At 50.0% G+C, this 58,092-nt stretch overlaps 1 protein-coding gene across 2 annotated transcripts; it reads left to right on the forward strand.

The window, feature by feature from the left end:
- Positions 1–11,946: 11,946 nt before the first annotated feature.
- SMTNL2 (smoothelin like 2) lies at positions 11,947–31,030 on the forward strand (the record flags this gene model as incomplete). Of its 2 annotated transcripts, none has more annotated exons than XM_084237200.1 (8): positions 11,947–12,417; positions 19,376–19,466; positions 19,975–20,208; positions 20,766–20,841; positions 21,700–21,879; positions 22,837–22,954; positions 23,315–23,466; positions 30,904–31,030. In XM_084237200.1, the coding sequence occupies exons 1-8, from the start codon at positions 12,019–12,021 to the stop codon at positions 31,028–31,030; spliced, it is 1,377 nt and encodes a 458-aa protein (XP_084093326.1). In that variant the 5' UTR covers positions 11,947–12,018. The 2 variants fall into 2 exon arrangements, with proteins under 2 accessions (XP_084093326.1, XP_084093327.1); XM_084237201.1 differs by having other exon boundaries at positions 19,981–20,208.
- Between the last annotated feature and the right edge of the window lie 27,062 nt (positions 31,031–58,092).

Below are 58,092 nucleotides of genomic sequence, written 5' to 3' on the forward strand. Positions count from 1 at the left end.
AACTCGTGCAGCAGTGGCTGGCTATAGCTTGATAGCGCTGTGTCTTTAACTCCTGCGCCTCCCGGGAGGCCCAAAAACCTCTGGCTTTACACCCATAAAGTCCATGTAATGGAAGTAAACTAGAGCTCAATAAAAACCAGTCTGTGACTCTGTGATCCTTCTGAAGAAGACAAGAATCTTGGGGTATTAGCTCTGGAAGCAAAACTGCGGAAAGGATTTGTATGTTAGAAAGTTGATCTGGAGGTGATAGCAGGACTCTGGGGAGAGGGACTAGGAGAGACAGTTCTGGAGAAAAAATCACCGGCCATGTGCTCCTGATGCCTCCACCTGTGGGCTCAGTTCCATTGGGGCTTGCGGAGGAGCCTGAGGTGGCTTCTAGGAAATGTCTGCGGAAGAGCTAAGGGAGAAGCATAGGGAGAGGGTTGCCTTTGGAGGCTTTAACTCCAGAAGTCATGCAACAGAAAGTGAAACATTCTTGGGATGAGAGCTCTGCATCCAGAGTCCCCCAGGAATAGCTGACTGCAGCTTTGGCTGGAATCAAAGGTGAGGCCTTAGCAAGTACGTGAGGACACCAGCGGTGCCCCATCCTGACCTTCAGCATTGATCTCTCCATACTGGTCCCTCCCAACTTCCACTTCCTTGTGATCTGAAATTATTTTTCACCTGAAATTTTAGTGCCAGCAATTAAACATAATGAAATCAGTGACAGTTTATTTAGATGTGCCTGTATGTATCTGGCTTGCAAATAAGCTCATTATTGTCTCTTGCAGCTCACTGCTACTTTCTGGATTCATTTTTTTCTGTTAAGCGATGTCTGGAAATGTACAGTTGACCCTTCAACCAAATTGGAGGAGGTTAAGGGCACAGCCCCTATACTCAGTAAAAAATTTCCCTATAGTCTTTGATTTCCCCCAAAATGTAATAGTCTGCTGTTGACTGGAAGTTTTACTGACGGTATAAACACTTACAAAACATATAAACACTTAAATATTAACACTTATTTTGATTGTCATATGCATTATATTCTGCATTCTTGCAATAAAAGTAGAGAAAAGAAAATGTTATTAGTCATAAGGGAGAGAGAATCCATTTACAGTACTGTCCTGTCTGCATCGATACAGTAAGTCTTCCTTGGTAGTCTCCAAGGAAACTCATGCATTAAGTGGCCCTGCATTGTTCACAGCAGTGTTTTCAAGGATTGACTACATTTAATTTTCCATTACTCTCGAAGGATAGTGTTGCCATGCCCCTGACTGTAGGTTCAAGTTTATTTTCCTTTATCCTTTTGAAAATATTATTTTATTGCCTTTTGACTTCCAGTGTGCTGATGAGGACTCTGAGTCAGATGCTTGTTTCTTGTTTTAGGTAATCTGCCTGTTTTTCCATTTTTTTCTCAATATTCTGAAGTTTTAGTAAAATATGGAACTAGTTTAGGTCTCTTGTTTGTTTCTTATGCCTAATGTGAATATTAGTAATCATAATGCATGTGAACATACTATATTCACCTAGTAAGGATTTATGTTTTTTTCCTTTTCTGGAAAATCTGTTATTACCTCATTAGCAGTTTCTCCTGACCACTCTTTGTCTGTTTTGGATACACTTCTTCCTATTCTCCTGTGTCTAACTTTTTTCTTTCCCTTTTTCCATCTCTTGGTCTCTTAGTGATTTGTTTTTGGAGATTTCCTCAATTCAGTCTTCTAGTTCACTATGTCTCTCTCTGGCTATATATTTAGACATTTAGCTCATTTAGTTTTTTATTTATTCATTTAATTATTTACTCATTTAGCTCATTTAATTTTTTATTTACATTTAGTTTTTTATTACTGTCATTTTAATTTCCCATATTTCTTTCTCTTTTTTTTAAGATTTTTTTTTTTTTTTTGCATACACGAAATGGGGTATATAGGCCTGAGGTACAGGGGGGTGAGAGGATTCACCAGAGACAGAATAAGGAACAGAACAGGCAGACTGACATGCTCCCCAACAGGAGTCGGGAGCATGCTGAGAGGAGCAGGTGGAGAGATAGGAGAGGTCTGCTGTGCCATGTGGGTAGCTCCCTGGCCGACTGGGAATTGAACTCATGCTGCAGAGGCTTCAGATGGCTTCACAGTGCTGTGCTTAACCCCTTGCATCACCAGGGAGGCCCTAATTTCCCATATTTCTAATGGAATCTTTGTCCTTTTTCCTACTCTTATTTTAGAACCTCTTTTGTTATTTGTTGCTATCCCTGTTATTTCTTGGAGGATTTTAAAGATACCTACTTGAAAGTGCCCTTTAAATTGCTCTAAAACTTTTTTCTCAGCAATCATTTCTTCCACTTGCTGGGTTTGCTTTCTTGGTGCTCTGTGAGTCCCGATTCCTGCTTATAAAGGTATCTGGAGAGTCTCTGAATCCCAAGGCTATCTGCTAGTAGCCTCATCTTGTATCCGGCTGGGCTCCAGACCAGGGTTTTCTCAGAAATGTTTCCTGGGGGGCCTCCATTTCATGTGAGAGATGCATTTCGGGGACAGTCCCTTTGAACTTGGTGACTGCTGAGGGCCCAGCCAAAAGCATGTGGCTTTGGTTTCGCCATGACCTTGAGGGTAGATGTAGCTGCTGTGGTTTGTGGTCACCAATGGTGGCACAGGTCCCAAAACCAGCCAGGCTAGGATCCCATCCATGGCGGCCCACGCCCTACATGTTCTGCTCACCCCCCCTTCCCAGCCCAGGGATAGCCAGCCTCAGCCCCTTCTCTCCCTGCCTCTGCCTGTCTCCATTTCTTGTCCACAAACATGTCCCTCTCACTTAATTATTAATTAAAAAGAATCTCATGTCTCTGCATTTGGCGCAGGAGAGGGTGTCAACCACCTTGCACAGAAGTGATGCCATTCCTCTGTGGGGGACACAGCACAGTTAACTGGGTGTTGTTCCACAAGCAGTTCTGTGACACGCACACACCCAGAAGTGTGTGTTCTCCTCGACTTGAATTACCTGAACTGCTCACATCAGGCCTGTTAGAACATGTTGGGGACCAGAGTCTGGCTCAGCCTGGGGTGACAGGAGAAAAGGGAGCACAACCATGGTCTTTAATTGAGAATCCAGTTTGAAGCACATATGCATATTTATTGAACTCATTGAACTAATATTTATACATGTGTAAGCACAGTGCTCCCGTGTGCCAGTTGCAGGGCCTTACAAACTTGAGCTCATTTAATACTCAGGACAAGCCTAGGAAGCAGATACTGTTATGATGACCCCCATTTTATGGATAAGCAAACAGAGGTACAGGGCCTCCCTGGTGAAGCACGGGGTTAAGCACAGCACTATGAAGCTATCCGCAGCCTCTGCAGCAGGAGTTTGATCCCCGCTGACCAGGGAGCTACCCACATGGCACAGCAGACCTCTCTTGCAGTGTATTTCAGTAGATCTGTCTGTTCTGCTCCCCACTCTGTCTCTGGTGAATCTTTTCACCCCAACACCTCTGACCTGTATCCCAGTTCTTGTATGCATAAATAAATCTTAAAAAAAAAAAAAAAGAAAACAGAGGTACAGAGTGGTGAGCTGCCACTGAAATTCAGAGTCCTGTGCTCTTAGTCAATGCCCAGTGCTGTGTGTGCTTGTACACAGCTTGCACAGGGAGGTGGGGAGCACGAAGTCAAACTGTGATGTGAACCCCACATGAAGGCTGGCCTGAGGAGGAGTGACCGTGGTGGGGCTCTCCTACCTCAGAGCTGCTCGGCCCATGTCTCCCTGCTTGCTCATGTGGCTGTGGGTGGCCTAGGTCTGGCTCAGACTTAGCAGCCCGAGGGCACCAAGGAGCACTGGCTGCATCAGGGGCATTGGGCTCCAGGCTCTCCCAGCCTCTCTCAGTCTCCCCACCAGCAAAAATCTATGCACTGTAGACTGTCGGGAGGAATGTGAACACAGCTCCTCTTTAGCAGAAAGGGCCGACACGTGTCTCCATTTTCCTTCAAGTCTAGGGAGACCCAGAGAGGTGGGAAAAAAAGACGGCTGTGCAAGGACCAAAGGGAACAAAAAGATACAGAGAAATAGGGAAATATGGAGAACAGAGACAGAAAGGAGCAGAGAGACTGGGAGACAGAGAAAGACATACCTGAAGGGTGGAGGAGAAGCCTCTGGGGGTAAGTCAGAGCTGATATAGGGGGTGGCAGAGCCAAGAGCTGAGCCCTGGACCCTGGGAGGGGGTGTAAGGGGAGGGTCTGGGACAGGAGGCTCTGGAGCTGGAAGTTCTCCACCTGCCAAGGCCCTTCCTCTGAGGGAGGGGCTGGGAGTGTGTATGCGAGTCCAGCCCCTCATCCCACTCAGCCTGGTGTCCCTGGAGCTGGGGACAGTGCCCTGTCTCTCTGTGCCTTCCTCCCGAACTCGGCTAACCCCCTACCCCCCACTGCCAGTGTCAGGTTCCAGGCTATTCCCTGGGGGAACTTTGATCTGGAAAGAATGAGAGTGACCGATCTGGCTGCCGCCCAGGGTTGAGCCGAGTCCCTGAGACCTGGCCTGGGCTGCCCCTGCTGCCTTCCCGCCCACTGGGACAGCAGGCAGTTACTCCAGGGCACGGGAGACACAGGTGTATTCCCTGTTCCCCGCCCCCCCACCCCAGTTCTTTCCATTGCCATTCCCTGTTCAATCACTAGTTCACGCAATCATTCATTCACCAAGCATTGGCTATTGGAGCTTGGGGAAGGGAGGAGCGGGGGAGGAGGGCAGAGGGATAAATAAGGAGACAGGGTCCCCCACCCTTTCAGGGGGATTGGGTCCTGCACCAATACACCCCAAACGGAGATCATTGTTTAAGAGAGACACAAGCCTCACACTGAAAGAGGGAGACAAGAAAGTGTAGAATGTATTCCTATGGGCATGGTAGGGCTGGAAGTGGTAATAAGGAGTGGGGGTGAGTGGTGACAGGTGTCATCAGAGAAGCCTTGCCAGAGGAGGTAGTATTTGAACTGGGCTCTGAAGATTCAAAGAACAAATGGGAGTTTGTCAGACAGGATGGCAAGCGGGAGGATTGCTGCAGGCGGAGGGACCAGCAGAAGCATGATCACGGCTCTGTGCATTTTCCTGGAAGGGGCTTGAATGGCACCCTCAGGAATTCTCCCTGTGGATGGAGGGGGTCTATGGGTCAGGGGGACGGTTTGGTTAGAGCAAGATGCCTCTGGGGACATATAGGGCAGCCTGGTGGGCCAGCTGCTTGGTCTCCATCCTCCAGGCCGTCCCCAGGAGAGGCTGGTGCCCTCTGAGACCTTCCATATAAGCCCTTAGCCCCAGTTAGTCTCCCAAATGCTTCTAAAGAAGTCTAGCTTATCTAGGGACGGAAAAGGCTCCAAGGGCCCCAGCTCAGGCCCCTGCCCAGCCCCCCACCTTGGCCTGGCCTCCCCACCCCCACTGCTCACTCTGAGTGACGAGGCCTTTTGCTGGGCTGAAAGCAGACACTGCCCAGCCTTGGGGCCCCTGGGGAAGGCCCGGGAACTCTGGCCCCTCTCTCCTGGAAGCCACTGAGCCAGGCCCTATAAATAGTTTGGGAAGGGGGAGGGGAAGCAGACCAGGCAGGGATGAGGGGCCAGGTCTTTTGGTTGCAAGTTGAGGAGGGGGTCAGGGAGAAGGGAGAAGGAATCCAGAGTTTGAGGCCCAGGTCTGGCCCTAAATGATGACTGCTTGCCCCTCTGCATCTCAGAGACCTCTGGGCTGGGCAGAAAGCGTACATGCAGGGACTGTTGTTGTAAGAGGAGGCGCCGTCCTCCATCCTCCCATCTCTGGGCTGACTTCCGGAGGCCCAAGAGTCAGGATATGAGAGAGCTGTGAGGGCCCTAAGTTGGGCCAGTCTGGCCTCAGAGGCCACTTTCCAGTTCCCAGTGGCCCAGACAGGCTATGTTAGGGTGCTTGCACTTTCAGGATCTCAGTCACCCCTCTTGGCTCTGGAGTCCAGAGTGGAGGGCAGGGAGCAGGGGTGTATCAGTGGAGACCTCAGCAGGCCACGGGGGCTGAGGCTCAGGGGCTGGGACCTGAGGGGGAGGATTCTGGAAATGGAAAATATGAGCCCAATGGCCTTATCTGGGCTGGAAGCAGCTGTCTCCACTCCACACCCTCCATAGCCCCCGCCTCTGTGGGGAGGACCGCAGGCCCCTCCACGCAGGGTTGCGTGTTGTTTGTTCTTTGGATAACCAGGGCCTCAGCAGAAGACTGTGGGAAATTCCTCCTTCACTGGGGCCAAGAAGGGCCAGTGTGGGCCAGGAGGGCGTGAGGTTCTGCTGCCTGGAAACCCTCCCCAAATCAGGGCCACCCTTCAAAACTTATTTATTTATCTATTTAGCATTTTAAAAGAACAGGTTGATTAAGAAAAAGAGGCACCTGCATAGATACAGGGGGGCAGCACCTGCTGCTGCTTTGGAAAAGGAGTTTTGTTAAAAGAGACACCTGCATAGACACAGGCAGATGGTCTTGGGACAAGAACTGCAGCACTTCCAATTTTATAAGCAAGAATCTCAGAGTAGCTCCACAGCCCAGAGAATCTGTGCCTCTGGGCCTCCCTGGTGGTGCAAGGTGTTAAGCACAGCACTGTGAAGCCATCCCCGGCCAGGGAGCCACCCACATGGTGCAGCAGACCTCTCCTGACTTGCCTGCTGCTCCCCTTAGCAGTGTAGTTCAGTCAGTCTGTCTGTTCTGCTCCCCACTCTGTCTCTGGTGAATACTCTCACCACCCCCCTCTGGCCTATACCCCAGTTCTTGTATGCATAAATAAATAAATCTTTAAAACAAAAAAAGAATCTGTGCCTTCTAGAAACAAATGTTTAGGTCTGGAAAAGAGTCAGCTAGAAATGGGGAGTGTGACGTGCATGTTCCAACACACACGTTCTAGTTCACACACTCCACACACACAAGCATGTGCAGGTATAAGCAGTCGCCGAGGTGTCTGCTGACATAGGTTCCCATGCCCATAGGATCACTACCTAGGAGCAAATGCATCAAAATCCCTCCTATAAACATGGGCACTTGCAGATGTGCACTCAACCCACGTGCCACACACATGTGCAGGCCTGTGTGCAGGTTCCGAGGACCCTGACTGCCATGTCTCTCCTTTGCACAGCAGGCATGTCCTCACATGTTCATGCAGCACCATACAGACAGATGGTGCTCTGAGGCGAAGAGACATGGGGCGAAGATGGATACTACATATATACACGTGTGTCTGGCAGAGTGCTCCTGGGGCGGAGGGAGAGAGTTTAAAGGAGGGTTTGGTGGAGTGATCCAGGGGGCAGGAGTCTCTTCCCACCTGCCCGGGGCTCAGGTTACAGATGATGCCCCTGTGCCCCTCTCCTCCCTGCTGGAGCTGAGACTCCAAGATATGCCCGCCCTGGGGCTTCTGCTCCTTCACAGCCTCCCCATTGCCTCCCTGCTCAGCACTCCTCTTGGCTCCTGAATCCAGCAACCTGGCAGGAAAAGATAAATACTGGGTCTGCGTCCCCACCCCTGTGGATCTCATAACAAAGCAACAGTTTCCAGGGACAGAGGCTGGATTTCAGGAATTGGGAGGGGGGAGCGGGGAAGGGTATGTTTGCCTGCAGGTAGGGGGTCCAGTCATGGAGTGACTTTGGGTGCCTCTGACTGTGCGCCACGAGGGGTACGGCTGCTCTCATTCCACCCCTTCCCCCCAGCGAGCAGGGGCCTAGGGCTAAGCAATCCCTGGCCCATAGATAGATAGTGCGTCTGGCTGACCCATGACCCTCCAGCCCAACCCCTTCCAGTGCAGAGGCTGAGGTGGCCTTGGACATGGAGCCCATGTTAGTGCTGGGGAGCCCCATGGCTCACCCTTCCCTCCAATGCAGTGTGACCCACCTTAAACCTAAACCCACTGAACCCTCCTTTAAACTCTCCCTCCACCCCAGGAGCACTCTGCCAGACTCACGTGTATATGTGTAGTGTCCATCCTCGCCCCATGTCTCTGAGGTGTATCTGTCTGTATGGGGCTGCATGAGCATGTGAGGACATGCCTGCTGTGCAAAGGGGAGACATGGCAGTCAGGCTCCTCGGAACCTGCACACATGCCTGCACATGTGTGTGGCACGTGGGTTGAGCGCACATCTGCAAGTGCCCACATCTGACTAGTACCTTCACATTCCACTGAAACCTAGTCCAGCACTTGGGAGCCATGCTTTCCGCCTTCCTGTCTTCCTCCCCGTTGTCTACCCATTCAACAGTCAGGTGTCCCCCTGGCTGACCAGTAAGTGTTCCTTTCTCAGATGGTCCATCACCCAGTGCTCAGCGATCACTTTCTAAAGTCAGTTGTCCCTCCAGGTGTGGGGATGGAGGGGCAGCCGAGACAGACAGCTGCTCTCTGAAGATGGGGTCCAATGTGCGTATGCAAGTACAGGGGGTGCAGAGGAAGCAGGAGCCATAGCCGGTGGGAGGGCAAAGGTTTTGGGGGACCAAACCATCCCACATGTATCTTTTTCCACCCCTTCTGCCCAATGTGTATCCTCAGACCTGAGGCAACCAGGGAAGGGGACTTCCAGGGCAGAGCTGGGGGTATTTGGAGAATGGCTCAGGAGAGGGGCAGGGCTGAAGTGGCGGAGTGGGAGTCATCAGCATGGGAGGAGGAGCGGGTGATGCCACCCAGGAAGGTGTGTGGGTGAAAGGGGTCTGGCCCTGCTTGGAGCTCTCAGGATCACTATGGCTAAGGGATAAACTAGGGCCTCCCTGGTGGCACAAGGGATTGAGATGCAAAGATGCAACACTATGAAGCTATTGGCAGCCACTGTAGCATGAGTTTGATCCCCCGGCCAGGGAGCTACCCACATGGTGCAGCAGACCTCTCCTGACTTGCCCGCTGCTCCCCTCAGCAGTGTATTTCAGTAGATCTGCCTGTTCTGCTCCCCACTCTGTCTCTGGTGAATCCACCCTCCCCCCCCACCCTCCCCCTCTGCACCTCTGGTCTGCACCCCAGTTCTTGTATGCATAAATAAATGATTTTTTTTAAAGGGATAAACTAAAGAAGAGTCAGGAAGGTAGCTGGGGAGGACTCGGCAGGGAGATAAAAGGGGAATCCGGAGAGAGAGGTCGAAGAGTGAGGGATCCTCTGGGGCTTCTGCGAGAGGGTGTGGGGCAGCTTTACTGGAGACCCCTGAGGAATGATTCCAGGGGACTGTAGCCCCCAGGCAAGCTGGGGAGCAGGGAAGAGCTGCCCAGATTTAGCTGCATTTGTCTGTTGCCCTGGGAGACGCTTGAGACTAGCACACAGGAAAAGGAAGTATCTTAAATCTGGGGACTGGGCCCCGTTTTTCAGTCCTCTTTTTGTGGCCTTGCTTTGTGGACTGGGGCGGATCCCCATCCCTCTCAAGGCCTCAGCTCCCCCATCTCAGGTCAGTGACTCTAACTTCCCTGGCCTAGCAAGGATTCAATTCTGTGAGTTGACCCAGAGGGGATCTAGGGAAGGTTTGTCCCATATCCCGCTTGCTGCCTGAACCAGAGCAGACCTGGGGATCAGCAGGCCGCAGAGGGGTTGGGGCAGGCGCGTGGGAGCTGGAAGGGCAGGCGCCAGAGCCCCCCAGGGCCTAGCGGGAGGCCGTCCTCCTAGTTTGCTGACATCAGGGCTAGTGAATGTGAAGGGAGTTCATCAGCTCTCACCTCCCTCACAGCCTGGTACTGGGTAGGAGCTGAGCAGGGGGAGGAGGAGGAAGGCTGGAGGGCATGCTGCAAGGAGCCCCCAGGCCTGGAACAGAGCAGCAGCCTCCCCCACCTGCCAGGGGCCAGCTCTCGGGTGGCACCATCTTCCATCCTGCCCCCTCCCCACCCCAGAATTCTGCCCTTCCCCCTCCTGCCTTCCCTCAACCTCTCTGCCTTCCTTCCTCGGGTTCCTAGTTCAATTCTGTTCACTTAGTCAGAAGCCTCTGCAGCTTCTGACTCAGTGACTGGACTGCTAAAGTGAGAGGAGACAGTTTGATTCTTGTACAGTCTGCCTTCCCAGAACCTGCAGCGGGCCCCATCTCTGCCCTTGACAGAGTCCCTACTGCAATCCTAGGTGGAGCCCAGCCCTGCCCTACCCCAGCAACCCCTCCCAGGCATCCCTGATAAGATCAGGAGGAACCAGGTAAGCCACTTAAGGTGGGGGCCCTGGAGAGTCAATCTGTACACCTGTGGCCTCTTTCACCCCTCTTTCACCCCTGCCCCAGAGAGCAGGCCACGTTTTACTTCTCCTGGAGGATGGGAGAGAAGACTGGGCCCCTGCCCTTCCCATCTCTACCTATGCTGCTGGTGCAGGCACATGCCCAGGTGTACAGTTATGGGCCCAGGGGCCAAGCTGGGTCTGCAGCTGGTCCTTCCTTGGGTCCTGTGAAGAAAAACACTGGGTTTCTCTGTCTGAGACCTGATCTTTGAACTCAAGGCTCTGGTGCTCATACTTGTAGTGGCTATCAACTATTCTGTGGGAGAAGCAGCAGCAGCGGCAGCAGCAGCATCTCACACTCTCCATCAAAGATCCTATTCAGAGAAAGAATGCAGGGACTGATTTGGCTCCCTCTGTCCAGATGGCTATTTGGATCTCTCACTCATTCAAAAGAACGCATGCGCACCCCCTGCCCTCTCCCCCCGCCCCCCGCCCCATGCACATGAACGCCTTTTGGCACTTGATTTTTCTCATGAAATAATTGCTGGAAGGCTCCTTGGATTAGGTAACCCAGTGTTCCTTCCTGTCCCCATGGTGGAGGTGGGGATGGGGGAATCAGTGCTCAGCATCTGTTAGGTTGATCCAGCTCCTATGGGGCAACGCAGGCCAGCCCAGGAGGTCTGTGGCTCCAAATGTCTTGGAAGTTGAATGTCACAGGAACACGCCTTTCAGGCCTCCAGTTTCTGCAATCATAGGTGCCTGCCCAGCCACCAGGCCTCCTGCAGGTAGTCCAGGCCCAGGAAGGAGAAGGCGAATCAGGAAAGGTTGTTTTGTACAAAGAAGGATGGGACGTGCCCATTTCTGTTTTAATCAGTTTCATAATATACAGGGAAACTTACAGTATCTTTGCCCAGTCATCATATCTTGAAGTAACAACTGTTTCCATTCTTCCTTCTTTTGTGAAGGATTTTTGTGTGTGTGTAAGAGTGGGATATCTGGGCTTAGGCATGAAAGGAACTTGGAGAGGGATGGAAGTGGTAGCTCTGGGCCTACAGTGAGAGGCCAGTTACTGAGACCCTGATGGAGGGAGGGGGTGATTAGATCTAAAGTTACCCACCCCAGGACTTGGAGATACAGTCCTAAGTACACCCTGGGTTACCTACTCTGAACCCAGCCTCTCCTGCCTCCCCAAACAGGAGCCATTGGTGAGACTGGGGGCCCCACTGATCACTGGTGGGAAGGGTACAGAAATTTTGCTACACAGAGTGGCGCTGGGAGGGGAGAGCACAGAACTCAGTGACAGGGAGGCGACTTCCCCATCTGTCTCCTTCTTCCTTAGATCTTATAACAGGTCCAAGAAATTCCAGGCAAAGATCCCACAGGTGCACCTTGTAAGAGAGTTGCACATGCTGTAAAAGGACAGCGAGGGACACAGGGTGCGCAGTGGGAAGTCTCTATTCCCAGTGGAATCCAGGCCCCGCGAGTGGGAAGCCGGAGGGAAATACATAACCAGTGTCCATGGGCTCTAAGAGTCCTCCACCCGGCGGGCTCGCAGCCCCTCCCCCAGCCTAACGCTGCCCCTCTGCATCTAGGGGGCTCGACTCGGCACTTTTCTTGGCTCGGTATCCCAGAGAGGAGAGTCTGAGCAAACTCTTCTCCTGGCGCCTCCAAGGCCCGCAGCCTGCACCCTCTCGGGCGAAGCGGGGGGTGTCCCGAAGTCAGCCCCGGCCCCGCCCCCCAGACCACGCCCCCGCGCGGCGTCCAGTCCCGCGGCTCGCGGGGCCCGCCCCGCCCCCCGCCCGCCCCTCCCGCCGCCCCTCGGGCGAACCCAGCCTGGGGCGGCCAGTCGCGGCGGGGAGCTGCAGAGCTCGGCTTCTCTCCCTCGCTAGGCCCGCTCTCAGACCTGTGCGCCCTGCTCAGCCATGGAACCGAGCCCCGACGCCGAGGAGGCGCGCACCGTGCGCGAGGCGCTGGGCCGCTACGAGGCGGCGCTGGAAGGCGCTGTGCGCGCGCTGCACGAAGACATGCAGGGGCTGCAGCGCGGCGTGGAGCGGCGCGTGGCCGAGGCGTTACGCCTGGCAGGCCCGCTGGCGCGCACGGTGACCGAGCTGCAGCGCGATAACCAGCGGCTGCAGGCGCAGCTCGAGCGCCTGACGCGCCAGGTGGAGGCACTGGGCTTGGCAACCGGGCTGTCCCCCGCGGGCGGCACGCCTGGTACGCCCAGCCCTCCTCCCGCCTCCGGCGCTCCGGACCGGGCGCCCCGTCTGGGCACCGCACGCTTCTCCAGCCACGCCACCTTCTCGCTGTCCGGCCGCAGCCAGGTGAGCCCGGGGGAGCGCGGTGCCCGGGCGTGCATGCAAGTGCGCTTGCGCCAGAGGAGTGGGGCGCCAGAGGAGTGGGGCGCCAGAGGAGTGCGGCTCAGTACTCTGGTGCCGCCGGCAGTCGGGACTCAGTGCACGCGCGCGCCTCTACTCGGCTGCAGGAGGTGCCTCCACCCTCACCTAGGATTCGGTCCTGGGGTTGGGAACCACCTCTCTAGAGCTGGAGAGGGCTGGAGACCGTCCCAGCCTGCCCGCGGCACCTGTCTTCGGCCCCCTTTTCTTTGGAGCCAGACCCTGTTTCCTCCCAATTCTGTCTCCTCTCGAGCTGGAGAGCTGGGGTACGCCCCCTGTGGGTTCGATGCCACTTGGGGCCTTGTCAGCATGTTGGAGTCCCCGTCCCAGCCGCTCCCTCCCACCCCCGCCTTCATTCAAGCGCCCCCCAGGGTTGCGACTTCACTGAGGCCTGACCGCCCCCTGTTATTGATTAACCCCGACCCTGTAGATAGGAGTGGGGAGGAGGCACTCAGGGGGCGCAGCCTGGCAGCCGCATTTGGAACTTAAGGGGTAAATCCCTTACCGTGAAGGGAAACCAGACTTGAGCAGCCTCAGATTACTGGGGTCAGTGACTGGCCAGAGGCCCACACCTCATGGGGGTGGGGCGCAGGCCGGTGTGGACCAGTCACCCTCCTGGACTTGGGGCCTCCCGGAGTGGCAGTTCCAATGTTACCATGGTGTGTGCAGTGGCCCTTAGGTGGGATTTTCCACCCTGCTCAGGCATGCGCTTTGGGGTCGGTTTCCAGGGGCTGAGTCTGTTGTTTGCACCTGCTGCCCCTCCTTGGTTCAGTTCATCACACATTCAGATTTCCTGTGGAGGTGGGGTCTGGCTGTACCTCAGGGGCCTTGGAGGGGTGGCGGGTGTGATCAAATTAGCCCTTGCCCCTCCTTGGAGGTCCCAGCCAGAGTGGGAGATGGCTCAGATAGAGCAGATATCCTGCTCTTCTCAGCGGGTGCCCTGAAGGGCTTTGTCCTGGAGGCCCTGAGCTGCCACTACTGGTGCAGATGGGGGTGGGGTGAATGGCTGTGAGAGCAACATTGGAAAAGCTGAAAGGACTCACTGACCAGACAGAGCCTGGTAGGTATGAGCAGGAGGGGTCAGTTGTGAAGGCCTCCTGGGTGCTGGGCTTTGTCTCAGGGGGCTGGAGGTTCTTAAACATGTGCTGGTGGCAGAGGCCTTGGTGCCCCAGTGCTCTGTGTCAAGTATTTACAAATAAGGATGCACTTAATTCTGACCTATGGGCCTGACACACTGCATGTCTATGGTATAAAATCACCACTGTGAGCGCATCCCAGTCCAATAAACTGTGTCATGGGTGATTCCTGAGGTCTTATTTTAACACACATTTGCTACTTGTTTGCTCATAGAAGCAGCTGCCCAAAATTTAAGAGATAAAACCTCAGTCATACATGTATCTGAGCACATACGTACAGATGCTTCTGCCTACGCATATATGTGAGGGTTCTCTCCAGGCATTGTGCCAATGGGACTTGGTCTTTCTTCACCAGGGATCATCTAGACCTTTGGTTGTGGGAGAAATGAGCTGGGTGGGGGAGGGACAGGGTCCTCTTGTCTCCAGCAGGTTTCCTCAAGGATGGTGAGTTGGAGGGTGACTGGAGGTAACTTAATGTGATGGGCCAAGGGAGAGAGGGTGTCTGAGCTGGGCTGTTTGGAGAGAGGTCTCCCCGGGCAGGTGGTGGGTGAGAGTGTCAGGGTGTGAGCAGGGAGGCGCAGAGAGGAGCTCTGCCTGGGGGCTGGGGGTTACAATCTGGTGGAGATGCAGGCTTCTATTTGGGTCATGTTGAGCGTGAGGGGTTGTAGGACATCAGGGAAAGCTGGCCCAGAGCAGGTGGAGTCTGGATCTGCAACACTGAGAGTGATCAAGGCAGGAGGGGAGGAAGACATCAAGGCAGGCTAGTGGTTGAAGCCCCAGAGAGGGTAAGGTCTTCAGGGGAGTTATGCAGAGGAGAGGGTGAAGCTGGAGCCCTGGGCAGAGGTGGGTAACTGCCAGGGAGCTAGGAGATCGGGGAGAGCCCGCTCTCAGAAATCAGAAGGGGGGGGCCCCTTTTGGAAGATGATGTTGGGGGTCAGCAGGGATGCTGCAGCCAGCTGAGGGATGAGGATGGAGGCAAGGCTGGGGAGTAGGTTGTGAACTTCAGAAAGGCTGTAGAGAGGGGGAACAGCAAGTAGCACTGAGCCCGTGGGTGGAGGGCATCAGAGGCTCATAGCCCCGGAGCAGGGGCACTCTGGGCCTGAGGCAGCCCCTCTCCCCCTGGCTCCAGAAGCGCTGGTCTCACTTCTCTTGCAGCCTACCTCCATGGACCACTGACATGGGCTCCCAGCTGGTTTCTGGCAATGAGGGGGCTGTCTGCTCATGTGCTGTGTCCAGCAGCCTGTGATTGGGCACTTGGTTATGAATGGGAGCCAGGGTTCCAGAGCAAGAGTGGTCAGTTATAGCTGGGTGCTGCTAGTCCTCTGGCCTCTCATGTCTGTGTTGCAAGGGGTTCTGGGTGTGAGGGTCTCACCTGTGCACAAGAGCTGGTGGTGACTGTGGTCAGGTGTTGTGAAGGCTTGTGTTGTACTACCCCTCTGTAACCAGTAGAGACTCCTGTGTTTCCTACTGTTTCAAACTAGTGACTGACAACAGGGGTGGGAGGTGGTCATATTCAGCATATACATATTCCCAGAATTCAACACAGAAAGGGTTGATCAAATAATCCTCTTCCAACTACATAGTCCTTGACCTTGCTAGGTAGCGAGTAGCCAGGGAGGCTCTGGGAGGCAGGAGAGGGAAGGGAGTAGGATAGGAGTAATCAGGGAGGACTCCCTGGAGGAGGTGTGATTCCTTAGAACAGACAGGACCTGCTTTGGGCACATTTGCTGAAGTTTTGGCACATTTGTGAAGTTTTGGAGGCATCTCCTCTCAGCTGGACCTCTCTTTCTCTGGACCTAATCCAAGGAGAATTGATCCTGTTTGGTCCCTTGAGCTGAGTGGGCTGGGATTTATAACAGTGACAAAAGTGGGACAACGGCTCACAAAAGTGTCCAGAGTTATCCCCTGGAAGTGTCCTGGGCTGAGCTGGAGCCACCAGGACCCCATGACTGAGGCAGCAAAGTCCCTCAGGAACGACTGCCAGAATAGCCACGTCCAGGCCCGGCCATGAAAGAAACCAGACCCACGTTATCAGCCTCCTTTCCCAGACACTGTGCGATAAGGGAGTTAAATGCTTTAGGGAGAGTTTGAATTGCGTCCCTTAAACCATGATGTGAGTGAGGCGGAGAACACTCCCTCTCAGGAGGGCTGCATGTGGGGTTCTGGCTGCATGTGGGCTGTGCTGGGCATAGGCACCAGCGCCTGAGTCCACGCATGAGCCCGAGGGGGTCAGGATGCTCTGAGAGCCCCTGAAATATTATTCCTGTCCCTTACCAAAGTGTTCAAAAACTTCCCCAGTGAGAGAGTCCCTGAAGTCAGACTTACCTCATCTCTGCCGCTCCCCTAACGTTCTTAGGCCTGGGTTCCCTCATGGGGAACCTCCCCCTTAATAAAACAAAGGCAGGGGACCTGGAATCAGTTTGGTAGGACCAGTTTCAGCCCCCAGGGCTCTCTAGTGACTTCTATCCCAGAGGACCCTTCTGATTCCCTTTTCTGGGGCCAAAGCAGGCTGCCCCCCACCAAAGGAAGACCACCAGAGAGTGTGCTGGAGGCTCCCTCGGGTGGACGTAGGGAGCAGGAGAAGTGCTTGCTCCAGGCCAGCCTGGCTCTGGGGTTTAAAGACTCTGCTTTCTGTGAAGGACCCACTGGGATCCTTTCCGGACTCATTCCTTTTCCTCTGACAGGCTGACAGGTTAGTCCCAGGTGTCCACTCTGCCCTCTGGAAGGCCAAAGCGCTTTGTGCACAGAGCCTGGGTTGGGGCAGGGACCCGAGTCCCAAATTGACTCTGCTATTGCCTTTAGTTAGTGTAGGCTTGGGGAAGGGGCCTCTGGGAAGAGCCCCCGGCCTGAGGAGGAACCTGGGAGTTGGCTCAGCCCTAGGCCCCAGCTACAGTCCTGCCTCCCAGCGCGAGTTAGCCCCATTCTTTCCCCCTCCTTGAATTGCCAGTGACCCCTTGGCCAGAATCCGGCTGGTCCAGAACCTACTTCCTGTCTGTGTCCTTTGGTCCCCTAGGGCATTATGGGGGAGTGGGGGGCTTGCAACATGCAGAAACAGGCATCTGTGGGGCCCCCCATAGAAACCCACATTCCTGGAAAAATGGTTTCACCATCATTTGTCCCTTCAGGCCCCTGCCTGGACCAGTGGAACCTGTTGGACTAGGGTGTGGGGGGGCAGGGTGAAGGGCTTGGAGACCCCAGAGCTGAGTGGGCCTTGTGACAGGTGGGGGCTGAGGCCTCAGATGGACTGGCTGTTTCTCCTCCCCCTGCCCAGTTGGCTTCGGGTTAGCCATGATGTGGCTCTAGGGGTGCTTTCTTTCACTCTTGGGTGCCAGGAGATACCCCACACTCTTCTCCATTGTTGTCAGTGCACTGATACCTCCACCTCTGTCCTGAGTCAGAAGTTGAAGGGTCAACTGCTTTCCCAGGGGAGGCTCTCCTCAGGCCCTGAGACCTCTGCTCTCTCACTTCCCCAGCGACCCTAATGAGAGTCCTCTCACTTTTCTCTAAGCCTGTAAACATCGTCCTTCTTCCACCTGGAAAAAGCCCTCCAACTCCACTCCCTCTCTCTCTTCTTATAGCTAAACTTACCGTGTTGTCTCTGTTTCTCTTGCGTCCTCCCAGCCTGTATCTGGCCCCCAGCTCTGCCTCTGATGAGGAGCCCCAGTTCCTAAATCGGCACCAGTGACCTCTTTTTTTGCTCAGCCCAATGGATGTGTTTTAGATCCCATCTTGACCTTCTTGACCTCGACCCGAGGCCACCTTTGGACCGCTGACACACCTGCCTTCTCCATACACTCCTGCCCCTACCTTCTCAACATTCTTCTGGTTTTCTCCCTGCCCCTCTCGCTGCTGCTTCTCTTTCTACCTCTCAAACCTGGTGCCGCATCCCACCCTCTTCCCACCCTCTGCCCGCCCCAAGCCAGCTCTTCCTCTGCTGTTTTCTGGATGCGCGAGTCCTGCTTGTTCTCCATTGCTCCTCCGTCCTTTTTTTTCAAACTTCAGTGTCCAGTGTCCTCCTGACTGCAACTCCCTGATGCCACAGGTGCACCTCCCACTCATGCCCACAACTGACATCCTTGTTCCCACCAGCGCCCCCGCCCTTCCTTTAAGCCCGGGCTTGGAAGAGGCATAGCATCCCCCCTCCCTCCTCACCCACGCATTCACCCCAAAGTTCTGGGTTCTTCTTGCCTTTGTCTTTGCCTTTGTCTTCTTCCCCCTGACCCTTCTCCCCTCTCCAGGATTAGTGGGGTGACTGCCACTTGGTTTCCCCCTTCCGTGCCACTCTCTCATTGGCTTCTGAAGAATGTTTTAAAACACAGAACTGACAACCTTCAGCTCCTGTTTGTCTAAGGTCAAGTCCAAGTTCTTGGGACTGGCACCTTGGACTGTGGCACTTCTCCAGCCTCGGCCACCATGTCCCAGTGATGTAGAGTCAGAATGCTTTGTGTCTTCACATCTGTCCACTTCTGCCTCCTGCTTGCTCTTCTGAGTGTGACCTTCCCTCCTCGTCCACCTGGCTGACTCTTGCCTTGGCTCAGGTACTCCTGCCTCTGGGCAGCCCTCCCTACCCAGTGGATGAAGTCTGTCCTAGGCACGCACCCTTATGCTGACTTGCCACTGTCTGGTCTGCTCAGGGTTCTGGCTCCACCCACAGACTGACCCCCCATGGCATGGAGACCATCTCTTACACTGGTCGCAAGAGAAGCTGAGCTGTCTGGGGCCAGGAGTGGACTTTTATCTTCTGGGAACCTTGTAGACAAGGCAGGAGCCTGGAGGTGCAGCTGACCTCCCAGGCCACCCTGGTGGGGGTCTGCCTCTGTCCCCTGTTGCCAGGCAGACCTCTCCAGCCTTACAGATGGAGCCTTCTTACCTGCCTCACTGTGAGGGGCAGGGCTGCTGTCTCACTGTGGAATCTTGGACAGGCACATGCCCTCTCTGAGCCCTTGCGTCACATCTGTAAAATCAGGCTGAAAGCACTTCACCTGGGAGGGTAGAGCAAGGTGGGCATGCCTAGAAGGGCATGATGCTTGGTAGATGCTCCACTGGCATTTGGGTAACCGGCTTCTGTTTCTCAAACAAGGAAGTAAGGTCTGGAGAGACCTGATCCATGGCACACACTGGCTGGTGGCTCAGCCAGGAAGCCAGGTCTCCCTGATGTCTCTTGGCACGCTCTCTGCCCCTCCCCCCATCTGCTGCAGTTGGGAGGGTGTGGAGGGACCACAGGAAATTGTTCAGGCCATTGCACTCTGGACATCTGGACAAATTTCGTGACCCTGCATCCAATGAAAAAGCTTCAGCCTAGGGGCACCAAAGCCCAGCACTGTCTGCAAGGACCCGTGGCTCTGGGATTTGGCTGCATCCACGTAGGCGGCCATGCTGGCATGCCCAGCTGGGATGAATAGGGCCAGGCTTGCCCTTCCCTCCTGCGCCATCTGATCAGGCCTGGGGGAGGGGTGGCACCACCTCCAACATTCCTTCAAACCCTAAGTCTGACCTTTGCACCGAGTGGTTTTGGGTTGTGGGGTGAGCCCAGGGGAGGTGTTTGCCTCCAGGGCCTTGGGGGCTCAGCATCTGGGGCTGGGTCCACTGGCTGTGAGACCTTGGTCTACCATGATCCCCCTTGGGGGCTCTTGTTTTCAAAAGTGTGTGTGGTTTTCCCTGCTGGAAAAACCCAGAGGGGCGCTGGGGAGGGGTTTTGTGTGGGGCCGCTTCCCTGGCTGACTGGGCTGTGTGGGCTGGTGTCCCTGTAGAGCGTGGAGCATCACGATGAAGCCCTTGAGCCGGAGGGGAGAAGGAACTCCAACTTGTGCGTCGTTGAGAACGGGCACCAGCCTGGGACAGGTAGGGGCCGACAGCAGAAGAGGGATGGATGGGTAGATTTGGGGGTCAGGGTACCTGGGCCAGGCCATCCTTTGGCTAGGAGGGGGGCTTGGGCCTGAACCCCAACAAGTAGAGAGGCTGCCAAGAAAGCAGCCTCATTTAGTGTGAAGTAGAACTTTTCAACACAGGAAAATGGGAGATCTCTGAAAGTGGTGAGCTCCCCCATTTCTGGAGGAATGCAAGCAGAGCCTGAGGAGCTGTCTGAGTACTGAACAGCTTAGAGTAGACTGATAAGCCAACTAGTATTTACTGAGCTGGCCGGGAGGGAAGGTTAGAGCAGATGTCAACTCCAGTTTGAGCAGTGAGAGCTCCCCAGGAGGGGGAGGCCAAGGAGGCTGGAGTGGTCAGGGAGGCCTTCCTGGAAGGGGTGTGAGGAAGGTTCAGGGAGCTGGAGCCCCCCGGGGGAGCTGAGTCTCCTGTGGATGCATGGCTGACTCTTCTCCCCATCCCTCCTGGTCACATGTTCCAGGTCCAGATGACGGACTCCCTGAGGTCACCCAAACCTTCTCGGCACCAGACCTCCCCAAGCCTCGCCCCGTGAGCCTCTCCTTGCGGCTGCCGCACCAGCCGGTCACAGCTGTCACACGAGTTTCAGAGAGATTCTCTGGGGAGACCTCGGCTGCAGTTCTATCGCCCACATCTGCTGCCTTCCTCGGCCTGAGCCCCAGTGAGGCCACCACACCCTGGACTCCTAGTCCCAGTGGTAGGAACAGGAAAGCATGGCCGGGGGGCAGACCCTACCTGGAGGTGGGAGGGGAGGAGGGCTGAGGGGGCTGGCAAGAGTCTCAGAAAACGTGGAACCAAGCCCCAAAGCCCCAACCCTACCAATATCTGTCACTGCACCCCAATCCCTAGCCCATCTGCACTATCAAATGGAGCTCATGGACATAAGCAGGTGGCTACTGTAGGTCAAGGCTGTGGTTGGAGGTAGTCTCTTGCCCTGTATGGCCTCTCCCGCTGTCCCCCTGTGACTGTCTTTGGGCCTGTGGTCAGGCCTCGGTGGTATGTCCTGGGATGGGGCTCGATGGGCTTCCAAAATAAGTTTGGGGAACAAAGTGTTTGTTTGCCTGGGCCCTGCAGGAACCCTCTATGTCCCTGTCTTCCTTCCTTCTCAACTATTGGCTGAGCTTACCCTGGGGCCTGCCGTTCAAAGTGATGCTGTGTGAACAGGGCAGGCCCCAGTCAGAGGAAGGCAGGAGGGCAGTGGCTGGCCCTCACTGGGCCCAGGCTTTGTTATTTCTCTTTTCTTTTGTCCTGCAGAGAAGAATGTGTCTCTCCCACGATCGTTTTCGGGCTCTGGCTACGGAGCAGTGGTGGCAGGCAGGGGCAACGACAGGTGAGTCAGCACTGTGTTCCTGGTGGGTGTGCTTCGCCTTGGACATAGGCTGCCCAGGTCACCTGCAGGGAGCTCCCTATGCTGACCCCAGTGGGAGGCACCCTCCTTGTTTGGGTGCCTCTAAAGAATGAGGCAGCAGAGTTGCTGGTTGGGGTTGGAGCAGGAGAAATGAGGCAGTGGGTCTTGGTGGAAATTTCGATTTGGAAAAATATGACTGTAGTCTGGTTTCTCTATGAAACTGTCCAAGTAAATCTGTCAAAGATTTTGTTGGGGGAGGGGAGTGGTGACTCAGTTTCCAATGGAAGAAGAAGGGTAGGAGGGTTTCCTGGCTTCCTCTTCATGCATCCTGGCTGGCTGGGGTCCTTCAGAACTGGTGCCTCCTGCCTGTGGACTGATGCCTTGCCCGGAGAGGCTGTAGGTTGTGGTCCAGGCCGCCTCCTGGCCTGTGGTGTTCCTGTGCTTCCCCAGGTCAAGGGAATGGGGTGGGATGGCGTGGGGTTTGGCTCTTTTTTTCTTTTAATAATAAAAAGAATTGTGACTTTCTGGCAAACTTTTCCAGGGGGGAGACAAAGGGGGTCATATCTAGTGGGGGTCCTGGTGGACTGGTTCTAGGCATCCTCTTGCCCAAGGAGAAGGTCTTGGCAGCACCGACACCTCCCTCCCAGCTTGGGTCTGTTGGCCAGGCCTCCTTCAGACCTCAGCTTGGTTCAGAAAACCCGCCCAACCGGTTAGGGACTAGAGCAACTGGCCCTTCATTTCTGTCTGCCTCTTTCCACATTCGGTGGGGAGGGGTCCCTGGGGCCTCCGGGAGCTGAGATGGCTGAATCTGTGTTCCTGACTCTGTGGTTCTCCCCTCAGCCCACCTATGGTGACGCCACCCCAGTCTCCCCCTTCACCGCAGCCGCCAGCCATGACTCAGGCCCATCGCCCGGGGGAGCGCCGCCGGGAGCTGGTGAGGTCTCAGACGCTGCCTCGCACCTCTGGGGCACAGGCCCGGAAGGCGTTGTTTGAGAAGTGGGAGCAGGATACAGCTGGCAAGTACGAATGCTCACTCCAGAACAGCCCAGTCCCAGACTGGGGTCAGGTGGGCGTGGCAAAGCTGACCCCATCTTGCCCCTCAGGGACCTTCCCCAAGATTTGACCCCTGGGTTGAGCCACAAGGTCAGAGCTGGGCCACATTGTAAGCTGGGGGGCAGGGCAAGGGGCCAGGCAAGGCCTGCTGAGAAGCCCTTGCCTCTCCATTCCCGGAGGGGCCCAGCCTGCCTCACCCTGAGTTCTGGATTATAGCTCCTTGGCTTTCTGGGTGTGACTGGGGAGACGTTGGGATTCGTGGCAGGAGCTGGGAGGAGACACAGTGGACCTGGAATGCCCCCAGCCCACTATCAGAGCCTCGTTCCCCCTCCCTCAGGGATGGGATCTGCCTCTGCACGTATCACCAGCCCTCCTGTCAATGCCTATGATGACGAGGATGACCCCAGGCCCGCTTCTTGACTCTCGTCAGGGAGGAGACCCTGGAAGTGTTGTCAGTGACCCAGAAAAATTAGTCCTGTCTGTTAGAGTGTCCTTGGGACCTGGAGGAGCTAGGAAAGCTAGCCATCCAGGCTGGGAAAGAGCCTGTAGGGGAGGTGGGCTCAGAGGGAGTCTCTGAAGAAGGGGTGGGGGAAGGGAAGTGGGGAGGGTGTTCCACAAAGGTCGGCTCAGCTCCTCTGTCCCAGGATTGCCCAGTGAGCCCTGCTTCCTGGTGTGGGACATACACAGGGGACCTGGAGGGAAGGGGGTTTGTCCTGCCAGATACCATCAGGGGTGGGAGGCTGTGTAGCTGGCCTATGGGGTAGCGAGGGGAGGCCATATGCTGATAGAAGAGCTCCACAGGGTAAACACAAGGGGGGCCTCTTTCAGATGGTGTGAGAAAGGCTAGGGACACCCTGCCTCTCAGAGGACATGGCAGTGCAGGGCAGCCCCCAGCCCCCACAGCAGGCCTGCCTCTGTCCACAGGGGGAAGGGCGAGGCCCGGGCGAAGCTGAAGCGGTCACAGAGCTTTGGCGTGGCCAGCGCCAGCAGCATCAAGCAGATCCTGCTCGAGTGGTGCCGCAACAAGACGCTTGGCTACCAGGTGAGCCAGGGGCCTGCTGTGGCCCTGGGACCCCCGTCAGAAGCTTGACCGAACATTGCCCTCTCTCCTTGTTCCCCTGGCCAAGGCAAGCACTGGGGGCGGGGCATGAGGTAGGAGCTAGAGAAATTGTGCCTTCCCAGCGGGTCCCTGAGTGTCCACTGCATGCACTTAGGAATCCCATATGTGGACGAGCAGGTCTTGTATGCCTGACTGGGGAGGCCTGGCAGCTACAGTTTGTTGCTGAACTGGATGGATGGTGGGCTTTGGGGTGGGGCTTGGAGTATCTGCTTGTGGAGTGGACTTGGAGGGGGCACAGCAGCCCCCACACTGCCCTTGTCTTGAACATCACCTTGCTTGCAGCACGTGGACCTGCAAAACTTCTCATCCAGCTGGAGTGATGGCATGGCCTTCTGTGCGCTGGTCCACTCCTTCTTCCCCGACGCCTTTGACTACAGTACCCTGAGCCCCACACAGAGGCAGAAGAACTTCGAACTGGCCTTTACCATGGCGGAGTGAGTATGCTGGTCCTGTTGGCTGCCAGCCCTGGCCTTGTCCCCTAGCCTGACCTCTGCCCAGTGGAGCATGGGGCAGACAGGATTGGAGCTGCCATCTGCAGAACCCAGGGACCCTGAGGCCATCAGTCTATCTGCCTCTTGTACAGATGGAGAGAGGGAGGCCTGTCTGGGGGGATTGCCCCTGGTCACTGGTGGTTGACAGTGGCTCTTCCTGGTTTATCTGTCCTGCTTAGTGCCCCGATTCTAGTGGCCACCTTGGAGACTAGCCACAGACAGGGTGTTGAAAATGACTATAGCTGATGATCGGCAGGACACTGAATAATACCTCCCTGGAGGACATGTAAAAAACCCTAAGTAGATTCTGCCTCCCTAAACAGTGCTCTGGCATTGATAGGAAGGTACTGACCTTCCTGAGTTTGCTCACAGGAAGACTGGCTGCATGGAGAGACCTGGCTGATGACCTGGCAGTTTTTGGGCAGTGGATCCTACCAGTTCACAGTGACCTGGCAGGGAGGAAGCTGGGGAATAAATACTCTGCCCTCACTCTCCTCCTGCCCTGTCACTGGGGCTTCTTGTTGGCTGAACCCAGTAGGAAGGCACAGCGTGGGGAGCCATTGCTTTTGTACATTGCAGCCCCCAGCTAGAGGCCCAGGCACTGATGAGGGTGTTGAGCTTGATGCTGAGCTTCATGGAATTTAGGGGAGGGAGGTCTGAGGGAAGGAAGGCCTCCTCGAAGCTGAGTTCCCTGCAGGAATATTTACCATTCTGTCCTGCCCAGTCTGCTCTGTCCCTGTGATGTCAGCCTCTGTGACCAATCGGGATGTGATTGACCATGAGTGTTCTAGTCTGTATCCCCTCGCCCCTGTCCAGGGGGATGCTCTCCTGTGCTTGCTGAGTTGAAAGAGCCCTCACCTCAGGCCTCGCCTGCCCTCCTCACTCCATTCCCACCTCACCTCCCAGCCCCGTCCCAGCCCCTGGTACCCAGCCCAGCCTGGTGTGGGAAGGAGGAGGAGTTGGCAATTTACAAGACCCACACTTGGTATTGTAGGCCTTGCCTTGAGCTCAGGCAGCCACCCATCTCTAGAGCAGCTGCCTCGCCCAGGGGGCAGAATCGAGACCCTGGCTCTGAGCTCCCTGGCCTGAGTTCCTGGAATCTCGATATTGTCCCCATTGTGTTGTCTTGGATGACGTGCTCAGACTCTCGGCCCCCTTTGGGGTCATAAGAACTCCTTGTATACTTTAAAAGCCTTCTCTTTCTTGGCTGCTTGGGATTAGCTGTCATCCTAATTGCAGAAACAGCTCTGGATGGAGTGTGTTATGCAACTGGATCCAGACGATGGTGAAGTAGAGCCAAGTGTAACGGCATGGTGTTGGGGAGGGGCGCCCACCAGGAGGAGGTCCAGCTGCTTGAAGCCTAGATATGGAGACTGTCAGAAATCAGACTGTCAGAGTCTGCAGTGCCAGGGCTCTGACGTGGGTACCCCTAGACCCATCCCAGCCGGCAGGGTCACATTTGGCTACAGAGTTCCCCATCAAGTCCATTGGGCCACACTGTGCCAGCTCATGCCCTGGCTACCTCGATCTCCCTTAGCCCTGGGCCAGGCCGGGCAGTGGCCGGGAGCAGGAGGCCCCATGGGGTGGTGGCCATGCACTCCTGCTCGAAGGGAACGCGGCTTTCCTTGGCAGCGGGGCCGGGCAATTCATGGCCTGTGTTTCTCCACAGGGTTTGAGCTCACGTAGCCTTCAGACTCCAAACAGATGTTTCTTCTATTCCCAGCCTTGGGGGCGGGGTGGTTAAGGGGAGTGATGGAGGCTCTTCCAGGTTTTGTCTCCCTCCTCCTAAAGCAAGCAGCCTGGTGAAAATCTTGGCCCTGCCTCCCTCTGGCCTGTGCCTACTGCGGCTGGGGAGGGGCCGACGGTCTGCTGGCACCTGAGACGAGTTCTGCTCTTTTCTGCTGACTTTAGGGGTGGGAAGGGGGTACCAATAGTAGGCCTATGTGGGGGGCCAGCTGGAATAGGGGAAGGTAGGTGGTGGAGAGAAACGGGGAGTTTGAGCTGCCTGCCCAAGGCCTCATGGGAGGATAGTAGCTTGGAGTGTCCAGCTTCTTGGAGACTCGGCTGGTTAGAAAAGCTGGGAAGAAAGCTCAGGGATACCTGCTTGAGGATTCTGGGGACCATTCTGGCCACCATTCCTTGCAAAAGCCAAGCAGACACCAGGGCCGTGGAAGCCATCAAGAGCCACGCAAGTGGAAGGACAAGCCAACAAAGGCAGGTTTTTGTGGGGGTGGGGTGGATGCTGAGGCAATGTGGGGTGGGAGAAGCAGGGGTACACTCTTTGGAAGGGAAGGGAGGGCACTGGGCCCTCCAGCATCAGGTCCACTTCTCCTGAGGAAGTAAACACTTTCAGACCCTTCTAGGAGCAAGGGCCTAAAGAGCACCAATGTGCCCCAGGAACCTGTGGCGTGAAAGTGGTTTGTGCTGCCCCTCCCCTCAATAATTTATGGTCCCAAAGATTCCCTGAGGCCTAATCCGCATGAGGGATGTGGTGTTGACAGCAAAGTGATCTCCCCTTGTGGGACAGGTGTTCAGGGCTTGGACGGCAGAGGGCCAGCCCCTTTTATGGCAGGGACCCGACCCCTGCACCCTTTTCTGCTCTCGGCGCAGTGCAGGCTAGAGCTGGACGTGCGGCCGCGGCTCCCACTTGCCCTGCGGGGAATGTGCCCTGCTCTCGGGTTACCCGAGCAGAAGGGGCTTCCAGGCTATTTGTAGTGCCCATGTGTCTCTGTCTAAAACCAGACAGGAGGCTGCAGTCGGAGCCCTGGCATCCCAGGCTACATTTAGAGAAGGCTTAAAAAAATAAAAATAACCCCTTGAACACCAAGAGCACAATAGACAGGAGTAGGAGAAAACCCTCTGAACATTTTTAACCCCAGGCAAGGTGAAGCTGTTTGAAATGGTAGGAAGTGAACATTAACCCCGCTCTTTGCTGTGTGCTGGCATCTGAAGTATTCGTACTTTTTCCTTTGTACTAGATCATGTTGTTTGTGTCATTGCTACAAAGGCAAGTTTTTTTGTGTTTTTTTTTTCTCTTTTTTTAATTCAGAAGGCATTTGGGGCCTCTATATTTTGAGACAAATGTTTTTATAAAAGTCAATGCCGATCGTCACTTTTCTTTTCTCATAGCCTATCTCCTGAGTCGTGTTTAACCTGTGTCTGCAGCTTCTGGGAATCTTGTCGTTCCTGTTGCAGCGGGGTGGGCTGGGGAGCAGGTGGCTGTGACCTTGTCCCCTGGTTGTTTGCTGGGGAAGCCAATACCTTGCCCAGCTCTTCCTGCCAGCCTAAGGCCTTCCCTCCTCTCCTGACTGCAAGGACTTGCTGCCTGTGCTGAGCAGAGACCTCATAATCAGAGGGTAAACCAACCTCTGGCATGAAGGAGGGGTGGGCCTGCTCTCCCTGCACAGGTTGGATATCACCTGGAGATGCCAGCAATTCTGGGTGTTCTCTGTGAGGAGAGCTCCCAAAAAACTAGAACCAGCTCAGAGGGGAGGGTCCCAGATACCCCTTGGGGTGGGGGTGGGGAGGAAATGAAGGAAGGAACCAGAGATTGTTCCAGAGAAAGTCATGAATATGACAGTTCTCTTCCAACATGGAAAGTGCTCTTTTGTGGGGAAATAAATGAAACTGAGGATGGCCTTGTGGGACCAATAGATAAACATAAGGGAAAACTCTCACGGCCAGAGCCATCTGCAGAGGGATTGAACTGTCCTGGAGGAAATTAGGTTGGTCCTCCTTCCTGGAGGTAAGAAAGCCTAGACAGGTCCCTCACAGATGGTTGGTGCTTCTGTTGGGGGTATGTGGAGGGTAATAATGCAGTTCTTCTCCAAGGCTGATGTTCAAGGTTCTGGTGCCACCCTCATTTGATGGGGCAACAATCACCCACACTGTCAGGGTGATAGCAGAGCTCTGGGATTGTCTCTGCAGAGCTCTGGGGGTGAGGGAGGCAGGGAGGGAAGGTGCACTCAGGTGCTGCAGGTGAGAGGAGGAGGGCACCAGTTTAAGTGACAGCTCAGGAAGGTGAACTCAGGGTCCTGGTTCTTCTCTGTGGAACTCAGATTTATAATTCTTGACCACCCAGTAGGCATCTTTGCATGCCTACCCTCTTCAGAGCACCTTTTGCCTCATTCAAGCCTTGCCCTGTCCTGTCCTGTGGAGTGAGGGTGCCCTTTCTTTGGGCCAAATCCACTTGCCACCCCCACGAAGCCATTGGACTCTCTTACTGGCTCCCTGCTCCAACCCAAGGGGGAGGCAGAGATAGGATATGGGACCGAGGTCTCCAATTCGCCTTGACATTTGGTTCTTGATGGGGCTTCTGGCCTCCAGCCGGCCCCACAGGGCAGGTTTGGGTTCCCTGTACATGTTTCAGTCTTTGTATTTGGCACACTGGGAACTGGTAGAAAGTGCTGTGTGATTCATGCAGGCTGGCTCCCGAGCTCTGGGGTGTAAGGCACATAACCTCCCCCACCCCCGCCCAGAGAGGGAGCAAAGGCGGGAGTCTGATTTTCTGTTCAAGAAATTGCACTGACAGGTGAAGTGATCAGCAGGGCCAGGGCTGGAACCCGGCCTCTCTTCCCGGTTGATCCACTTTGCTTTTTCAAGTGAGGCATGATAATAAAACCAAAACAGACTCTTGACATTTCTTGAGCTCCTATTATATGCCAGACTGTTCCATCTGGCTCATGGGGATTAGCTCATGAGTTCTCACGCCACCTTGAAAGGTGACTGTATTTCCAGATTGGGAAACTGAGGCCAGGAAAAAGTATTTTGCCCAAAGTCATAGAAAGGCTGGAGCTGGAATGTGACATGAAACCCAATAATCGAGTACTTGTCCATGTGTGGAAAGACGGGGAACTCCGGGAACGACCACGGCTATTGAAGAAACGATGTTGTGGATTGTCCCAAATGTAATCATTCTCACCCTTTTGGTTCTGCCTGTTGATGTCAGGACAGCCACGTCCAATACCCTGGGGAAGCTTCTGGTGCTATTCTGAGACCAATGTTTTATTTTAAGACTCAGCACTGGGATAGGTGGTGTGATGTGTGGTAGCCCAGGATACTCATCTCCCCACCTCCACGAGACCCCCAGACCCTGAGACCCAGGCTCACCCACTTCCCCTGTGAACAGCAGAAGGACGGCCTGCTGCCCAGCTCAGCCAGAGGCCTGCTCTCCATGCTCTCCACACCAGCAGGCCAAAGTCCAACCTGAGTTTCCCAGAGTGTGAGGCACAGGCCCTGCGGGGTAGGGAGTGGATATGAGATGATTTTTTTTTAAAGATTTATTTATGCATACAAGAACTGGGGTATAGGCCAGAGGTGTGGGGTGGTGAGAGGATTCAGCAGAGACAGAGTGGGGAACAGAACAGGCAGACTGACTGAAATACACTGCTGAGGGAATCAGTGGGCGAGACAGGAGAGGTCTGCTGTGCCATGTGGGTAGCTCCCTGGCTGGGATTGAACTCATGCTGCAGAGGCTGCTGATAGCTTCACAGTGCTGTGCTTAAACCCTTGTGCCACAGGGAGGCCTGACACGAGATGAAGTTTTTAAAAGAGTTTTTAAAAACTTTGAGTTGTGATTCTTTAGTAGATAGATCAGTTCAGTGGTTCATGACCAGCATTTTCAAAAAAGCTAGGAAAGGGGAATGAGATGATGATAGAAAAAAAATGAAATAGCAAAATATTGGAAGTAGAAAAGGCCAGTAATTTTGTGTAGCTTTTTCTTTTGTTTGTTTGTTTAAAGATTTATTTATTTATTTACATAAGCACTGGGTACAGTCAGAAGTGCGAGAGGGTGAGAGGATCCACCAGAGCCAGAAGAGGGAACAGAACAGGCAGACTGACGAAATACTTTGCTGAGGGGAGCAGCGGGCATGGCAGGAGAGGTCTGTCACGTCATGAGGGACCCTCGCTGGCGGCCGGGGATCGAACCTGCGCAGCAGAGGCTGCGGGCAGCTTCGTAGCCCAGTGCTCAACTGCTGCGCCACCAGGGGAGACCCAATTTTGTGTAGCTTTATTTCCACATCTATGTGTGTGTGTGTGCTGAATCATGATTAACAAACCTCAAACTATGGATCATGGCAAAGAAAGCTTAAAAACAGTTTTAGGAGGCATATGGACAAGTTTGATTTTTAGTTTATTCATTTTACATTTATTTTTATAGTTCATCTTGATTTTCTGTATACTGCCAGTAGATGCTGAATTTTTTTAAAGATTAATTTATTTGTGCATACAAGAACTGGGGTGTAAGCCAGAGGTGTGGGGGGGGGAGGGGCGGTGAGAGGATTTACCAGAGTGGGGAGCAGAACAGGAGGATCTACTGAAATACACTGCTGAGGGGAGCAGCGAGCGAGGCAGGAGAGGTCTGCTGCACCATATGTGGGTAGCTCCCTGGCTGGCTGGGGATTGAACTCGTGCTGCAGTGGCTGGCTATAGCTTAAAGTGCTGTCTTTAACCCCTGCCCCACTAGGGAGGTCCACTAAATACTGAATTTTTAGTGAAATTGAATTTTATATTAAATCACATTTTTATTTATAAAATATGACTAAAGGGCCTCCCTGGTGGTGCAGCAGTTGAGCGCTGGGTTGCGAAGCTGCCCACAGCCTCTGCAGCACCGGTTCGATCCCCGGCTGCTCCCCGGCCACCAGAGGAGGGTCCCACATGGCGCGCAGACCTCTCCTGCCGCCCGCTGCTCCCCTCAGCAGTGTACTTCGGTCCTTCTGCCTGTTCTGCTCCCCGCTCTGGCTCTCGCCCTTCCGCGTTTCTGACTGTACCCAGTGCTTGTATAAATTAAAAAAAAAAAATCTTAAAAAAATAAATAAAATATGACTAAATTAATATGATTAAAATTTTAGTGGAATTAGTGAACTTTTAAAGTAAAATTTAATTTTGCATAAAGCTGAAATAGTTAGTCTATGAAGTCAAAATGAGTTATATAAGTGTGTTGAGCTCCAGTAAAAACAATCAGTTATTCCAACAGCAAACAGAGATGATTCAGAAATAAAACGACAGATGAGAGCAGATTGGAGGTGCATTCATGGTGAGATCCACATGAACTTCCTGGGAACCCAAGGCTGACAAGTCCCTAAATGACCTTTGGAGGGGTCTGGGCCTCAATTCTGCCTGAGGGGAAACAGTGGGAGTTGCAAGGCATTGTAAGTGGGGTAGTTTAGGCAAGTGTGGGAACTCTGCCTCCTGACCTCATTTAGAAGGCTCCTGGATAGGGGGGTTTGGGAAATACTGCATTAGGCCAGGGACTCTGAATTCCTGGAGGCACTTGGGACCCTCCAGGTCCGGGCTGAATTCTGTCCTGGGGGCTGCGATGATGTGCCCAAGGGCTGGCTGGCTGTGGACCGCCCTCTGAGGGAGGCCTCTGTGTTTCAGGAACCTGGCCAACTGCGAGCGCCTCATCGAGGTGGAGGACATGATGGTGATGGGCCGCAAGCCAGACCCCATGTGCGTCTTCACTTACGTCCAGTCTCTGTACAACCACCTGCGTCGCTTTGAATGAAGGCCCTCTGGCCTGGAGAGCCAAACAGCAGCCCCGGGAGGATGCCTTGGGCCACTTGTGTCTGGAGTCAGGACGACCCCCAGAAGACTTGCATTTTGGTGTGGAGCGCTGTTTGTTCTGTGATGTGTGACCGCTCCGTCCCCAGGGCTGTGGCCCTGATTACAAGTACGCTGAGCAGTGCCTGACAGCTCCTGTCACAGCCCAGGGGTGGACGGAAAGTGAAGAATTACCAGACAGAGAGAGAGAAACAGAGAGAGAAACTGGTGCTAAGTAATTATCTTCCTAAAAAAAAAAAAGTACTTGTCTGTAGTTTCCGGAATGTTCAATAACAATCTTCCCTCTGGTGAATTTGATACCTTGGCTTTACAGGGTTATGTTGATCACCAAGTGTTTTTTATCAAAATACCCAGAGTTTTTTACTTCCTCACACTATTGTAGGTTCCTTTCCTCCCTCCCTCTGGGCCACTGCCAGGAAATAGAGAGACTGCTTAATCAGCAGCTTGACAAAGAAGACCGAAGTCTTGGGAAGAAATAGTTTAATCACTCCCAGGTCCTAGGCAGCAGATGACCTTCAAGTCACCTCGGCCCCCTGGGGAGACGGGAAGGCTCTGGCCTGGGCCCTGGAGCAAGCAAGCCTCCTGTCCTTCCCAGGGGGCCCCACAAGTGTCTGACTAAGAATAGGTTCTTGGGAAGTTGACACTTTTGGGGATGGACAGGCCCTTTGTGCTGAGAGCTAGATTTTATTCACTTTTTTAGGGGATTTGCTGCAGATATTTATAAAAAAATAACTCCATCTGTATCATTGACGGTTTGTACATAAAAAGATGTGTCGAACTTCCCTTGGGGTCCGTTATTTCTGTTTGGGAGATTCAGAACCTGTGAATAAGAGATTTTGGACCCTTTTCAAATGAAAATCTACTTAAATTTCCCCTTAACTGTTTCTGTAACCAAATTTTCAGCCCAGAAAGTTGAAAATCACATTCGCGCCCTCGGAACTTGCCCACCAGTCGCCCATGTCCATATTATCCAAAGAGCGTGAACAGAAAGTCCCATGGATGGTGACCGAGGGGTCTGTGAAGAACAGTGGCCCACGAAGGCGGGTTCTGGGGTGGCCCCATTATGGAGGAAGCCCATCAAGAAGAGCTGGTTTATTTCCACAGCTGTTTGGGTGGTAGGATTTTAATAGAAGTTCTTTAGAGTCTGTCAAGTCACCACCACCCTTAGCTTATTCTTATTCAAGAACCATTTTCTAATTGGGTTGGATTTTAGCCACGAACTTGTAGAACTTCCCTTTAAGGGGCTATTAGGTGTCTTTAGTGCACTCTAAACATCAGCACCTGTGTGCCTTCATAGAGTGCATGTGTGTATGGGGGGCCAGGTGTCTTTGGCGGTATCGGGGAGAACACGACAGAGCTTGCCAGGTGGATGAACACATCTGGCTTGGTGAGGCTGCTGCCTTGCTCAATCCTTTGGATTCACCCACAGTGGGACACATTCTCTTTCTGGCTCTCTCATCGCTTGGAGCCTCAGGAAGGTGAGTCCTATTATTAGCAAAGGCACAGCACCTGGTCTTTTTTTCTCACTGAGGCTTAGGGTTTCAAATCTAAAGCCAGTTTGGGAACGCAAGGGCTCTATAAAAAGCATGCCTATATGCTCTGAATGCTTGGCATATGTTAAATGGAGCACTCCTGAACTCTCATGTGGCCTTGCACCTTTGTACATAAAACAGAGCAGATCCAGCTAGCATTAGGAACAATTTCCCTTAAACTTGAGGAATAGTTTCCCTCATGCCTCATATTCAGAATAATAACAGACTAGATGTTTTAAAAATAGGTTCTACAATGTTCTTGTCTGATCTTTGGGGAGGGGGAAAATGAAGGTTCCTAAGATTTAATGGGTTTTAAACTTGATTGCCTCTAGGATGAAGCTTGAGGGTTCCAAGACATGGGGTGGGGTGGTGGGGGGAATGCAAGGAGATCACAGAAGCTCAAGATGTTTGGAAACCACCATCGTAGATCAGGGTTCCATGAACGGTCCCATTTTTGAGGTCCTATTTCAAGTCGACTTCTGCCATGTGTGGTACCAGGGATTACACCTCTCCCCCGCACCCCCTCCCAAGAAGAAGGATTTCTCGTAGTTGCTTGTAAGATTCTGCTTTTCCAGATAGATTCCTTCACCTGGGTTTTGTTAAAACTTATTAAGTCTGACTAAATTGGCTTGTGCGTTTCCCTGAAGTGAGTATTTTGCCAGAGCCAAGATGGGTTTTAGCTTTTCTGACAGCTGATGGATATTATTCAAGGCAAGTGAGAGCTTATAAGCACTTTCTGAATATGATATAGCACATACTGGATAGAGGAGAATGTACCGGCCAGGTGTTTGGGGAACAGTTTGTTAAAGCCAATGAATTTCGCAAATGTGTTAGATGATGAAAAGTTCTCAGCTTTCCCGGCTGCAGTGGTCAGCACTCTGTAACTGGAGGAGACCAGGGTGAGAGACGATTTTGTTTTCTGCCAAGCCAGGTCTATATGACTCCAGGCAATAAGATGGCAGACTGAAAATGCTGATTCAGTTGGTCAGTCTGGGTGGGACACTTAGCAAGGCCACAGAACCATCTCTGGATTGGGTTTCTCGGACTGGTGCCAGGCAACCAACTCATGCTGAGGAATTGATCCTGCCTGTTGAGATGGCCAACTTAATTCCTCTTTTTCTCCTCCTCTTGCTTTTACGCCATCGCTGATCATCAGCTTCTGCAGAATGATAAATGCACTTGGTATGATTATTATCCATCTTATCGCTCTCACTTTCAAGCCCTGCTTTGGGGTTGCTTTTGATCTTTTATCTCTTGGTTCTCGGACTTGCTTTGACGGCAAACAGCTCTCTTCGTCCTTTGCGAGGGCATGTTAAAACTACCCAGGCCTGCCTCCTCCCTAGAAATCACCAAACAGGAAAAAAAAAACACCCAGGAAGGATGAGGCCAAGGATCTTGTGCTCTCTGCTGGGTACCCAAGTAGCCTCTATAGAAGCAGATGGCCCACCTTGAAGCACTAAAATGAACAGGAGGCTCCGAATCAGTTGTGCAGGTGATATGGTTGGTGGCACAAAAGAGATGCTGTAGGATAAGGTAAAAAAATCAGGCTTTTCTGCCCTCCCGCCATCAGGATAGATGAGGGAACCCTGTGATCCTGAATGCATGGCTGATGGCGGGCACCTGAAGTGGGTACACCTGTACTAGGACTGCTTTTAAGGGCGGTGTCACGGGGACGCCAGTAGAAGCCGAAAGAGAAGCCCGAAGCAGAAGCAGAGAACGCCAGAGAGCCCAGATAGAGTGAAGATTTGCTGGGGGCTGGGAGGACTGCCAGCCTCCCAGCCCCCAGCACCCCAGCTTGCCACGTACCCGCTGAACCCCAATAAAAGACCTGCAAAAAACCACTGAGGACTCTGACTCCTCCTTCACCTGGTCTGCATGGGATCAGAAAACCTGCACTGTGTCCATTCCTACCCTTACAGATGCTAAATAGCATTTTGGTGTATCTTGACTCTGCATCCTCATCTCTTGAGTTGATGCACAGGCAGGACCTACATGCTGTCAAATCCATACATTTTATAAACCCAATTTTTAATCCCAGTTACAAATCTCCTTAGCATGCTTGACATTTTTTTTTTTTTAAGATTTATTTATTTATACAAGCACTGGGTACAGTCAGAAGCGCAGGAGGGTGAGAGAATTCACCAGAACCAGAGTGGGGAGCAGAACAGGCGGACTGACCGAAAACACTGCTGAGGGGAGCAGCAGGCTGGGCAGGAGAGGTCTGCATGCCATGTGGGACCCTCGCCAGTGGCCGAGAATCGAACTGGCACTGCAGAGGCTGCGGGCAGCTTCGCAACCCAGCGCTCAACCGCTGCGCCAGCGGGGGAGGCCCATGTTTGGCATCTTGGCAGCATTGGCGGGACCTCTCTCCCTGGTTTCCGTGACTCCACCTCTCTGCCTTTCTTGCCATCCTAGCTTCCTGTTCCTCTCTATCCCCCCTCTGTGTTCCGTGCCATGTCCCGGATTCCTGACTCAGGATGGACTTGGACTCTGGGAGCCTGTGATGTGCGAGTTGAATGTTTTATATCCCCCTTTCTTGCTAAGCTGCCTCCTGCAGTGTTTGCCCTCCCCACAGATGGCAGCCTGAGCCTCACCTTGCACCGGGCCCTGTGGACCCACCCAAGCAACTCATCTGCCCCCTTATGTGCATTTGCAAGCTCTTGCCAGTGGAGGTGCAAGATTTCTCTTCGGTTGAGTGTCCAGATACGTGGAACTGCTAGCTTCCTCCAAGGTTTTATTTAGAAAATTTTCAAATTTACAGAAAAAAATGAAAAGAATAAGTCAATGAACTTGCTGTTCCTTTGCTTTGGTGACATTCTGCCATGTTTGTACTCTGTTTCATCCATTTTGGGGAGTCATTTGGAAGTAAGGTACAGTATCATGATACTCATCCCGAAATACTCTAGCAGAAATATCCCAAGAATATGAACATCCTGCACGGACACTTGGCAAGTCAGCCTACTTAAAAGGTTGAGTGTTTAGTCATCTGATGTACCGTACAGCCTGTATTCAGCTTGGCCTCATTGTTCCCACAGGCTGTTTATGGCTATCAAAAAAATTTTTTTTAAGTCCAGGATTCAAAGTTCATACATTACATTTGGTTGTTATGGTTCTTTAACCTTTAAACTTTTAATCTAGAATAGTCTCTGCTTTTTGTTTACTATCTATTTTTCACTTGAGTCTTTTGAAGAACCCAGGTTGGTTACCACCTAGATGGCCCCCAGCTCTGCTTCTGTCTCTGCCTCCTGAGCAGATTCAGGTGAAACTCAGATATGGGCCCCACGACACACCCCAGTGGAAGCATGTGCAATGGGAGGTTGGGCTGTGATGTCCAGCAGACCCCCCACTGCCCTCCTCCCCTAGGGTTTTTCCCATGTGGGGTTCTCCCTGGCTGGCTGGGAATCCAACCCGTGCTGCAGAGGCTGTGGACAGCTTCACAGCGCTGCGCTCAACCTGCTGCACCACCAGGGAGGCCCACATTGTCTCCTTTTTTGAGTAGTGCTATGGATTCGCAGATTCTTTTTATAAAATGCAATGTATTGTAACCCCTTACTGTCATTAACCTTTTTGATGCTCAAATTTTTTTAAAGCTTTTTTTTTTTAAAAGATCTGTTTCTTTATGCATACAAGAGCTGGGGTACAGGCCAGAGGTGTGGGGGGTGAGAAGATTCACCAAAGACAGAGTGTGAAACAGAACAGGCAGACTGACTGAAATACACTGCTGAGGGGATCAGTGGGTGAGCCAGGAGAGGTCTACTGCGCCATGTGGGTTGCTCTCTGGGTGGGGATCAAACTCATGCTGCAAAGGCTGTGGATAGCTTCATAGGTTGTGTCTTCAACCCTTGCGCCACCAAGGAAGCCCTTGATGCTCAAATTGTCCAAGGTTAGTCCAATGGGAGAAGACAGCTGTGTCCTTTTGACATGACTCCCTCAATCTTTGAGCACTGCCTGCTTGCTGGCACAAGATGATCCAGGCTGGCCTTTGACTCTATTTGCTCTAAGCCTGGAAGCAATCCTGATCTCTTTCAGAAAGGAATCATACTTACCAATTGAGATCTCCTAGCTGGGTGTGCTCAGTGCTCCCAGGTAGCATACTTCCAGCCCCTTTCAATGAACAGAGCTCAGAAAATCCATAAAGATGCCTCCAAGGATGCCAGCACCTCTGATTTTTATTTATTTTTTTTTGTTCAAGTATTTATTTATTTATTTATTGCATAGAAGAACTGGGTGTAGGCCAGAGGTGCAGGGGTGAGAGGATTCACCAGAGACAGAGTGGGGAGCAGAACAGGCAGATTGACTGAAACACACTGCTGAGGGGAGCAGCGGGCAAGACAGGAGAGGTCTGCTGCGCCATATGTGGGTCAGCTCCCTGGCTGGGGGTCGAACTCAGGCCTGGGTGGTAATAGTGCTGAGACTTAACCCGTAGGCCGCTGGGAGACTCCAGGATCTCTGATTGAAATCCAAGACCACAGATGCATCTGTGCTTTCCTTCATATTGACAGCCTTTTCATCTGACAATCCTGCTTGCAGACGATTGTAATACATTGACAAATTTCTTCTATAGATTATAGACAATTTCACGGGTACCACTGCCAACAACAAATGCGTTAAGTAAAATTCAGGGTTTCTATCCCCCCTTGAAGACATCCTCTTAGAGTGCACAGAATACTGGTCCCAAAAGTTACTTCATTATTTTTTTCTATTTGATGTACAGCTAGGCTTCTTGTTTCTGTTTGTATTCGATTGTACATTTGTTTCTTTTTTTTAATTGCATATACAAATTCTTCACCTACTCCAAAAGTCAAAACCACACATATATACAAGCATATTTCCATTCACATTCCGCCTGCCCACTCCTTTGCTCTCAGTTCCATCGTCCCTGTCTTTCTCGTCTTCTTTCCCCTTCCCTCTCATAGCAACAAGCAAACACTTATCTGGTTTTATTGTCCTTTCTTTTTACACAAGAGATAGCCTGACGTAGCCTCTCTATGTCCTTTCTGTTTATTCTCACTAACAAGCCCTTCCATAGAGGCCCTTATCATCTTTAAAACATGGCTGCATAGTCACAAATCCTTCGTGGTCTGCCCCTGTCTCCTAAGTGGTGTCTCCTCTGTTCCCAGGATTTTGCTGTTGCAAACAACACTGCGGGGCACAGCCTTGTGCATAAGCTGTTGCGTATGTGTGGGGTATGTCTTCAAAATCCTGAAATCTATTTTTCACTTGAGTCTTTTGAAGAACCCAGGCTGGTTGCCACCTAGATGGTACCCGGCTCTGCTTTTGTCTCTGCCTCCTGAGCAGATTCAGGTGAAACTCAAATATGGGCCCTATGAGATTGCTGGGAAAAATGGTTGGATGTTGTCAAATCCCCCTGCATAGACTGTACCATTTTGCACCCCACCTCCAGAATTGTACAAGAATGTGGCTTTTTTTCCCCAAAGTGAGTGTTGTCAGACTTTTGAATTTTTGTCAGTTTCATAGGTGACAAATGACATCAGTGTAGTTTCCATTTGTTTTATGAGCACAGAGGAGCATGTTTTCATTTATGGGTCATTTCTATGAACTCTGTTCATGTCTTTTGCCTACTTTTCTATCTTTTATTTCCCTTGATTTCTAAGAACTCTTTATATATTAGAAAGATATCTGTGTCTCTTGATTCCAGATTTCTCCATCCACTCTGTAACCTTATCTGGCTCACATCACTTCTCAGGACCTATAACTCCTAAAACAGGTTTCCAGACCTTCTCTAATCTATTCTCCATATTGCTGTCAGAACAAACTTCTTAAAATACAATTATGTGTCATTTACCAGTTCTGCAGAATGCATTCCTATTGTCCATCGGGTAAACTGAGCCTTAACCTGACCATGTGTCTCCAGTCCTACTCTCTCTTTTACCCTTGTCCTCCATCTTTCCTCTGCCCTGTGCTCAGAGCACAGTCTAGACATCACTTCTTCAGGGGCCTCCACTGATATTCCCCTGTCACTTCCATCCACCCTGTGAGCTTCATCCTATCCCTCCCCACTCATCTTTTAGTGCTAGACCATAAGCTCCACGAGCAGAACTGAGACTGGGCCTGCCTCCCTACTGGGCTCCCTAGCCTAACAAGTGACCAACACATAGTAGGTGTTCATGAATATTTGCTTAAGATGAATGACCAGTGCTGTCCAGGCAATAGGCGACTCAGTGCCCGGTAAACACAGGATGGAGCAGCTGGATGAATCCGCTGTTCTGAGCCCCAGGTTCCTGAAGGTTAAGTGCTTACTTTCAGAATTAATCAGGTGCTGTTGAATGTCTTTCCAGGGGGATGTTCAAATTCAAGATTGCTTCAGTTCCAGTCACCAGAGACTTGAGCACCATGGGCTGTGGGGATCAGAGTCACGCTCCACTCAGCATTTGTTTACTCAGTGGGTGTTGATAAATGAAGCCCAAGGTAACGAGCTGTAACTTAGCTTCTCCGTTGGTTAAAAGGTTCAGATTTCAGCCCCAGGAATGCAGCGTCACTGCCCTGGATGAAGGCTGATAATCAGCGTCATAGGGAGACCACTTCCGCCATTATCATGAGATTGGAAAAAAAGAAACTCAAATTTGTTTAGAACGGAGAAGGACTGAGAACTTAGCCAGAGATCCAGGAGGGAATGTTATGGATTTGGTCAGCAAATAATGCCAGGGAGGGGGTAGCCGACCATGGCCCTTCCACTTGCTCGGGACCCACATACTGCAGCCCTGAGGCCCAGTAGCTGGTGGATCCTGGTCTAGCGTAGTTTAGTTATGTGGATTAACCCCAAGTGGCAGGGGCATAGCGGCAGCTGTCTGGTTCTCTGTACAGGGTATCTTGGGGACAGAGTCAGAGCTTTGTTGCTTAGCGTCTCCCACACTGCCCCCAGGCCTGGACAGCCTGTGCACAGTAGGTGCTCGTGGGCTCTGTTGACCTCACTGTGGCCAGGTCCCTGGCTCACTGTTGACACTGCTCCACCATCACTGTCACCACTGCATTCCACATTGGCAAAGTTGGGGAACACCATTTGCCAGGCCACTTTATCACTTTAACAAGGGATTTGACATAACAGGAGCAGTGTTTGCGTAACTAACCACGGACCAGGGGGCCAGGTAGCTCTGCTGGCCTGTAGAGGGGTAGCTGATTTATAGTGATCTGGCCCATACTCTGGTAGTCTCTCTATCCCCCTCCCCCAGCCCTGGCAGGATTGGGGTTGGGGACTGGGACTGATTCTCTGGAGTGCCCAGTCGGGTCTGTCCTGAGGGCCAGAGAAAAACCCAAGGGGCCACGCTGACCTGAAGCAGGGTGACTAGGGGAACCGAGGAGTATTTTCAGCAAGGGGCCATCACAGATGTGGTGTCAAGTAACTTTTAGGGGCAGTGGATTTCATGACAGGTGTGTTTTTCTTCAGGAAATTAATGTACTCAATTTAGAGGCCTGGACTTCCTTCCAAGAACACACACCTATCTCTCCCGCTGTCCCCACCCCATCCTGCCCAATGATACAGCCAGGGCAGCCACCATTTTTAGCATGAAGAGACCATTGGACCATAAGCCAGAGACTTCTTGTCTCCACCCTATCTCCTAATGACTATGCGAACTCACTGAGCCAGTTTTTTTCCTCTTTCAAATGGGCATGTCAGCCTTACTCTATGAGCCTCGGTGGGTTGGGGAAGTGTTGGTGAGCTGCATCTGGGGCTTGGACACTGTGGGTGGGTCCTCCTTGGGACCATGAGCTATGAATGGCTGCCCTGTTCCCTCTCCTCAGGGGTCTGCACTCTTCCTGGCCAGAGACACAAAGTGGGAGGAGCAGAGTGCAGGGGGCTGAGCACCCTTGCCAGCCCCTGTGTTTTTGCCTGTACATTTTTTTTTAAAGATTTGTTTATTTATGCATACAAGAGTTGGGTGCAGGCCAGATATGGGGGGTGTATGTGAGAGGATTCACCAGAGACAGAGAGGGGAACAGAACAGGCAGATTGACTGAAATACACTGCTGAGGGGAGCAGCAGGTGAGACAGGAGAGGTCTGCCGCACCATGTGGGTAGCTCCCTGCCTGGGGATTGAACTCGTGCTGCAGTGGCTGCAGATAGCTTCATAGGTTGCATCTTAACCTCTTGTGCCACCAGGGAGGCCCATGCCTATACATCTTAAAAATCAGTTTTATTGAAATAAAATGTACGTTCTTTTAAAAACATTTTTTTTTTCTAAGTAATCCATGCAAATAGATTGAAAAAGTCAAGTAAAGTCTTGACTTTTCCCTCTCCTACCCTGTCACCCTACCCTTCTCTCCAGAAGAGACCATCTTACCTCTTCCAAGCATTTCCCACTGTATTTATCCCTGGATTTCCGACTCACATTGCTTTGCTCTTCTCTCTCGATTTCCTCTTTGTATTGGGCGTTGGAAAAACCATGACGCATTTTTACTTGAAAAAGTTAGAAAAATACGTCATGACTTTTCCGACAACCCGATACATGCCCATTGAGTTTTCTCACAACGGGAGGTGAGAACTTGGCTCCCCCACACTGTGCCCCATCACTTCCTTCCCTTCAACCTTCCCAATGTGACCACATCACACACTTTTTGGTTCAAGCAGCGGTCAGTGTTTACTTTTGTATGACTGCAAATAATGTTCAACTCAAAATGTCCCCCAGTGGAATTCTTATCTTCTTCCCCAAACCTGCTGCAGTGGCTTTAAATATGTTCACACATTCTTTGGCTCTCCTTCCATCACGAGGGGGAAATGGATCCCCTCTTCACTTGACTGTGCAGCTGAAGTGAAGTTGTATTACCTCTTATGCTAAGTGGCAAAAGCACTGCCCTCTTTTGTGGGGGGACTTACCCTCATGGAGCTCTGGGGGCACCTTGTAAGAAATCTGGCTGTTCTGGAGGGACCTGGGAGAGACCACGGGGTTGGGAGGGAGAGACCTGAGAAGTCCAGTTGGTTTATCCCCCCCATTATTCAAATCCAGTAACACTAACCCCCACCATCCAGTGAGACCCGCTAGGAGCTTGGTCAGCTGCCAGGACCACAAGAGCTAACAATACTGAAAGATGATTGCTGTGTGTGCCGCTAATGTTGGGCTGGTTCTGCCGCAGATAACGGGAACACTGCTCCAACTACAGTCTCCCCATATCACCTTCCAGTTGCTCAGGCCCCAGAACTTGGAGCCATATTTGACTCCTTGCTTTCTTTCACATGTCACATCCAAAACGTCAAGAAATATCTTGGCTCTGCCTTCCCAGTCTACCTAAAATCCATGTCACTTCTCACTACCTTCCATGTTGGCTCCCTGTCCATGCCAGCACCATCCCACCCTTGGGGGCTTTCACCTGGACCCCTGCATGGCCTTCTAACTGCCCTGGCACCTGTCTTCTCCACATTCTATTCTCAACACATCAGGCAGAATTGCCCAACTAACATGTAAGTCAGATCATGGCCACGGCTCACTCTCAGGAAGCCCAAAGGACTCGTAGGCCCTTCACGAACTGGCACCATGTCTTTCTTTGAAAGCATTGCCTGGTGCCCTCCCTGGGTTCTCAGCCCTACTCTTTGCTGCTTCTTTTCTTTCTTTAAAGATTTCTTTTTATTTATGCATGCAAGAACTGGGGTGTAGGTACAGGACATTTTGTTGCGCCATGTGGGTTAGCTCCCTGACTGAGGATCGAACTCATGCTGCAGTGGCTGGCGATAGCTTGATAGCACTGAGACTTAACCCCTGTGCCACCAGGGAGGCCCCTCCTTGCAAATTCTTGAATGCGTTCATCTCACTTCTACCTTAGACTCTTCGCATGAGTCACACTCTTCATTTATTTTCTGGCATTAATAATTGTGTCTTGCTTTTTATTTGCTTCATGGTTAATGTGCCTATTATTTACCCTCCCCCTCCCGCCTCCCCAGGCCCTCCAATGTTTCTGGTACTATTTCCTATCTAACATGTCATTTTCTTTTATTCCTTGGGTGCTTCCTTCCTGGAGCCTGCAGTCCTTCTGTTCTTGCTGGCCTGGGTGCCTTCTATCAGCTGTCATCAACATTTGCTGTCATTTCCTGTCACTGCCCTCCGTATTGAATTCAGTGACCCCTGGTTCCATATCTTCTTTCTTAGTTTATTTCCTCATTTGGTTGGCGCACATCCTGCAGTAGCTAATTAAGATATACATGTGAAGTAAAATTTGAGTCCTTGCATGTCTGAAAGTCTTCCATTCCACTTCCTTCCTTTGGTGTCCATCTGGTTACAAGTATTAGAGGCTGAGAACGATTTTCATACAGAAGTCTGAAAACATAGCTTTATTATTTTCTAGCTTCTGTGTGTGGCTATTTAGAAATCCAATGCCATTCTGACCTTTTATATGCTTCACCCCCCCACCCCCCCGAAGCTTTGAGTATCTTTTCTTTATTCAGGCTACTACAAGGGTGACTATTCTTGGTGTGAGTCTTTATTCATGGGTCAGGCACTTAGTTGCCCTTTCACTCTGGAGACCCACAGTCTTCAGTTCTGGGAAATGGTATTATTTCTGCTAGAATTTCCTTCCTTCCATTTTTCTTTTTCCCTATTCTCTCTTCACAGAATTCCTATGACTTAGAAATTGGACTTCCTTCACGGTCTCATTCTTTTCTCCCTCAGTTATTATTCTTAACTTTCTCATTTTGTTCCACATTATCTTCTAAGGTTTCTTTTATGTAGTCTATTCTTTAAAAAAAAAATCAAAAATCTTATGCCTGTTTTCTCACTAGTCCTTTCAAAAATAACATGAAACTCTTGTTTAATGGGTCTAACATCTTATTTCTATGACTTATAAATCCTCTTCTCTGAAGGAGTCACTGAAGGAGTTTCATTTTCACGTTCCCCCTGCGTCTTGCACAATCTCTGTTTACTCCAGATTCCCTTTTCCTGTTTGGGTCTCTACTTCAAGTTGGAGGCTTTCCTTAAATATTTGGTGATCTTGGGCTGCCCTTTTTTGTTTGTTTGATTTCACGAGAAAGATGAGTGACAGTTGTAAGGGGTAGGTGGGGTTTGTCTGTGGGAAGGTCTTCCATGAGGTAATGGGGCAACAAACTGGCTTTTTAGTAGGGGAGTGAGTCCCCCATGCCAGATTTTGGAGTTGTTTCCTCTGGAGGTGGGTTACTTTGCTGCACTGGGGGTGGGAGGGGCCTGGTGAATGTGTGGAGAGGCCTGGGGCTGCCTGCCTGCCGCCAGCTTCCTTGAAAAAGCAGGAGGAAGAGGCTCCCATCACCCCCTGTGCTGGCCATTTAACTAACCTGATGTTAGCACCAGACCCTATTCCATCTTCCACCGACCTTGTACCTCCAAGTTCTCAGAGTTTAGGGTCCAGCAAGGCCAACCTCCTTTTGCTTATCGGTCTCCATGTCTGCAGGGACCTGGGTAGTGATTTCCCCACCCCGCCAGTTCAGTTACCCTGCTCTCCAATTTCCAGATATTTGTGGAAGTCTCTCATCCATGTTGTTCCTTCTCCCATATAGGCTTATATTTTTTATTTCTTTGTTATTTTACTGGGGTTTTGGAAAGGCAGGAGAGCAATCTGCCTGCTTCCTCAGAGGAAGGCTATTATTTTAACAATAGAATTGGCCGTACTGCTCAAAGGTAAGGGCGTATAGAAGGGCCAGCACATCCAATTCCCAGAAAGTGGACACAGCACTCACCTCACACAGATTTTACAAGGATTCAGGAGTTAAGACAAGCACTTAGCTCAGTGCCTGGCATTTGCAAATGCAAGCGGTAGTGATTAGAATTATTCCCATAATTTGCAGATGTATTTGACTCTGAGGATTTAGGTGAATTTCCATCTATCCTATTCTGGGTCCTGAAGCAAACCACAGTCTTCTGTGAGCTTCTCCTGGGAAGCCCACTGGTCCAGGGTCTGGGGCTCTGTGGATTTTCGGAAGGTGGTAGGGAAAGTCCTCTGGTCTTGACTGCTGTGGCAGTGTGTATAATTGTCAGATCTGGGACATCCAGCTTATTCTGGAATGTTCTCATTTCTTGACATGCACTCTATTCACAAACACATTTTGTCTTTCCTCTCAGTCCTTTTCTAAAATGTCCTTCTATCCACTGCCGTCCGCACACATCTCTTCCAACATAAAAGTCACTCTTTAATTTATAACAAAGAGACCTGTGTTCTAGCTCTCTGTGTGCCATTAATTGCTTAGAATCGCTCACACTTGCACTCTTGATTTGATTTGCTGGGGTTTGAATCCTAACTCTGCCTTTGATTAGCGGTGACCCATGGAAAAGCACCCCATCCTCCATGGACCTTAGTTTCCTCATCTGTCCAGTGAAGATGATAATAATAGTACCGAGCTCAGAGTGCTGCTGTGGGGATTAAAGAGATAATCCATGAGCAGTGTCCAGCCTGGTATTCAGAGGTCAAATCAAAGCCAGCAATCACTGTGGTTTTCTTTCCCCATTTAAGCCTTCGTGCTAACGGTGCTCTGGGCAAAACTGGATTGGAAGACTCTTAGGGGTATGAAGCTTTTCAAAAGGCTGAGGCAGAGGAAATGTGATCTCCTTAATTTTGTTTGTAGCTTCTACTAGACCACATAGCAACGGAACAACATAGCAACTAAGCAAAAGCAATTGCGTCTGGTTCAAGTCAGTCAATGTGCATTTTTAAAATAATGTCACTCCGACTTAGAAAAACAAAACACAACAACCCTGCTGGAGTCGTTTCCATGACACATAGGCCAACCCCTTATGGTAAAAGCAGCATTTGATTTTTCTTTCTGCTCAAAGTAATTCTCATCATAAATTTATAATTGAGCCACAATCTCCCTGCATCGCCGCTGGCCTGCTGTTTGCTACTAGGTCGCTCCCACAGTGCCCTCTAGTGGAACATTATGCTTTCCTTGCGCTTAGGTCCTTGCTGAGGTTTTTTCCCAAAGGCCCCATTTATTTATATATTTTTTTATCACTATTTTATTTTTATTTTTTTTAAATAATAAATTTTATTTTTATATTCCCCCATACAATTGCAAACCCCCCATTCTGACCCCAATCCCTCCCCTCCCGCCCCCCACCCCCCAAAAAGTGTCTCTGGTTCATAGTTTTTTGTTGATTTTGATTTTCACTTTCTTATAGTTATGCATTTTCCTGGTCCCTTATTTAAGTTTTCTAGATTCCTGCTATGAGTGAGACCATCCGGTACTTTTCTTTTTCTTTCTGGCTTATTTCGCTGAGCATGATCCCTTCCAGCGCCATCCATGTTGCTGCAAATTGCATGAGTTTATCTTTTTTGAATGCTGAGTAATATTCCATGGTATATATGTACCACATCTTCTTGATCCAGTCATCTATTTTTGGGCATCTGGGCTGTTTCCAAAGCTTAGCTATTGTAAATAGTGCTGCTATAAACATAGGGGTGAGGACCCATTTATTTTTTAATAATACTATTAGGTTCATTTGAAGATTTGGTTCATCTGTGTATTTTATAAAATTATTTAAAAATATTATTTAGTTTTCAATCCTTTGCACCACCACGAGTCTTGGCCTTCACCATCTAAGACCGAGAGCTGCTCTACCTGGTGGACCCCTCTCTCCTGCTCCCCTAGTTCCTCTGGGTTCAGAGCTGCTCCCCAGTGAGTCTGCAGCAATTCTGGGGAGAGGGGAAATCAGTCTCACCCAAGGCACAGGGTGGCAATTAGAACTCAAAGAAACTGCCTAAAATCGCTGTTTGGTGCCAACTTCTGCCTAGCTTCTCTCCAGCTGGATGATCCTGAAGGGGATCAGACCATGCCATCCCCAAATATGCCACTTTGGCATCAGGATTATTTTCAGCTGCAGTTAACTGAGAAACAGCAGATGCAGGAAAACATCTCTGACCTTTTCTGCCTCAAAGCAGGTGACAGCCCCTTTGAGGAAGGAGTCCTCTGAGGCAGGAAGAGGAGACTGACTCTCATTAGAAATTGGGGTCACGCTAAGATGAGTGTGCACACACTGCATCATCTCTGTTGATGTTAGGGTCTTCAGAAACAGACCTTACTAAAATAACCCGTATCTTTTGGTAGTCCCCCACATATGTCATTTTCCCACAATGTATCACCTCCAGAAGCCCTGATTACCCTGTCCTTTGTGTTGTCACTTCTCTCCAGTGTATCACTGTAGGGTAAGGAAAAAATATCAGGCTTTTCTGCCCTCCCGCCATCAGGATAGATGAAGGAACCCTGTGGTCCTGAATGCATGCCTGATGGCGGGCACCTGAAGTGAGTACACCTGCGCTAAGACTGTGCTTTTTAAGGACGGCGTCATGGAGATGCCAGTAGAAGCCAAAAGAGCAGCAGCAGAAGCCGAAAGAGAAGAAGCCCAAAGCAGAAGCAGAGAACGCCAGAGAGCCCAGATAGAGGAAGATTTGCTGGGGGCTGGGAGGACTGCCAGCCTCCCAGCCCCGCAGCACCCCTGCCTGCCATGTGCCTGGTGAACCCCAATAAAAAACCTGCAAAAAACACTGAGGACTCTGACTCCTCCTTTACCCGGTCTGCATGGGATCAGAAAACCTGCACTGGTCCAGTCCTGCCTTTACAATCACCCTTTGCTAAAATGGTATCTAAGCCCCCATGTCTAGCTGCTTCTTTGAGTTTTCACTTCTTTTTTTTGTGAAACTCCTGTGAAGATAAAAACAATAGCATTAATGCAAACTGTGTGCCTTGCTAATCTGTTTTTGATACTTTGATTTGTAGGTCCCCATTTACTGGCCCTAGAAGGGAGATGATTCATTTTCCCTTTGCTACAATCCCAGGTGTGGAGTTTGCTGTGAGAAGGGCAGGAGGGAGGCCAGCAGCTTTTGCTCCCCCCTCCAGGGGGGAGCACTTTGCAGCTGATCTGACTCTTGAAGGTTACTACCTCATCCAATTCAGCCGTCTCAGCTGCCGTGTCTGACAAATGGCCAAAGACGAGAAACCAGCCACACAAAGAGCCCAGTGCACACTTTGCCCTCCCTCATCTTGACTTTCAAGTGGCTTTATGCACTCTATGAAATGTTAATCCTACGGGTGAAATCCAAGCTGGTTTATCCTCAGAGCAACCAGGGCCAGTAGTGATGGTGAGCAACAAGGCACTAAATTTCTTCTCCTAAGACACAAGGGATCTATTCAGCAAACTCAATGTCACAGTACAAAAAACTATTCTTGTATCACATCAACAAAGGGAACTGGTCCAAGTGCAAAGACAATTTGAGATTTATGTTCTGCTTCCTGTAGAAAAGTGAAACCCAGGGGAAGACCACTGGTAGGACAGAGCGGGCACCCCCGAAGGTGCAGCCTTTCTTACATTTAAGTTCTGGTTCAGCAGGTTTGTGGTAGGGCCTGGCATTCCATACTGTTACAAGTGCCCTTGGGGGTTCTGATGCAGATTATTGGGGGCTATCCACATCCTAAAAAACACCTGATGGTGTTGGTCAAGATTCATTAGCAGATACCACTGAAACCATCAGGAGCACAAGGAGTATGAGGAGAATATATATTTACGCTTTCTAGGGTTTTTTACCAATCAGATTTTGCTTCATTCACATAAATGCCAGAAATGGATATTTATGAACAATAAGTGTTTAGCAGCCTAACTGTACTTTTGAATAGAATATTAGGAAAGTCATCATGCATACAATTAGCAAATCTTCAATTAACATTTAACACAGCAATTAACACATAATTTTTATTATGCAATATTAATTTGAAAACATCTTTTACAACTCAGATCGTTGTTGAAACTTGTAGGAAGGCTGACTTGCTCTTGTATCTTCTTGGAAACTGGATCTTCAGGTCTGGTTGACGTGCTTGAAAAATCTCATTGTAAAGGACACCAACTGCTATATTCAGGTCCACTCTGCTATGGTATGGAGATGTTCTTTATAGTCTGGTGTATATAAAGTATACATGAAAGAAAAATGCCCTCCAAGTAAAAAAAAAAAAAAGCCCTTGAACTTCACTTTTCTTGGAAGATTCTTGTCTTTTATTAGGAGCTACTAGTATTAGCATATATTTTTAATCATATCATTTTCTGGCATTCATTTTTAGAACATTACTGAATTTGTTATTTTGTTCCAGGTACTGTCCTAGCTATTGGCCTCACTTCTTCTGTCTTCCCTCCTGCCCTCCCTTCCTCATGGTAACACTGGTTTATAACACTGTGATTCACAGGCACAGGATCACACCTCCTGGGATGCATGTCCTGGCACCATACCCACAACCCAGGCACCCCAGTCCACCACAGTCCACTGTTTTCTCTTCCCCATTGTTTTCTCTCCCCTCCCCCTCTTGTAGCCTCTATTCCACAATCAGTTTCCTAGAGTTTGTTCTTGGTTTGGTTTCATCAGATCCTTTGCTTTGTTTCTCCATATTCCACATATAAGCTGAAACCATCAGTATTTGTCTTCCTCTTTCTGATTTATTTCACTTAGCACAGTCCCCTCCAGTTCCAACCATGTTGTAGCAACTGGCAAGAATTCATTTTTTTTTTTAAATAGCTGAGTAGTATTTCATTGTGTGTATATTCCACATTTTTGTAATCCACTCCTTTGTCCTTGAGCACTTAGGTTATTTCCATAACTTAGCTGTTGTTATAAATAGTGCTGCAACAAATATAGGAGTACACATATGCTTTTGAATTACTGTTTTTGAAATATTTTGGTAGCTACCTAAAGGCGGACTTGTTGGATCATATGTCGGATCTATTTTTGGTATTTTGAGAAACCTCCATACTGTTTCCATAGGGGCTGAACCAGTCTACATTTCTACCAACAGTGTACTTGTCTCTACATTTTCACTAACACTTGTTGGTTTTGATCTTTCTGATGTGGGCCGTTCTCACAGGCATATCTCATTGTGGTTTTGATGTGCATTTTCCTGATGATAAGAGATGATGAGCATTTTTTTCATATCCCTGTTGGCCATCTATACATCTATTTTGCTCCTCTGCCCATTTTATGATTGGGTTATTTGCTTTCTCTCTGTTGTGTTGTATGGGTTCTTTGTAGAGGTTGGATATCAGTCTTTTGTCAGAGGTATGATGTGCAAATACTTTCAATCAGTTGGGGTGTCTTTTTGTTTTACTGAAAGTTTCTTTCACTGTGCAGAAGCTTTTTAGTTTGATGTAGTCCCGTTTGTTTCTCTTTTATTTTCTTGCTGTTGGAGATGAGTCCTCAAAGACGTCTCTGAAACCAATATTGTGGAGCATTTTGCCTATTTTTTCTTCAATGTATTTTATGGTTTTGGGTCTTATCGCCATGTCTTTAATCCATTTTGAGTTAGTTTTTGTGTAAGGTATAAGATGACCCTCCTTTCTCCCGCATATCCGCTCCGATCCTTTGTCATGGGCAACTGTCCATATAATGTGGTTTTTTTTTTTTTTTCTGGATTCTCTATTCTCACTTCATCTTTAAAGCAATTTTCAGTGAGTATAACGTTTATTAGTGTAGTGCCAGTGTAGAGGCAGGATGGGCACGTTGCAGGTTTTCTATGATCCTTATGCAGACGGGGTAAAGGAGAGTCCAGAAAGAATGACGATTCGCTGGGGGGCTAAGAGGCCTGCCAGCCTCCTGCCTGCACCCCGCCCCCCCTGCACTTGTGCTTGCCGTGTGCCTGGTAAACCCAATAAAACCCTGAAAAAGCCACCAAGGGCTCCAGGACTCTCTTTTACCTGTCCGCTCGGGTCAGAGATCCTGCTGTGTGTCATTCCTGCCACTACAGCCAGCAAGGTCCAGAATAGAATCTCTATGATCCGGGCAGATGGGTAAAGGAGAGTCCTAGAGCCCTCAGTGGCTTTTCGGGCTTTTATTGAGCCCTTTACAAGGCGGGCAGGGGTGCTAGGGGTGCTGGGGGTGCCAGGGCCCAGGAGGGTGGCAGGCCTCCCAGTCCCCAGAGAATCTTCACTCTTTCTGGGCTCTCTGGGATTCTCTCGTGGCTTCTGCTTCTCTGCTGGTTCTGCTCTTGTTCTGTTGGCTCTTGTTCTTCTTCTCATTCGCATCTCATTTGCCACCCTTATGAGCCAGTCTCAGCCCAGGTGTACCCACCTATGCACGCCCACACCCCAATCCAGGTGTCTGCCATCAGGCGTACATGTAGGACCACAGGGATCCATCATTAATGCTAATGGTGGGAGGGCGGAAAAGCCTGATAATTTTTTACTTACCCTACAATTAGTGATAAACTAATTGATATGTTAACTGTGTTAATAAATATGCTAGTTTATATGGTAAGTGAGGTCCTATGGCTAATATAAATGGAGTAGTTAGTTTCAAAAGAAATTATTTTCTTTTGCATCATTTGAGCTGATGTTGTGCTTCCTTTTCCATGATGCAGAGAAAATGTCCCCCCCCCCCCACCTTTCTTAGCTAATGGAATCAAGGGCCAAAATTATTCTTGCAATTGTAGGATAGGTGGCAAAGTGTTCTGTCCTAGTGGCTGTCGCGGAGATCATGGCCTGCAAGTTCTATACTTTATGCTGCAGAGAGCAGAAGCACTGGAGAGAGAGTGAAAAAAATTTCCAATGAACTTGTAAAAGTGAGTTTTGATGTATTGTTATTCAACTCATTTTGCAGAATGAATATATGCTATCTTCATTTACATTATGATACAGTTTGTAAATGCAACATTGTAGGGTAAATGGAAGTTATCAGATTTTTTTAAAGATTTATTTATTTATGCATACAAGAACTGGGGTACAGGCCAGAGGTGTGGGGGTGTGAGAGGATTCACCAGAGACAGAGTGGGGAACAGAACAGGCAGACTGACTGAAATACACTGCTGAGGGGAGCAGCAGGCAAGTCAGGAGAGGTCTGCTGTGCCATGTGGGTAGCTCCCTGCCCGGCGCTCGAACTCGTGATGCAGAGGCTGCAGAGAGCTTCATAGGTTGCGCTTAACCCCTGCGCCACCAGGGAGGCCGAGTTATCAGATTTTTCTGCCCTCCCGCCATTAGCATCAATGATCCACACCTGTGGTCTTACACGTGCGTCTGATGGTGGCACCAGGAGCGTGGTATGCACGTGTGTGAGTGGGCGCACATGAGCTGGGAGGCTGAGCATGTAAGGGTAGCAGCAGAGGATGGGAGGTGGTGGAGGGTCATGTGGCAGAATACAGTAGAGACCAGTGAAGAGACCATGAGAGAGCCAGAGAGCTCAGGAAGAGTTAAGATTCCCGGGGGGCTGGGAGGCCTGCCAGCCTTCTGCCCCCCCACCCCCCACCCCCCGCCACCTCCTGGCCTGCTTGGTACCTGGTTGCCTCACTACAAATGGTATAGAAAGATTAAAAACCTGAAAAAGCCACTGAGGGCTCCATGACTCACCTTTATCTGTCTGCCCTGATCCATAGAGAACCTGTCCATGAATGCCTTGCTAGCACTTCAAACATTTTTTAGTAAAGGCTCATATTCAAAATTGCTTGCAAGCTTAATAAAAGGAATTTTAAGAGATAATTTTTTTCTGTGACATCACTGGATCTATTTTATTCTCTAGATAGACTGGGAATCCTTCCAAGAATTAAATAGAAGTGGAAAAATATTTTTAAGGGGCTAAGAGAAAAACATTATGGGATAAGACTGCATAGAAAGGAAAATTGTCCATAATAAATGAGTACAGCCTTCTGACCCTGGGGGTTTTCTCCTAAAGCAGGTCCTCAAATTTGAGCCTGTATCAGAAACTTCTGGAATGCCTGTTAAGTGCAGCCTGGTTCCAGATTTTCTGATTCAGTAGGTCTGGGTGTGGCCCAACAGTTTGCATTTCTAGCCAGATCCTAGGGTGATTCTAAGCCACTGGACCGTAGAGGGTCTTTGACACCCACAGGTGCAAGTGCCTCTATGTTGAGTTTCCTCTAACTCCTTGAACTTTAGACTTTTGACTCTTACATTCACCTGGACAGGGTGATGGAAAATGGTATTTCCATTTGATGGAAAATGGTATTCGAGCTGGCAGGAAATTTAGAGGTCACATCAACTGTTTTTGATGGCTTTTGTTTACAGCCAAGCATAACAGTGACCTTCAGGACAAGGATGAATTTGCCTAGTGGCACATTTCTTAGAACATTCCTGTTGTCATGTGTAGGGTAAATGAATTAATCAGGCTATTTGTGCCACTAGCCTCTGTGGCTATCACCTGGGGCCTTTATTGTGTCCATGCAGAAGGCGCTTCGGAAGATAGGCGCAGGACATGCGTGCCTGATTGTGGACACCTGGAAGTGGGTGTGCATGCATGTGTAAGTATGCACACCTGACCCTAGAGGTGGAGCAAAAAGCTGCAGTAGCGGCAGCAGGAGGACAAGCAGTGTGACCACAGAAGAAGGAATTGAACTTTCTCAGACATCATCCTGCCACTGAAGATAACTGAATTCTTGTGTTTATGCTGCTGCACTCACCTCGGCTAGACAGAGCTCAATTCTCTGTACTGGGTGCCAGTTACCTGTGTGGTGGGGCTGCACACTGGGCAGAGATTGCTCCTAGCGCACAAGAGTTCAGTTTAGTGAAGAGAATGTGCTAGGTCCAGAGTTCAATGTCTGAAGTTGAATGAGCTCACAGTGTGTGCTATGAATAGTAAGGCGACCTGGGGGAGCCGACACTGGGAAAACGCTGCAGAACTTGTTGATGTGTTGTGACCACGTGAAAGAAAGATGGTTGAAAGCACCTGAGTCCTTACTGGCAGTGGAAATATGCTATTTCGAAAAAAAGAAACATATGCGTTACCTCCTCTTTATCATTGAAGGACCTCTTCAAAGCACACCATAGTTATTTGGTAGGTTAGTGGAAGTTTAAAATTCCAGTGAAAAGCTCTTCAGTTATCATGTTTCTTAACGGCTGACTTTTGAATAGAGCCATACAACAGAGGAGTAAGGCCCTCGTGCAGACACAGAACATAGTCAGCTTCCTACAACGGCCTATGGTGTCGAGACAATATAAAGAATATAGAGAATGAAAGTTGCTGGTTTCTTCTCAATGAACTGGTTATTCCACGGTGAAAACTAAGACAGAAAACAAGTCACATCTTACCACCACCCTCATATGGAGGAAGACGTTTTTCTTCCTCATCCAGGTGCAGTTTGTTAGGAAAACTGAGAGAGGCCCCAATATCACTGGCAATGCCACTGAGACAGTTCAAGGTCATGGTTGCAATAATGTCTGGTGTTTTGGAAGCATTTTTGCATCCATAAAATACTCTCCTGTGTCATAATTAAGGCAATTATGACAGGCATTGGTCTGGAGGTGAAAACTGAGGCTAGTGAGGCCTGAGATCCCTGCGGGGAGCCTGGCTGTGGGCCCCTGGCCCCAGTTTGTTTTCACTGCTCCAGGCAGCCTCCCTGAACACTCTTCAGAATTCTGGTTTCAGTTCTGCTCTGCCCCCCACTTCTACAACTGCTCTTCTCTAGGCTGCCGCACACTGTCATCTGTCAACTTAAATAATTTATAATTTGAAAGAGGTTTTGTGTTTTCAAATTGTATTTAAAAAAAGAGGATAATTGTACAAGCTCTCCAATGGTCGAGAAGTGTTCAGTGACTTCTCCCCTCCAGACTTCTAGGCCTATACATCCCTTCTCAGAAGCAACCCCTGTTACCAGTTTCCTAAGTCTCTATGTAGAGCAATCCTATGTGTACACAATTACATTTTGTTTTTTTCCTGTCATAACAATGGTAAAAGTATATGTACTCTTCTGAATCTTAGTTTTTCATTTAATATGTCTTGGTGGTAATTCCCTATCAAAGAGATATAAAAAGATCCCTAATTATATATTTTATAGCTGAAAAGTGTCCCACTCTATAACTATGTCATAATTAATTTAACCAAATTCCTCTTGGTGGATTTTTAAATTTTAAAAGTTATTTATATTTTTTTCTAATAAGAACAATGTTGCAATGAATAACTTTTTATATACATCATTTTGAACAGGCTCAGATGCCTCAGCATACATCCTCAGAAGTAGATTAAATTGCCATGTCAAACAGCCTGGGTTTGTAAGTTTGATAGGTATAACAGTTATTAATAATAGCAAAACAATAGGCTATTATGGAGTTTTCACAGAGGAAAAGTTTCGTGCAGATAACTTTTGCATAAATGCAAAATCAGTAAGATTTCCACTCTACTATCCAGGAAAAAACAAGATGTAAAAATAACTAATTTACAAAATAGTGCCATTTGCATCAGAGTGAAAAGGAGCTAGATTATAAACTCCATTAAAAACAGAGGGCCTAGCTTTTTTGGTCGCCTCTCTTCTGTGACCAGCACAGGGCTCAGTACTTAGTAGATTTTCAGTGACTATTTGGGCAAGTCAATGGATGAGTTAGTGAATGCAGAGAATGAGTTCAAAGAATGGTCAATCCATTTTTGTTGAATGAATCAATGAATGAATTCAGAGTGCAGGTGAGTTAGCTGGGCTGATGAGTAATGTCGTCACCCAGGGCTAGTGATCGTCCCTCTCCTGCAGTCCACACATTACTCTGAAAAGTCATGTCAAATTTTAATTTTTTTTTAAGATTTCTTTTTTATGCATACAAGAACTGGGATACAGGCCAGAGGTATGGGGATAAGAGGACTCACCAGAGACAGAGTGGGAACAGAACAGGCAGATTGACAGAAATACACTGCTGAGGGAGCAGCGGGCGAGACAGGAGAGGTCTGCTGTGCCATGTGGTTTCTCCCTGGCCGGGGATTGAATTTGTGCTGTAGTGGCTGCAGATTGCCTCATAGGTTGCGTCTTAATCCCTTGCACCACCAGGGAGGCCCTCAAATATTAAGTTGTTAAGTCATAACTTTCTCATACAGCTTTTTGTTTTCTCAAGATTTCTATTTATCTTTCTTTTTGTTGATCGGAAGAGACTTGTAATTTCAACTCACCAGGAGCAAGCAGTTATACTTCTGGGTTATGCATCATATTGTTTGTGAGATTTCCTTAGATATATTCTTCAAGAACTGTTCTGACTTTTGGTTATAATTTGAACTTGTTGCTTTCCAGTTGTGCAGCTGTCCTGAAGCTTCTTTTCATCACTGTTTGTTATAGTCAATGTCTTTGTCTTTTGGATTTTTCAGTTTTGTGCTAGTAAATTATTTTTCCAAAAAAGTGGAGTTCAACTTTTCAAGTATTAACATGTCCCCCAAAATCTTGACTTTGCTTTTATATATGAGATGTTTTGACTAGTTATAGACTTCCAGATTTTTAAAATTTTATTTATTTATTTTTAAAGATTTGTTTATACAAGAGCTGGGATACAGGCTAGAGGCATGGGAGGGTGAGAGGATTCACCAGAGACAGAGAGGGGAGCAGAACAGGCAGACAGACTGAAGTCACTGCTGAGAGGAGCAGCGGGCGACATTGGAGAGGTCTGCCCCGCTATGTGGGTTGCTCCCTGGCTGGCCAGGAATTGAACCTGTGCTGCAGAGGCTGTGGACAGCTCCACAGCGCAGCGCTCAACCCGCTGCGCCACCGGGGAGGCCCCGACTTCCAGATTTAAAATAATATTCTCTATAAGCTTGAAGTATTTTAGCATCATGTCTATCAACTTGTGTTACAGATGGAAAGCTCGATACTATTCATGGCCCTCCTCCTTATTCTCTGAAGAAATGTCACTAGAATAGGTCGGTGTGAGAGAGAGAATTCTTTTCCTCCTTCCCTCCCCCTCTCTCTCACTTTCCCCTTCATCTTAGTTCACGATTTTCTGGTAGTTCTGCTTGACAAATATTTAATCTCCTGAGCTAGCATCTCCAAATTAATCTTTCTCCCATGTTTCCAATGGATGCAGAGGACTTAGAATGTTTGTCCCAGGGCCTCCTCCCCTCACCAGAACAGAGAAGTGTCCATTCAGGCCTCCTACACAGTAAGAGACCAGTTGGGGAAACAGAGCTGAAACATCGCTGGAGGAAACTCATTGCAGCTATTTAAAATCAACTTGGTTTCCTGATTAAAACCCTTCAATTCCATTGTAAAAGTGTCAGGAGGTGAGGCCAGATAATGAAAGAGCTTTGTGCAAGAGACTTCTGGGGTTCATCCTATCTGCTTCTCCTCTACTTCCTGAGCTCAAGGAGGATTAGATTTCCTGGTTTCCTGCTGGACAAAAGTTAACAATTTTGAGGAGTAACTATATCTTTTAACCTTTGTAAATGGGTTTATTAGTGAGATGAGATTCCTAGTTCTGATAAACACTAAAACTGAAAAATGAATGGTCTAAAGTAACAACAAACCACATTTATTATAAGTAGGTCCCTTCTTCTCATCGGGGAACTTGACTTCAGATGTGATTTTAAACAATAGATTTATCATTACTTTTATCGCCTTATTTTTAATAAATATTATGTTTTCTAATATTGTTTTGTTTCATGTGACTTTTTTTTATGATTAGGTTACTCTCCATCATGTAGGAGGTAATATTTTTCCTTTATGTTAGTGATGTAAGGTCTTCATTGAAAATAATTATTCTTACATGTAAAAAGAAATGTTATTGAAGGAAAACAGTTTTACAGCTTTGTCAAAAATAAAGAAGCTGGTACCAGAATGAAGCTTGGAAAAGTTTTATCCCAACCAACAAAACTCTCAAAATCACTTAAAACTCTAATATGCCTTGCTTAAATATTTCTACTTTAAAGGTAAGCTTTGGCTGTGCTTATTAATAAAGCAAATTCTAAGCCTCATGATGGACACTTGCCTTACATTCCTTTATTCCCTACCCATATGCTGGTGCTACAATAGATCTACATGGAGTAATTGTGGATAATTAGTTGATCCTCACTTCTCTTGGACTCATTCCTTTGCTGGCCTGGGTGTATGTACCTGCACAAAATTAGGTTTTTCTTTTGCAAATATTTTCAAATACTTAGAATTACACTTAAATTCCAGAATAAATAGCTTAAAAAGTTTCTTTCTTTCTTTCTTTCTTTCTTTTTTTTTTAAAGATTTATTTATTCATGCATACAAGATCGGGGTACAGGCCAGAGATGGGGGTGGTGAGAGGATCCACCAGACACAGAGTGGGGAACAGGCAGACCGAGTGAAACACACTGCTGAGAGGAGCAGCGGGCGAGGCAGGAGAGGTCTGCTGTGCCATGTGGGCCGCTCCCTGGCTGGCCGGAGATTGAACTTGTGCTGCAGAGGCCACTATTGCTTCACAGTGTGGTGCCCAACCCCCTGCGCCACCAGGGAGGCCCCTTCTTTCTTTTTTTTAAAGCATATCCAGAGATGCAACACCTTCCAATTCCGTTTTCAGAGGGTAGAACACCAGCAGAGGAAAGGTGGTTGACTAAACTATCATCATTTACTGCCTGACTAGGACTCAGGGATTCCCATCCCCTTCCACGATGTTGGGGAGAGGGGAGGAGTATGCATACATTTGTATGCTGGTGCAAAATATAATGGTGACTTAGAATTATAATTCATATAGCTAACTTCATGCTCTTTTTGCTATCACGTTTCTGACAGTTCCACGAAATATATCCCCTTTAGTAAATTGGGGGACGACCCCATCATCTGCCCTCCAGGGCGGGGGTTGCTCAGGAAACTGCAGAGGCC

Source organism: Talpa europaea (genome assembly GCF_964194135.1).
Source record: "Talpa europaea genome assembly, chromosome: 7".
In the NCBI taxonomy this organism is placed as follows: domain Eukaryota; kingdom Metazoa; phylum Chordata; class Mammalia; order Eulipotyphla; family Talpidae; genus Talpa; species Talpa europaea.